This window comes from Scomber japonicus, chromosome 22 (genome assembly GCF_027409825.1).
Source record: "Scomber japonicus isolate fScoJap1 chromosome 22, fScoJap1.pri, whole genome shotgun sequence".
Lineage (NCBI taxonomy): Eukaryota > Metazoa > Chordata > Actinopteri > Scombriformes > Scombridae > Scomber > Scomber japonicus.
In genome coordinates, this window is record NC_070599.1 from 26,657,628 (window position 1) to 26,728,170 (window position 70,543).

The 70,543-nt window shown below is 41.5% G+C and overlaps 6 protein-coding genes and 1 long non-coding RNA gene across 7 annotated transcripts; 3 read left to right on the forward strand and 4 right to left on the reverse strand.

Annotated features, from left to right (window-relative positions):
* Positions 1-7,332: 7,332 nt before the first annotated feature.
* LOC128383635 (tripartite motif-containing protein 16-like) lies at positions 7,333-8,949 on the reverse strand (the record flags this gene model as incomplete). Its single annotated transcript, XM_053343228.1, has 1 exon — positions 7,333-8,949. A coding segment is annotated over exon 1 (1,617 nt), but the record flags the coding sequence as incomplete, so codon positions are not given.
* A 2,472-nt stretch (positions 8,950-11,421) lies between these two features.
* On the reverse strand, positions 11,422-13,038 carry LOC128383636 (tripartite motif-containing protein 16-like; the record flags this gene model as incomplete). Its single annotated transcript, XM_053343229.1, has 1 exon — positions 11,422-13,038. A coding segment is annotated over exon 1 (1,617 nt), but the record flags the coding sequence as incomplete, so codon positions are not given.
* A 13,125-nt stretch (positions 13,039-26,163) lies between these two features.
* On the reverse strand, positions 26,164-27,828 carry LOC128383637 (tripartite motif-containing protein 16-like). The gene has a single exon (XM_053343230.1). The coding sequence runs from the start codon at positions 27,826-27,828 to the stop codon at positions 26,164-26,166; it is 1,665 nt and encodes a 554-aa protein (XP_053199205.1).
* A 9,927-nt stretch (positions 27,829-37,755) lies between these two features.
* On the forward strand, positions 37,756-46,015 carry fga (fibrinogen alpha chain). Its single transcript, XM_053343637.1, has 8 exons — positions 37,756-37,915; positions 39,003-39,107; positions 39,992-40,175; positions 41,527-41,672; positions 42,182-42,280; positions 43,012-43,176; positions 43,671-44,418; positions 44,912-46,015. The coding sequence occupies exons 1-8, from the start codon at positions 37,859-37,861 to the stop codon at positions 45,619-45,621; spliced, it is 2,214 nt and encodes a 737-aa protein (XP_053199612.1). The 5' UTR covers positions 37,756-37,858; the 3' UTR covers positions 45,622-46,015.
* A 1,009-nt stretch (positions 46,016-47,024) lies between these two features.
* LOC128384170 (fibrinogen alpha chain) lies at positions 47,025-49,636 on the forward strand. Its single transcript, XM_053343758.1, has 4 exons — positions 47,025-47,184; positions 47,732-47,915; positions 48,004-48,149; positions 49,193-49,636. The coding sequence occupies exons 2-4, from the start codon at positions 47,780-47,782 to the stop codon at positions 49,523-49,525; spliced, it is 615 nt and encodes a 204-aa protein (XP_053199733.1). The 5' UTR covers positions 47,025-47,184; positions 47,732-47,779; the 3' UTR covers positions 49,526-49,636.
* Positions 49,637-56,249: 6,613 nt separating this feature from the next.
* Positions 56,250-66,274, reverse strand: fgb (fibrinogen beta chain). The gene is made up of 13 exons (XM_053343662.1): positions 66,102-66,274; positions 63,360-63,383; positions 62,533-62,642; positions 61,725-61,824; positions 60,534-60,602; positions 59,800-59,914; positions 58,940-59,046; positions 58,617-58,731; positions 58,202-58,321; positions 57,896-58,018; positions 57,676-57,770; positions 57,186-57,376; positions 56,250-56,850 (listed from the first exon to the last, which is right to left on the reverse strand). The coding sequence occupies exons 1-13, from the start codon at positions 66,180-66,182 to the stop codon at positions 56,613-56,615; spliced, it is 1,488 nt and encodes a 495-aa protein (XP_053199637.1). The 5' UTR covers positions 66,183-66,274; the 3' UTR covers positions 56,250-56,612.
* Positions 62,570-63,717, forward strand: LOC128384187 (uncharacterized). Its single transcript, XR_008324061.1, has 3 exons — positions 62,570-62,671; positions 63,152-63,186; positions 63,327-63,717. It is a non-coding gene; the product is annotated as an uncharacterized LOC128384187 (long non-coding RNA).
* Positions 66,275-70,543: the final 4,269 nt, after the last annotated feature.

Sequence of the window (70,543 nt, forward strand, 5' to 3'; positions counted from 1 at the left end):
TTATTGTCCTGTCTGTAACTGTTGTGCTGTGTGAAGACGTTTATAAACTTCAACAGGACTCACCTAGATTAACCCAAATGTTAAAAACAAGAAATGACTTTGCAGAAATCTTTGAAACTGAATCTAGTTTCATCATCTCGTCACTACGAGCCTGCAGCGGTTGGACGAGGTGACTTCCTGTTCTTTACGTACTTTACTCTTCTGGAGCTCAGAGACGAGGCGACTTCCTGCTGGGACTTTATTTCACTGACTCGAATCCTCCCCTGGGTTTCACCACAACACACACACACACACACACACACACACACACACACACACACCAAAGCCAGACAATTTGTGTGCAAATGCGGACTTACCTGCTGTTTGTATGTGTGTGCACCTGAGGTATTAACTTGTAAAAGGCTTGTGGAGACGGGAGGGGCGGGAGTGCAAACCTCTGTAATCTTGCAGACCACCAGGGGTTTGTGTGTTTGTGTGTGTTTGTGTGTGTGTGTGTGTGTGTGTGTGTGTGTGTGTGTGTGTGTGTGTGTGCTAAATGTTCAGTAGAGAGATGTGTGAAATTGAGGTCAAAGTATCAGACTGCTGCGTGCAAACACTGGCAGACTGAATACTGATGAGTGAATTTAAACATCTGCACGTTGAAGGGATTTCTTGTGTGCTCATCCTGATTAATCTGATCCTGAGTCTGATTCTGAGCCGTGCCGATAGACCAGGTTTCATTATCAGGTAACATTAACCCTCCTGTTGTCCTCGAGTCAAGGAAGGAAGGAAAGGGAGGGAGGGAGGGAAGGATTGAAGGGAGGAAAGGAGGGGGAAGGAAGGGAGGGAGGGAGGAAGGGAGGAAGGAAGAAAGGGAGAGAGGAAAGGAGGTAGGGAAGGATGGAAGGGAGGAAGGACAGGAGGGAGGGAGGAAGGACGGAAGGAAAGGAGGGAGGGAGAGAGGGAGGGAGGAAGAAGGAAGGAAGGAGGAAGGGAGGGAAGGAGGAAGGGAAGGAGGGAGGAAGGGAGGGAGAGAGGGAGGAAGGAAAGGAGGGAGGAAGTAAGGAAAGGAGGGAGGAAGTAAGGAAGGAAAGGAGGAAAGAAGGGAAGGAGGGAGGGAGGAAGAAGGGAAGGAGGGAGGGAGGGAAGGATGAAAGGGAGGAAGGAAAGGAGGGAGGGAGGGAGGGAAGGATGAAAGGGAGGAAGGAAAGGAGGGAGGGAGAGAGGGAGGGAGGAAGAAGGGAAGAAGGGAGGGAGGAAGGAAGGAAAGAAGGAAGGGAGAGAGGGAAGGAAAGAAGGAAGGGAGGGTCAATTTGACCCAGGAGGACGACAGGAGGGTTAAATATCCTCAGATGAAACAAAAGACATGAACCAGTATGAAAGGTGCTACAGTATATGAATAAAGTTTGATTAATTGATTGATCTTCTCTACAAGCATCTTATTTCTGCTGCTTTTGGGAAAAACCTCTTAAGCTTTAGAAGCGTTGTAAGATGGAGTTTATGATCACTTTGTTCTGAAGATGCTTTTGGGAAACGTTGAGTTCTTGGTTTCAATGAATCCAAATATGGTGCCAAACAATAAGAACAACTTTGGTCTCCACAGTCGTCAGATAACAAACACTACTGGACACCTTTGGGAGACATTTCTGTATACCTCAGCATTTACTCTACTACTACTTCCTGTGTGGAGACGATTTCCCAGCAGTGCGAGCGCCAGACTCCTAAATCTTAATTTGGCCAACAGAGCAAATCTCCTGCGTCTCAATTAGTGGAGATGATGTTCAAGTGCTGCAGACTCAGACCAGTTTGTGAGGTGATGTTTGCAGGATTTTGCTTTCACACGAGATTTTTTTACATTTTAACCCTCCTGTTGTGTTCGAGTCAAGGAAGGAAGGGAGGAAAGGAGGGAGGGAGGGAGAAAGGAAGGAGGGAAGGGAGTAAAGGAAACAAGGCAGGGAGGAAGGAAGGGAGGAAGAAGGAAGGGAGGGAGGGAGGGGGGGACGGAGGGAGGAAGGAGGGAAGGAAGGGAGTAAAGTAAAGAAAGAAGGAAGGGAGTAAAGGAAAGAAGGAAGGAAGGAAGGATCCGACAGAAGGAAGAAAAGGGGGATGGAGGAAGGACAGAAGGAAGAAGGAAAGAGAGCAGAAGGAAAGAAAGAGAGGAGAGAGGAAGAACAGATGTAAGGAAGGAAGGAAGGAAAGAAGGAAAGAAGGAACAGTCAAAACAGATGGGTCAATTTGACCCGGGAGCACAACAGGAGGGTTAAACAAACTGATGAGCAAACAGAGGCAAAAAACCCCGTCTTTCTCTCAACCTTGTAATAGTAGTTTCAACCCCCTTGTAAAATACCCAACCTCCCACCTTCTCACCAAGATATCAGACTTTTAAATGTTATTGTAAATTCAGTTCCTTTGCATTTCTACTACGTGAGATACCCATTCAAACCTTGTGTATTTTAAATTATGTTATCTAGACCTCCTAATTTCACACTTCAGGGGGTTGGTGCCGATACCTGCGAAAGACAAAAGAGGGTGGAACCACACCTTAGGTAGGAGGCCGACCCCACAGCAGACAAAGGACTTTAAACACACCCCAGAGGTGGACCTTTCCCTCAGGTATAAATGTTCAAGTTTCCCCATGCTCGGGGTCTTTCTTCATTTTGAAACTGCTCCCTCCTTCCTTCCTTCCTTCCTTCCCTCCTTCTTTTCATCCCTCCTTCCTTCCTTCCTTCTTTTCATCCCTCCTTCCTTCCTTCCTTCCTTCCTTCCTTCCTTCCTTCCTTCCTTCCTTCTTCTCATCTCTCCTTCCTTCCCTCCTTCCTTCCTTCCTTCTTTTCATCCCTCCTTCCTTCCTTCCCTCCTTCCTTCCTTCTTTTCATCCCTCCTTCCTTCTTTTCATCCGTCCTTCCTTCCTTCCCTCCTTCTTTTTATCCCTCCTTCCTTCCTTCCTTCCTTCCTACTTTTCATCCCTCCTTCCTTCCTTCCCTCCTTCTTTTCATCCCTCCTTCCTTCCTTCCTTCTTTTCATCCCTCTTTCCTTCCCTCCTTCCTTCCTTCTTTTCATCCCTCCTTCCTTCCTTCCCTCCTTCTTTTCATCCCTCCTTCCTTCCTTCCTTCCCTCCCTCCTTCTTTTCATCCCTTTCTCTCAGGTATAAATGTTCAAGTTTCCCCATGCTCGGGGTCTTTCTTCATTCAGAACCGCTCGCATGTTTTGTTGATTGACCTTTTCTTTGCAAAGAAAATAAAACCTTGTCGGCTGGCAGAAGTCTCTATTTCATTCTTCACCAAGAGCACAGAATTTCCACGACAACCTCTACCCAGGTGCCACCCTCGGCTAAACCAAATAGTGTTTACAGTAGATAAATACGGGTCCACATGTGCCTCAGGGCAATTCTGGAAAATGTCTGGACCTATTTCTTCCCGATATTGTGCAGAGCTCATATTGGATAATTGCTGAACTAACCACCTTGGCCTCATGTTAAAGTAATACACATCAAACTCTTCACTTGTGAAAGTAGACCAATACCAATGGCTGTATTTCATTTACTTAAGCAAAAGTACGTAAGCATTGGTTGTAAAATTGACTGAAAAGGATCAAAAGTAAAAGTAGAGTACAGTAGCTATAACTGTAAAATAAGAGAATAGTGGAGTAGTCGTAGTATAAAGTGTCATAAAATGGAAATGTGCCTCGGACCTTCTAGACTGCCGGGGGACTCCCATGATGCACTGGGCTCCTCTCTCCTCCCTCCCTCTCTCTCTCTATCCATCCATCTATATCCATTAACATTCATGTTCTATTAATGCATTCAATAAGCTAAACTTCTTCCCCGGAGTTGTCTGTGCTTTCTGGTCTCACAGGTAATCTGGGCCTGGAGACGTCCGGATGACAGATTCCAGTCCTGGACCTTCAATGTGCTTCTCTCTCTCTCCTCCCTCTCTCTCTCCTCTCCTTCCTCTCTCTCCTCTCCTCCCTCTCTCTCCTCTCCTTCCTCTCTCTCCTCTTATTCCTCTCTCTCTCTCCTCTCCTTGCTCTCTCTCCTCTCCTCTTCCTCTCCTTCCTCTCTCCTATCCTTCCTCTCTCTCCTCTCTACCCCAACCGGTCCAGGCAGATGTTCTCCCACTCTGAGTCTGGTTCTGAGGGTTCTTCCTGTTAAAAGGGAGTTTTTTTTCTTGCGACTTTGACCAAGTGCTGCTCATGTGGGAATGTTGAGTCTCTTTAAAGTTAAAACCTGAAGAGTTCAATTTAGACCTGCTCTATGTGGAAAGAGCCTTGAGATAACTCTGTTGTGATTTAGCGCTTTATAAATAAAGATTGATTGATTGAACTTTTAAAATGATCGTCTGTAGGTAAAATGCTTGCAGTACTGTGAGTGGCCACTAGGGGGAAATTGGCAGTAAAGCTGAGTATTTGTTGTGTTCAAAGATAAAACTTTTTAACTTTTCGCCGCTGTGCCATTTTTTATTGACTTATCTGCTCTTCCCGTCTTTTATAAACAAGCTGGTTATCTCTGTTTTTTTGGGAAGGAGGTGGAAGAAGAGGTGATTGTGGTCGGAAGTCTCACAGACGATCAACAAGAAACCGTTTCATGTGTCTGTGTGAAAACTACAGCTCTCCAGAGTCGGCTGTTTTTCTCTCAAACAACATCTGAAGTCCCTTAAAGTGACTCAGACAGCTGCTCAGACGCTGACATTCAAAAAGCATCGACTTCTCTCCACAAACACTGAGTCATGCTGGTCTCCATCTCTGGATTCAGACTCTGTAAAACGTGTTCTGGTGGTCATTTATTTAAATTATTGCTCCGTTAATTTGATCTGAGGACTTATAATAGCTTTGGATTCTGCCGTGTGGGAGCTGATGATTGACAGTTGGCTCACACTGAGTCAGACTATTGTCGCCATATTTCGGTAAATTTAACCGTTGTGTCGTCCTCCCGGGTCAAACTGACCCCGTCTGTTCCTTCCTTCCTTCCTTCTTTCTTCCTCCTTTCCTTCCTTCCTCCCTTCCTTCCTCCCTTCCTCCCTTCAAGGACAACAGGAGGGTTAAACACCTCAATATGCAAATAAACTCAGCAGACTTCAGTTCGAACTAACTGTTGCCACAAACGGATGTAATTCATTTCTAAATCACTGTTTAGGTCGGAAGACTTCTTAAGTGACTTGATGTCTATCTCCAAATGATATTAGATGATGTCATGTAATCACAGGTTTGACATCAGGACAGTTAAGGGCATAATGTCACTTCATCAGTAAGTATTGTCTCTAATCAGTGGTCAGAAATAAAACAATGGTAATGATCAATAAGCCAAATTATAACACAAACTCCAAAACTGGTCAGAAAGAGACCCAGTATCACAAGAAATTGGGATCTTAGTTAAATACCCAGCTCTAGAGTACACTTATAAGATTAATTCAGTTGTTCTCAAGCTTATTTTTATACTTCTAACCATTTGTTATGAAGCAATATCTCCAGTTCAATTGAGCAATTTTCTCTTCTCGGATTGTTTCAGGTGGTTTTTACTCGTTACCCACCTGGCCAATCATCTCTCGAGTTATAAACACAGCTCTAATTAAACATAACCAGCGAGTCTGAGCTTTCTCTGCACCAAAAAAAAAACTAATTTTTACGTCTACATGCTTTTCTCCAGCTCAGAGGATTAAACACATATTCATGTAGCTCTTCACATTTCAGCATATTCCAGCATATTCTACAATATGTATTAATCAATTATGTTCACCCAAAGACGAGCCTTTGAGTTTGAAATAATTGAGTCCATTAATTGAGGCTTGCAAACTTAACAACATCAGTACGAGTGGCTTCAAGGCGACTTTAATAAGGTCCTTCTTCAAAAGAGGAAATTATCAAAGGACTCTGTGGATTTATGTGTGTTTGTGGGCGTATGACTGTTTTGTCACTTTGTGTTGTTTCTGTAGAACGATTGTTCAAGTCTTTATCAGCCTGTGAACCCGCAGGCATGACAGCTTTCTGAGGCTCTGAATCTATGTCAGGCCTTTTCTTTTAATCTCACTGCAACACTACAATGACTTTTAAACTTCTCATGAGACTAAACTTTTAAATGATAAGCCTTCCTTCAGATCAAACACTCTGTAAAGAGGAAGTACAGTACAGACAAAACAATGATCATGTGGCTCCATCTAGTGGTGATGTGGAGTAACTGCTGCATTATAAATGCTCCAACTCAAAGACCTTTACAGTACAAGCAGAGGCTGATGTTCATAAGTACAGTAGTATTATGAGTGATGTAGTATGCAGTATTACAGTAAAAGTACTGCAGTATTATAGTGATGTAGTATGCAGTATTACAGTAAAAGTATTGCAGTATTATAGTGATTTAGTATGCAGTATTACAGTAAAAGTACTGCAGTATTATAGTGATGTAGTATGCAGTATTACAGTAAAAGTACTGCAGTATTATAGTGATGTAGTATGCAGTATTACAGTAAAAGTATTGCAGTATTATAGTGATGTAGTATGCAGTATTACAGTAAAAGTATTGCAGTATTATAGTGATGTAGTATGCAGTATTACAGTAAAAGTACTGCAGTATTATAGTGATGTAGTATGCAGTATTACAGTAAAAGTACTGCAGTATTATGAGTGATGTAGTATGCAGTATTACAGTAAAAGTACTGCAGTATTACAGTAAAAGTACTGCAGTATTACAGTAAAAGTACACAAGCTTTGAATGAGAAGAAAACACTTTGATCACTGTTGATAAAATCGTGTTTATTGATCATTGAAGCTTCAGATTGTTGACACATCCAATCAGTAAAGTGTGATCAATGATTTCATGTTCAGATTGACTTCATCCACACAGTCAGTTAGTGTAACCCAGAATGTCAGCTATGTACAAGAACATCATTAATGATTATTATCATGATCATTACAGTTTGATTGAACATTTCTTTATGAATTTACAAAGTGATGAGAACAAAATATCTGTGATGAAGGAAGTTCTGCTGTTTTCTCTGTTTAAGAAACAACAGACACAAATACATCAATACAAACATGAAACTAACATTTAGAACAAAGAGAAGTTCACATTTTCATCTGAAGAAATGTCAGTGAAGGTTAAAAACATGGTGATGAGCAGTGAGAGCCTCCATGGATAAAAACACACAGGAAAAAGTCACATTTAAAGAAACTGAACATATCAATGACACATAAAGTAAACCAAGTGTTGAATATCCCTATTAGCATGTCAGCTGATCTCTGAGCAGCTCAGAAACATGGAGACAAAAACATGAAGAATTACAACATCTGACACATGAAGTCTGAAATGACTTCTGTCTATTTCACTTTACACAACTCAGCTGTGGATACAGAATAAACATAAAGTCCAGTGTAGAGAGGCTGAGTGAATGTGGTCTGGACTCTGTGGAGGAGAGTCATGGTTTCAGAGACGCTGTAGAAGGACAGAATACCTGCTCTGTGATCCAGGTACACTCCGACTCTGGAGGAACCAGGACCTGAGACGGGAGTTTTAATGTTGTTGAACCAAAATTCATAATTGTTAGGGTAACACCATAAAGACCAAGATTTGTCATTATGTCCAAATAGAGATTCACTTCCTCTTCTGCTGATATTCTTGTATGCGACTGCTACATCAACATTTCCTCTCCACTCCACCTCCCAGTAACAACGTCCAGTCAGACTCTCTCTACTCAGGACCTGCCACCTATCACTGAATCTGTCTGTGTGACTAGAATAAGACTGTTGTTGTCTCGTATATTCTACTTTTCTGTTCCCATCAGATAATAACAGATATGTGTTTACTGTGTTTGGATCCAGAGTGATTTCACGTGAATATTTTAAGAACTCAGCTCTGGTCTTGGGTTCTGGTTCTGGTTCTGACAGTGAAACTTTCTCTTCAGTCACTGTCAGTGAGATGTTTGTCTGTTTGTCCCTCAGGATGTCCTGTAGTTTATCTCTGAGATCTGACACAGCTGCTGTCACATCCTCAAAGTATCTGAGAGGACGGATATTGATGCTGGATGAGTCTGTAGGTTCACTGAGTTGTGACACTGAGGGGTAGTTGTGTAGAAACTGGTTGTGATCCTCTGTGTGTGAGAGCTGCTTCAGTTCAGCGTCTTTCCTCTTCAGCTCAGTGATCTCCTGCTGCAGCTTCTCCTGAAGCTCTTTGACTCCACTCACTTCAGTTTCCTGCTGGGATCTGATCTGCTGCTTCACATCAGAGCTTCTTTTCTGGAGGAGACGGATCAGCTGAGTGAAGGTCTTCTCACTGTCCTCCACTGCTTTATCAGCAGAGCGAGTGACGGCCTCCACCTCCTGTTGAAGCAGCTTCACATCTTTCTCTCTGTCCTGGATTCTCTGCTGGATGTTTAGTCGACTCACCTCAAGCTCTCTCTGCCTCTCAGTCCTTTCTGCTGCAGCTGAGACTGTGTCGTGGCCTTTATGATCCTCCATAGTGCACAGATAACAGATACTCTTCTTATCTGTACGGCAGAATATCTCCATTACCTTATCATGACAAGAGCAGATGTTCTCCTGGAGCTTCTTGGAGGGCTCCACCAGCTTGTGTTTCTTTAATGGAGCTGCATCATAATGAGGCTGGAGGTGATTCTCACAGTAAGAGGCCAGACACACCAGACAGGACTTGAAGGCTTTCAGCTTCCTCCCAGTGCAGATATCACAGGCCACATCTTCAGGTCCAGCATAGCAGTGATCAGCAGGAGCAGCTTGGAGTCCAGTCTTCTTCAGCTGCTCCACTAAAGCTGCTAACATGGTGTTTTTCTTCAGGACAGGCCTCGGTGTGAAGGCCTCTCTGCACTGAGGGCAGCTGTAGATCTTCCTCTGATCCTCTCCATCCCAGAATCCTTTAATACAGCTCATACAGTAGCTGTGTCCACAGGGAAGACCCACCGGATCCTTCAGTAGATCCAGACAGATCGAACAGGAGAAGGATTCTCGGTTCAGCTGATCTCTCTGCGCCATTTCAGCTCTCAGAGGCAAAGACTGACTGAGCTTCACTTCCTGATAAATGAAACAAGTTTGAACTGATCTGAACACATCATTCTGCTGAATGCAGCCTGACAGCTGTGTGCTGAGTCACATGTTGGTTACACCCATGTATAAACTGCAGATCATTTACAGCCTCAGTTAAAGGCAAGGCAAGGCAAGGCAGTTTTATTCATATAGCGCATTTCATACACAATGGCAATTCAATGTGCTTTACATAAAACAGAAAAACATGTAATTTGAGAAACTTAAAACATACAATTAACCCCCACCCCACCCCCCCCATAATAAAAACAAAGTACAGAAAAATAGAAAGACATAAATAAAATGATTGCAGCATAAAATAATAAATTAGCTTTAAAATCATTAAAAGGACAAAGAGTGCAAATGAAAGATTAAAATGTAAACTGCTTTCGAAGAGCTCAATCATAAGCTCAGGAGAAGAGAAGTGTTTTTAACCTGGATTTAAAAATGTTCACAGTTCTGCTGGTAGTTTGTTCCAATTGTGTGCAGCATAACAGCTAAAAGCTGCTTCACCATGTTTAGTTTGAACTCTGGGCTCAACTATCTGACCTGAGTCAGTAGATCTCAGAGCTCTACTGGGTTTATATTCTACTAACATGTCATTCATGTATTCTGGACCTAAACCATTCAGTGATTTGTAGACCAGTAGCAGAACTTTAAAATCTATTCTATAGCTGACTGGGAGCCAGTGTAAAGACTTTAGAGCTGACTGGGAGCCAGTGTAAAGACTTTAGAGCTGACTGGGAGCCAGTGTAAAGACTTTAGAGCTGACTGGGAGCCAGTGTAAAGACTTTAGAACTGACTGGGAGCCAGTGTAAAGACTTTAGAGCTGACTGGGAGCCAGTGTAAAGACTTTAGAACTGACTGGGAGCCAGTGTAGAGACTTTAGAGCTGACTGGGAGCCAGTGTAAAGACTTTAGAACTGACTGGGAGCCAGTGTAAAGACTTTAGAGCTGACTGGGAGCCAGTGTAAAGACTTTAGAGCTGACTGGGAGCCAGTGTAAAGACTTGAGAACTGACTGGGAGCCAGTGTAAAGACTTAAGAGCTGGAGTAATGTGCTCTGATCTCTTTGTTCTGGTTCAAACTGGAGCTGCAGCATTCTGATGAGCTGCAGCTGTTTAATGTTTTTTTGTGGGAGTCCAGTCAGAAGACCGTTGCAGTAGTCGAGTCTACTTGAGATGAAAGCATGAATCAACTTCTCCTGGTCTGTTTGAGACATAAAACCCTTCACTCTGGATATGTTCTTAAGCTGATAGAAGGCTGTTTTGGTGACTGATTTGATGTGACTGCTGAAAGTTGCTGCAGATGTTTACTGACAGCAATCCTCTTCTCTTTATTGCCAAAAACAATGACCTCAGTTTTGTCCTGATTTAATTGAAGGAAATTTTGGTTCATCCAATTAGTTACTTGTTCTAAACAGTGACACAATGACTGTATTGGACTGTAGTCATCTGGGGACAGTGCTAGGTATATCTGTGTGTCATCTGCATAACTGTGATAGTCTACATTAGAGTTCTGCAGAATTTGACCCAAGGGCAGCATATATAGACTGAACAGAAGGGGTCCAAGAACTGACCCCTGAGGAACTCCACATGTCATAGCCACTCGATCGGATTCATAACTTCCGTTAAAGTAATGTAGTATGCAGTATTACAGTAAAAGTACTGCAGTATTATAGTGATGTAGTATGCAGTATTACAGTAAAAGTACTGCAGTATTATGAGTGATATAGTATGTAGTATTACAGTAAAAGTACACAAGCTTTGAATGAGAGGTAAACACTTTGATCACTGTTGATAAAATCCTCTTTATTGATTATTGAAGCTTCAGATTGTTGACACATCCAATCAGTAAAGGGTGATCAATGATTTCATGTTCAGATTGACTTCATCCACACAGTCAGTTAGTGTAACCCAGAATGTCAGCTATGTACAAGAACATCATTAATGATTATTATCATGATCATTACAGTTTGATTGAACATTTCTTTATGAATTTACAAAGTGATGAGAACAAAATATCTGTGATGAAGGAAGTTCTGCTGTTTTCTCTGTTTAAGAAACAACAGACACAAATACATCAATACAAACATGAAACTAACATTTAGAACAAAGAGAAGTTCACATTTTCATCTGAAGAAATGTCAGTGAAGGTTAAAAACATGGTGATGAGCAGTGAGAGCCTCCATGGATAAAAACACACAGGAAAAAGTCACATTTAAAGAAACTGAACATATCAATGAAACATAAAGTAAACAAAGTGTTGAATATCCCTATTAGCATGTCAGCTGATCTCTGAGCAGCTCAGAAACATGGAGACAAAAACATGAAGAATTACAACATCTGACACATGAAGTCTGAAATGACTTCTGTCTATTTCACTTTACACAACTCAACTGTGGCTTCAAGATAATAAACACAAAGTCCAGCACAGAGAGGCTGAGTGAATGTGGTCTGGACTCTGTGGAGGAGAGTCATGGTTTCAGAGACTCTGTAGAAGGACAGAATACCTGCTCTGTGATCCAGGTACACTCCGACTCTGGAGGAATCAGGACCTGAGAGGTGAGTTTTAATGCCTTTGAACAAAAAATTATAACTGTCAGGGTAACACCATAAAGACCAAGATTTGTCATTATATCCAAATACAGATTCATCTCCTGCTCTGCTGATATTCTTGTATGCGACTGCTACAAAAACTGTTCCTCTCCACTCCACCTCCCAGTAACAACGTCCAGTCAGACTCTCTCTACTCAGGACCTGATAATAATCAGTGAATCTGTCTGTGTGTCTAGGATAAGACTGTTGTTCTAACGTCCGTTCTACTTTTCTGTTCCCCTCAGATAATAACAGATCTGTGTGTGCTGTATTTGGATCCAGAGTGATTTCACGTGAATATTTTAAGAACTCGGCTCTGGTCTTGGGCTCTGGTTCTGGTTCTGACAGTAAAACGTCCACTTCAGTCTCTGTCAGTGAGATGTTTGTCCATTTGTCCCTCAGGATGTCCTGTAGTTTATCTCTGAGTTCTGACACAGCTGCTGTCACATCCTCAAAGTGTCTGAGAGGACGGATATTGATGCTGGATGAGTCTGTAGGTTCACTGAGTTGTGACACTGAGGGGTAGTTGTGTAGAAACTGGTTGTGATCCTCTGTGTGTGAGAGCTGCTTCAGTTCAGCGTCTTTCCTCTTCAGCTCAGTGATCTCCTGCTGCAGCTTCTCCTGAAGCTCTTTGACTCCACTCACTTCAGTTTCCTGCTGGGATCTGATCTGCTGCTTCACATCAGAGCTTCTTTTCTGGAGGAGACGGATCAGCTGAGTGAAGATCTTCTCACTGTCCTCCACTGCTTTATCAGCAGAGCGACTGACGGCCTCCACCTCCTGTTGAAGCAGCTTCACATCTTTCTCTCTGTCCTGGATTCTCTGCTGGATGTTTAGTCGACTCACCTCGAGCTCTCTCTGCCTCTCAGTCCTTTCTGCTGCAGCTGGGACTGTGTCGTGGCCTTTATGATCCTCCATAGTGCACAGATAACAGATACATTTCTTATCTGTACGGCAGAATATCTTCATCACCTCATCATGACAAGAACAAATGTTCTCCTGGAGCTTCTTGGAGGGCTCCACCAGCTTGTGTTTCTTTAATGGAGCTGCATCATAATGAGGCTGGAGGTGATTCTCACAGTAAGAGGCCAGACACACCAGACAGGACTTGAAGGCTTTCAGCTTCCTCCCAGTGCAGACATCACAGGCCACATCTTCAGTTCCAGCATAGCAGTGATCAGCAGGAGCAGCTTGGAGTCCAGTCTTCTTCAGCTGCTCCACTAAAGCTGCTAACATGGTGTTTTTCTTCAGGACAGGCCTCGGTGTGAAGGCCTCTCTACACTGAGGGCAGCTGTAGATCTTCCTCTGATCCTCTCCATCCCAGAATCCTTTAATACAGCTCATACAGTAGCTGTGTCCACAGGGAAGACCCACCGGATCCTTCAGTAGATCCAAACAGATCGAACAGGTGATTGAGTCTCGGTCCAGCTGATCTCTCTGCGCCATTTCAGCTCTCAGAGGCAACGACTGTCTGAGCTTCACTTCCTGATAAACGAAACAAGTTTGAACTGATCTGATCACGTGATCCTGCTGAATGCAGCCTGACAGCTCTGTGCTGAGTCACATGTTGGTTACACCCATCTACAATCTGTAGATCTGAAGGAAGGAAACAACTGTGTTTCCTAATTTACAGCCTCAGTTAAAGTACTGCAGTATTATGAGTGATGTAGTATGCAGTATTACAGTAAAAGTACTGCAGTACTATAGTGATGTAGTATGCAGTATTACAGTAAAAGTACTGCAGTATTATGAGTGATGTAGTATGCAGTATTACAGTAAAAGTATTGCAGTATTATGAGTGATGTAGTATGCAGTATTACAGTAAAAGTACTGCAGTATTATAGTGATGTAGTATGCAGTATTACAGTAAAAGTACTGCAGTATTATAGTGATGTAGTATGCAGTATTACAGTAAAAGTACTGCAGTATTATAGTGATGTAGTATGCAGTATTACAGTAACAGTACACAAGCTTTGAATGAGAAGAAAACACTTTGATCACTGTTGATAAAATCGTGTTCATTGATTATTGAAGCTTCAGATTGTTGACACATCCAATCAGTAAAGTGTGATCAATGATTTCATGTTCAGATTGACTTCATCCACACAGTCAGTTAGTGTAACCCAGAATGTCAGCTATGTACAAGAACATCATTAATGATTATTATCATGATCATTACAGTTTGATTGAACATTTCTTTATGAATTTACAAAGTGATGAGAACAAAATATCTGTGATGAAGGAAGTTCTGCTGTTTTCTCTGTTTAAGAAACAACAGACACAAATACATCAATACAAACATGAAACTAACATTTAGAACAAAGAGAAGTTCACATTTACATCTGAAGAAATGTCAGTGAAGGTTAAAAACATGGTGATGAGCAGTGAGAGCCTCCATGGATAAAAACACACAGGAAAAAGTCACATGTAAAGAAACTGAAAATATAAACGACACATAAACTAAACAAAGTTTTGAATATCCCTATTAGCATGTCAGCTGATCTCTGAGCAGCTCAGAAACATGGAGACAAAAACATGAAGAATTACAACATCTGACACATGAAGTCTGAAATGACTTCTGTCTATTTCACTTTACACAACTCAGCTGTGGATCTAAGACAAATACAAAGTCCAGCATAGAGAGGCTGAGTGAATGTGGTGTGGACTCTGTGGAGGAGAGTCATGGTTTCAGAGACGTTGTAGAAGGACAGAATACCTGCTCTGTGATCCAGGTACACTCCGACTCTGGAGGAACCATGACCTGAGACGGGAGTTTGAATGTTGTTGAACCAAAATTCATAACCGTTAGGGTAACACTGTAAAGCCCAAGATTTGTCATTACGTCCAAATAGAGATTCACCTCCTGCTCTGCTGATATTCTTGTATGCGACTGCTACAAAAACTGCTATTCCTCTCCTCTCTACCTCCCAGTAATAACGTCCAGTCAGACTCTTTCTACTCAGGACCTGAAAATGATCAGTGAATCTGTCTGTGTGACTAGAATAAGACTGTGGACTCATACATTCTACTTTTCTGTTCCCCTCAGATAATAACAGCCATGTGTTTGCTGTGTTTGGATCCAGAGTGATTTTACATGAAAACTTTAAGAACTCAGCTCTGGTCTTGGGTTCTGGTTCTGGCAGTAAAACGTCCACTTCAGTCCCTGCCAGTGAGATGTTTGTCTGTTTGTCTCTCAGGATGTCCTGTAGTTTATCTCTGAGCTGTGACACAGCTGCTGTTACTTCTTCAAAGTAGCTCAGAGGACGGATATTGATGCTGGATGAGTCTGTAGGTTCACTGAGTTGTGACACTGAGGGGTAGTTGTGTAGAAACTGGTTGTGATCCTCTGTGTGTGAGAGCTTCTTCAGTTCAGCGTCTTTCCTCTTCAGCTCAGTGATCTCCTGCTGCAGCTTCTCCTGAAGCTCTTTGACTCCACTCACTTCAGTTTCCTGGTGGGATCTGATCTGCTGCTTCACATCAGAGCTTCTTTTCTGGAGGAGACGGATCAGCTGAGTGAAGATCTTCTCACTGTCCTCCACTGCTTTATCAGCAGAGCGACTGACCGCCTCCACCTCCTGTTGAAGCAGCTTCACATCTTTCTCTCTGTCCTGGATTCTCTGCTGGATGTTTAGTCGACTCACCTCGAGCTCTCTCTGCCTCTCAGTCCTTTCTGCTGCAGCTGAGACTGTGTCGTGGCCTTTATGATCCTCCATAGTGCACATATAACAGATACACTTCTTATCTGTACGGCAGAATATCTTCATCACCTCATCATGACGAGAGCAGATGTTCTCCTGGAGCTTCTTGGAGGGCTCCACCAGCTTGTGTTTCTTTAATGGAGCTGCATCATAATGAGGCTGGAGGTGATTCTCACAGTAAGAGGCCAGACACACCAGACAGGACTTGAAGGCTTTCAGCTTCCTCCCAGTGCAGACATCACAGGCCACATGTTCAGGTCCAGCATAGCAGTGATCAGTAGGAGCAGCTTGGAGTCCAGTCTTCTTCAGCTGCTCCACTAAAGCTGCTAACATGGTGTTTTTCTTCAGGACAGGCCTCGGTGTGAAGGCCTCTCTGCACTGAGGGCAGCTGTAGATTCTCCTCTGATCCTCTCCATCCCAGAATCCTTTAATACAGCTCATACAGTAGTTGTGTCCACAGGTAGTAGTCACCGGATCCTTCAGTAGATCCAGACAGATCGAACAGGAGAAGGATTCTCGGTCCAGCTGATCTCTCTGCGCCATTTCAGCTCTCAGAGGCAACGACTGACTGAGCTTCACTTCCTGATAAACGAAACAAGTTTGAACTGATCTGATCACGTGATCCTGCTGAATGCAGCCTGACAGCTCTGTGCTGAGTCACATGTTGGTTACACCCATCTACAACCTGTAGATCTGAAGGAAGGAAACACCTGTATTTCCTCATTTACAGCCTCAGTTAAAGTGATGTAGTATGCAGTATTACAGTAAAAGTACTGCAGTATTATAGTGATGTAGTATGCAGTATTACAGTAAAAGTACTGCAGTATTATAGTGATGTAGTATGCAGTATTACAGTAAAAGTACTGCAGTATTATGAGTGATGTAGTATGCAGTATTACAGTAAAAGTACTGCAGTATTATAGTGATGTAGTATGCAGTATTACAGTAAAAGTACTGTAGTATTATGAGTGATGTAGTATGCATTATTACAACAAAAGTACTGCAGTATTATAGTGATGTAGTATGCAGTATTACAGTAAAAGTACTGCAGTATTATGAGTGATGTAGTATGCAGTATTACAGTAAAAGTACTGAAGTATTATAGTGATGTAGTATGTAGTATTACAGTAAAAGTACTGCAGTATTATGAGTGATGTAGTATGCAGTATTACAGTAAAAGTACTGCAGTATTATGAGTGATGTAGTATGCAGTATTACAGTAAATGTACTGCAGTATTATAGTGATGTAGTATGCAGTATTACAGTAAAAGTACTGCAGTATTATGAGTGATGTAGTATGCAGTATTACATTAAAAGTACACAAGCGTTGAATGAGAAGAAAACACTTTGATCACTGTTGATAAAATCATGTTTATTGATTATTGAAGCTTCAGATTGTTGACACATCCAATCAGTAAAGTGTGATCAATGATTTCATGTTCAGATTGACTTCATCCACACAGTCAGTTAGTTTAACCCAGAATGTCAGCTATGTACAAGAACATCATTAATGATTATTATCATGATCATTACAGTTTGATTGAACATTTCTTTATGAATTTACAAAGTGATGAGAACAAAATATCTGTGATGAAGGAAGTTCTGCTGTTTTCTCTGTTTAAGAAACAACAGACACAAATATATCAATACAAACATGAAACTAACATTTAGAACAAAGAGAAGTTCACATTTTCATCTGAAGAAATGTCAGTGAAGGTTAAAAACATGGTGATGAGCAGTGAGAGCCTCCATGGATAAAAACACACAGGAAAAAGTCACATTTAAAGAAACTAAACATATCAATAAAACATAAAGTAAAGAAAGTGTTGAATATCCCTATTAGCATGTCAGCTGATCTCTGAGCAGCTCAGAAACATGGAGACAAAAACAGGAAGAAGTACAACATCTGACACATGAAGTCTGAAATGACTTCTGTCTATTTCACTTCACACAACTCAGCTGTGGATCCAACACAAACACAAAGTCCAGCATAGAGAGGCTGAGTGAATGTGGTCTGGACTCTGTGGAGGAGAGTCATGGTTTCAGAGACGCTGTAGAAGGACAGAATACCTGCTCTGTGATCCAGGTACACTCCGACTCTGGAGGAATCAGGACCTGAGACAGGAATTTTAATGCTGTTGAAGCAAAATTCATACCTGTCAGGGAAACACCATAAAGACCAAGATTTTTCATTATTTCCAAATATAGATTTATCTCCTGCTCTGCTGATATTCTTGTATGCGACTGCTACATAAACTCCTCCTCCCCACTTCACCTCCCAGTAACAACGTCCAGTCAGACTCTCTCTACTCAGGACCTGCTGCCATTCAGTGAATCTGTCTGTGTGACTAGAAAAAGACTGATGTTGTCCCGTCCGTTCTACTTTTCTGTTCCCCTCAGATAATAACAGCTGTGTGTTTGCTGTGTTTGGATCCAGAGTGATTTCACGTGAATATTTGAAGAACTCAGCTCTGGTCTTGGGTTCTGGTTCTGACAGTAAAACCACTTCAGTCCCTGTCAGTGAGATGTTTGTCCATTTGTCCCTCAAGATGTCCTGTAGTTTATCTCTGAGCTCTGACACAGCTGCTGTCACATCCTCAAAGTATCTGAGAGGACGGATATTGATGCTGGATGAGTCTGTAGGTTCACTGAGTTGTGACACTGAGGGGTAGTTGTGTAGAAACTGGTTGTGATCCTCTGTGTGTGAGAGCTGCTTCAGTTCAGCGTCTTTCCTCTTCAGCTCAGTGATCTCCTGCTGCAGCTTCTCCTGAAGCTCTTTGACTCCACTCACTTCAGTTTCCTGCTGGGATCTGATCTGCTGCTTCACAACAGAGCTTCTTTTCTGGAGGAGACGGATCAGCTCAGTGAAGATCTTCTCACTGTCCTCCACTGCTTTATCAGCAGAGCGACTGACGGCCTCCACCTCCTGTTGAAGCAGCTTCACATCTTTCTCTCTGTGCTGGATTCTCTGCTGGATGTTTAGTCGACTCACCTCGAGCTCTCTCTGCCTCTCAGTCCTTTCTGCTGCAGCTGGGACTGTGTCGTGGCCTTTATGATCCTCCATAGTGCACAGATAACAGATACACTTCTTATCTGTACGGCAGAATATCTTCATCACCTCATCATGACGAGAGCAGATGTTCTCCTGGAGCTTCTCCGAGGGCTCCACCAGCTTGTGTTTTTTAAATGTAGGTGATTCATAATGAGGTTGGAGGTGATTCTCACAGTAAGAGGCTGGACAGGTCAGACAGGACTTGAGGGCTTTCAGCTTCCTCCCAGTGCAGACATCACAGGCCACATCTTCAGGTCCAGCATAGCAGTGATCAGCAGGAGCAGATAGGAGTCCAGTCTTCTTCAGCTGCTCCACTAAAGCTGCTAACATGGTGTTTTTCTTCAGGACAGGCCTCCGTCTGAAGGCCTCTCTGCACTGAGGGCAGCTGTAGATCTTCCTCTGATCCTCTCCATCCCAGTGTGATTTAATACAGCTCATACAGTAGCTGTGTCCACAGGTAGTAGTCACCGGATCCTTCAGTAGATCCAGACAGATGGAACAGCTGATTGAGTCTCGGTCCAGCTGATCTCTCTGCGCCATTTCAGCTCTCAGAGGCAACGACTGTCTGAGCTTCACTTCCTGATAAGTTTAATAAGTTTGAGTTCTGATCTGATAAGGAAACAGGTTTGAACTTTGATCTGATCATGTGATTCAGTCATAAATGCAGCCTGACAGCTCTGTGCTGAGTCACATGTTGGTTACACCCATCTACAAACTGTAGATCTGAGGGAAGGAAACAACTGTATTTCCTCATTTACAGCCTCAGTTAAAGTACTGCAGTATTATGAGTGATGTGGTATGCAGTATTACAGTAAAAGTATTGCAGTATTATAGTGATGTAGTATGCAGTATTACAGTAAAAGTATTGCAGTATTATAGTGATGTAGTATGCAGTATTACAGTAAAAGTACTGCAGTATTATAGTGATGTAGTATGCAGTATTACAGTAAAAGTACACAAGCGTTGAATGAGAAGAAAACACTTTGATCACTGTTGATAAAATCGTGTTTATTGATTATTGAAGCTTCAGATTATTGACACATCCAATCAGTAAAGTGTGATCAATGATTTCATGTTCAGATTGACTTCATCCACACAGTCAGTTAGTGTAACCCAGAATGTCAGCTATGTACAAGAACATCATTAATGATTATTATCATGATCATTACAGTTTGATTGAACATTTCTTTATGAATTTACAAAGTGATGAGAACAAAATATCTGTGATGAAGGAAGTTCTGCTGTTTTCTCTGTTTCAGAAACAACAGACACAAATACATCAATACAAACATGAAACTAACATTTAGAACAAAGAGAAGTTCACATTTTCATCTGAAGAAATGTCAGTGAAGGTTAAAAACATGGTGATGAGCAGTGAGAGCCTCCATGGATAAAAACACACAGGAAAAAGTCACATTTAAAGAAACTGATAATATAAACGACACATACATAAAGTAAAGAAAGTGTTGAATATCCCTATTAGCGTGTCAGCTGATCTCTGAGCAGCTCAGAAACATGGAGACAAAAACAGGAAGAATTACAACATCTGACACATGAAGTCTGAAATGACTTCTGTCTATTTCACTTTACACAACTCAGCTGCGGAATCAGGACCAAACCAAAGTCCAGCACAGAGAGGCTGAGTGAATGTGGTCTGGACTCTGTGGAGGAGAGTCATGGTTTCAGAGATGCTGTAGAAGCTCAGAATACCTGCTCTGTGATCCAGGTACACTCCGACTCTGGAGGAAACAGGACCTGAGACTGGAATTGTAATGCCGTTGAACCAAAAATCATACCTGTCAGGGTAACACCATAAAGACCAAGATTTGTCATTACATCCAAATACAGATTCATCTCCTGCTCTGCTGATATTCTTGTATGCGACTGCTACAAAAACTCCTCTTCTCCTCTCCACCTCCCAGTAACAACGTCCAGTCAGACTCTCTCTACTCAGGACCTGTGGCCATGTAGTGAATCTGTCTGTGTGACTAGAATAAGACTGTTGTGGACTCGTTCGTTCTGCTTTTCTGTTCCCCTCAGATAATAACAGATCTGTGTGTGCTGTGTTTGGATCCAGAGTGATTTCACGTGAATATGTTAAGAAGTCAGCTCTGGTCTTGGGTTCTGGTTCTGGTTCTGACAGTAAAACATCCACTTCAGTCACTGCCAGTGAGATGTTTGTCTCTTTGTCCCTCAGGATGTCCTGTAGTTCATCTCTGAGCTCTGACACAGCTGCTGTCACATCCTCAAAGTTTCTCAGAGGACGGATATTGATGCTGGATGAGTCTGTAGGTTCACTGAGTTGTGACACTGAGGGGTAGTTGTGTAGAAACTGGTTGTGATCCTCTGTGTGTGAGAGCTGCTTCAGTTCAGCGTCTTTCCTCTTCAGCTCAGTGATCTCCTGCTGCAGCTTCTCCTGAAGCTCTTTGACTCCACTCACTTCAGTTTCCTGCTGGGATCTGATCTGCTGCTTCACATCAGAGCTTCTTTTCTGGAGGAGACGGATCAGCTCAGTGAAGATCTTCTCACTGTCCTCCACTGCTTTATCAGCAGAGCGACTGACGGCCTCCACCTCCTGTTGAAGCAGCTTCACATCTTTCTCTCTGTCCTGGATTCTCTGCTGGATGTTTAGTCGACTCACCTCGAGCTCTCTCTGCCTCTCAGTCCTTTCTGCTGCAGCTGGGACTGTGTCGTGGCCTTTATGATCCTCCATAGTGCACAGATAACAGATACACTTCTTATCTGTACGGCAGAATATCTTCATCACCTCATCATGACGAGAGCAGATCTTCTCCTGGAGCTTCTCCGAGGGCTCCACCAGCTTGTGTTTCTTTAATGGAGCTGCATCATAATGAGGCTGGAGGTGATTCTCACAGTAAGAGGCCAGACACACCAGACAGGACTTGAAGGCTTTCAGCTTCCTCCCAGTGCAGACATCACAGGCCACATCTTCAGGTCCAGCATAGCAGTGATCAGCAGGAGCAGCTTGTAGTCCAGTCTTCTTCAGCTGCTCCACTAAAGCTGCTAACATGGTGTTTTTCTTCAGGACAGGCCTCCGTCTGAAGGCCTCTCTACACTGAGGGCAGCTGTAGATCTTCCTCTGATCCTCTCCATCCCAGTGTGATTTAATACAGCTCATACAGTAGCTGTGTCCACAGGGAAGACCCACCGGATCCTTCAGTAGATCCAGACAGATCACACAAGAGAAGGATTCTCGGTCCAGCTGATCGTTCTGCGCCATTTCAGCTCTCAGAGGCAACAACTGTCTGAGCTTCACTTCCTGATAAGTTTAATAAGTTTGAGTTCTGATCTGATAAGGGAAACAGCTTTGAACTTTGATCTGATCATGTGATTCAGTCATAAATGCAGCCTGACAGCTCTGTGCTGCGTCACATGTTGGTTACACCCATCTACAACCTGTAGATGTGAAGGAAGGAAACACCTGTATGTTCTCATTTACAGCCTCAGTTAAAGTACTGCAGTATTATAGTGATGTAGTATGCAGTATTACAGTAAAAGTACTGCAGTATTATAGTGATGTAGTATGCAGTATTGCAGTTAAAGTACTGCAGTATTATAGTGATGTAGTATGCAGTATTACAGTATAAGTACTGCAGTATTATGAGTGATGTAGTATGCAGTATTACCGTAAAAGTACTGCAGTATTATGAGTGATGTAGTATGCAGTATTACAGTAAAAGTACTGCAATATTATAGTGATGTAGTATGCAGTATTACAGTAAAAGTACTGCAGTATTATAGTGATGTAGTATGCAGTATTACAGTAAAAGTACTGCAGTATTATGAGTGATGTAGTATGCAGCATTACAGTAAAAGTACTGCAGTATTATAGTGATGTAGTATGCAGTATTACAGTAAAAGTACTGCAGTATTATGAGTGATGTAGTCTGCAGTATTACAGTAAAAGTACTGCAGTATTATAGTGATGTAGTATGCAGTATTACAGTAAAAGTACTGCAGTATTATAGTGATGTAGTATGCAGTATTACAGTAAAAGTACTGCAGTATTATGAGTGATGTAGTATGCAGTATTACAGTAAAAGTACTGCAGTATTATGTGTGATGTAGTATGCAGTATTACAATAAAAGTATTGCAGTATTATAGTGATGTAGTATGCAGTATTACAGTAAAAGTACTGCAGTATTATAGTGATGTAGTATGCAGTATTACAGTAAAAGTACTGCAGTATTATGAGTGATGTAGTATGCAGTATTACAGTAAAAGTACACAAGCTTTGAATGAGAAGAAAACACTTTGATGACTGTTGATAAAATCATCTTTATTCATTATTGAAGCTTCAGATTGTTGACACATCCAATCAGTAAAGTGTGATCAAAGATTTCATGTTCAGATTGACTTCATCCACACAGTCAGTTAGTGTAACCCAGAATGTCAGCTATGTACAAGAACATCATTAATGATTATTATCATGATCATTACAGTTTGATTGAACATTTCTTTATGAATTTACAAAGTGATGAGAACAAAATATCTGTGATGAAGGAAGTTCTGCTGTTTTCTCTGTTTAAGAAACAACAGACACAAATACATCAATACAAACATGAAACTAACATTTAGAACAAAGAGAAGTTCACATTTTCATCTGACGAAATGTCAGTGAAGGTTAAAAACATGGTGATGAGCAGTGAGAGCCTCCATGGATAAAAACACACAGGAAAAAGTCACATTTAAAGAAACTGAACATATAAACGACACATACATAAAGTAAACCAAGTGTTGAATATCCCTATTAGCGTGTCAGCTGATCTCTGAGCAGCTCAGAAACATGGAGACAAAAACAGGAAGAATTACAACATCTGACACATGAAGTCTGAAATGACTTCTGTCTATTTCACTTTACACAACTCAGCTGTGGCTCCAATCTGAACCCAAAGTCCAGCATAGAGAGGCTGAGTGAATGTGGTCTGGACCCTGTGGAGGAGAGTCATGGTTTCAGAGACGCTGTAGTAGGACAGAATACCTGCTCTGTGATCCAGGTACACTCTGACTCTGGAGGAACCAGGACCTGAGACAGGAGTTGAGATGTTGTTGAAGTATAATGTATAACCTTTAGGGTAACAATATAAAGACCAAGATTTGTCATTACATCCAAATAGAGATTGATCTCCTGCTCTGCTGATATTCTTGTATGCGACTGCTACATAAACTATACCTTTCCACTCCACCTCCCAGTAATAACGTCCAGTAAGACTCTCTCTACTCAGGACCTGAGACCTATGAGTGAATCTGTCTGTGTGACTAGAATAAGACTGTTGTTGACTCATTCTCTCTACTTTTCTGTTCCCCTCAGATAATAACAGCCATGTGTTTGCTGTGTTTGGATCAAGAGTGATTTCACGTGAATACTTTAAGAACTCAGCTCTGGTCTTGGGTTCTGGTTCTGACGGTAAAACGTCCACTTCAGTCTCTGTCAGTGAGATGTTTGTCCATTCCTCCGTCAGGATGTCCTGTAGTTTATCTCTGAGCTCTGACACAGCTGCTGTCACATCCTCAAAGTGTCTGAGAGGACGGATATTGATGCTGGATGAGTCTGTAGGTTCACTGAGTTGTGACACTGAGGGGTAGTTGTGTAGAAACTGGTTGTGATCCTCTGTGTGTGAGAGCTGCTTCAGTTCAGCGTCTTTCTTCTTCAGTTCAGTGATCTCCTGCTGCAGCTTCTCCTGAAGCTCTTTGACTCCACTCACTTCAGTTTCCTGCTGGGATCTGATCTGCTGCTTCACATCAGAGCTTTTTTTCTGGAGGAGACGGATCAGCTGAGTGAAGATCTTCTCACTGTCCTCCACTGCTTTATCAGCAGAGAGACTGACGGCCTCCACCTCCTGTTGAAGCAGCTTCACATCTTTCTCTCTGTCCTGGATTCTCTGCTGGATGTTTAGTCGACTCACCTCGAGCTCTCTCTGCCTCTCAGTCCTTTCTGCTGCAGCTGGGACTGTGTCGTGGCCTTTATGATCCTCCATAGTGCACAGATAACAGATACACTTCTTATCTGTACGGCAGAATATCTTCATCACCTCATCATGACGAGAGCAGATGTTCTCCTGGAGCTTCTCCGAGGGCTCCACCAGCTTGTGTTTCTTTAATGGAGCTGCATCATAATGAGGCTGGAGGTGATTCTCACAGTAAGAGGCAGGACAGGTCAGACAGGACTTGAAGGCTTTCAGCTTCCTCCCAGTGCAGACATCACAGGCCACATCTTCAGGTCCAGCATAGCAGTGATCAGGAGGAGCAGCTTGGAGTCCAGTCTTCTTCAGCTGCTCCACTAAAGCTGCTAACATGGTGTTTTTCTTCAGGACAGGCCTCGGTGTGAAGGCCTCTCTGCACTGAGGGCAGCTGTAGATCTTCCTCTGATCCTCTCCATCCCAGAATCTTTTAATACAGCTCATACAGTAGCTGTGTCCACAGAGAAGACCCACCGGATCCTTCAGTAGATCCAGACAGATCACACAAGAGAAGGATTCTCGGTCCAACTGATCGTTCTGCGCCATTTCAGCTCTCAGAGGCAACGACTGACTGAGCTTCACTTCCTGATAAGTTTAATAAGTTTGAGTTTTGATCTGATAAGGGAAACAGGATTGAACTTTGATCTGATCATGTAATTCAGTCATAAATGCAGCCTGACAGCTCTGTGCTGAGTCACATGTTGGTTACACCCATCTACAACCTGTAGATCTGAAGGAAGGAAACACCTGTATTTCCTCATTTACAGCCTCAGTTAAAGTCATGTAGTATGCAGTATTACAGTAAAGGTACTGCAGTATTATGAGTGATGTAGTATGTAGTATTACAGTAAAAGTACTGCAGTATTATAGTGATGTAGTATGCAGTATTACTGTAAAAATACTGCAGTATTATAGTGATGTAGTATGCAGTATTACAGTAAAAGTACTGCAGTATTATAGTGATGTAGTATGCAGTATTACAGTAAAAGTACTGCAGTATTATAGTGATGTAGTATGCAGTATTACAGTAAAAGTACTGCAGTATTATACTGATGTAGTATGCAGTATTACAGTAAAAGTACTGCAGTATTATGAGTGATGTAGTATGCAGTATTACAGTAAAAGTACTGCAGTATTATAGTGATGTAGTATGCAGTATTACAATAAAAGTATTGCAGTATTATAGTGATGTAGTATGCAGTATTACTTTACAAGTACCCAAGCGTTGAATGAGAAGAAAACACTTTGATCACTGTTGATAAAATCATGTTTATTGATTATTGAAGCTTCAGATTGTTGACACATCCAATCAGTAAAGTGTGATCAATGATTTCATGTTCAGATTGACTTCATCCACACAGTCAGTTAGTGTAACCCAGAATGTCAGCTATGTACAAGAACATCATTAATGATTATTATCATGATCATTACAGTTTGATTGAACAGTTATTTATGAATTTACAAAGTGATGAGAACTAAATATCTGTGATGAAGGAAGTTGTGCTGTTTTCTCTGTTTAAGAAACAACAGACACAAATACATCAATACAAACATGAAACTAACATTTAGAACAAAGAGAAGTTCACATTTTCATCTGAAGAAATGTCAGTGAAGGTTAAAAACATGGTGATGAGCAGTGAGAGCCTCCATGGATAAAAACACACAGGAAAAAGTCACATTTAAAGAAACTGATAATATAAACGACACATACATAAAGTGAAATAAAGTGTTGAATATCCCTATTAGCGTGTCAGCTGCTCTCTGAGCAGCTCAGAAACATGGAGACAAAAACATGAAGAATTACAACATCTGACACATGAAGTCTGAAATGACTTCTGTCTATTTCACTTTACACAACTCAGCGGTGGATCCAACATAAAAAACATAAAGTCCAGCATAGAGAGGCTGAGTGAATGTGGTCTGGACTCTGTGGAGGAGAGTCATGGTTTCAGAGACGCTGTAGAAGGACAGAATACCTGCTCTGTGATCCAGGTACACTCCGACTCTGGAGGAAACAGGACCTGAGACGAGAGTTTTAATGCTGTTGAACCAAAATTGATCATTGTCAGGGTAACACCATAAAGACCAAGATTTGTCATTATGTCCAAATAGAGATTCATTTCCTGCTCTGCTGATATTCTTGTATGCGACTGCTACAAAAACTACACCTCCGCTCCACTCCACCTCCCAGTAACAACGTCCAGTCAGACTCTCTCTACTCAGCACCTGACTCTTATCAGTGAATCTGTCTGTGTGACTAGAATAAGACTGTTGTTGTCTTGTCCATTCTACTTTTCTGTTCCCCTCAGATAATAACAGCTGTGTGTTTACTGTGTTTGGATCCAGAGTGATTTCACGTGAATATTTTAAGAACTCAGCTCTGGTCTTGGGTTCTGGTTCTGACAGTAAAACGTCCATTTCAGTCTTTGTCAGTGAGATGTTTGTCCATTTGTCCCTCAAGAAGTCCTGTAGTAGATCTCTCAGCTCTGACACAGCTGCTGTCACATCCTCAAAGTATCTGAGAGGACGGATATTGATGCTGGATGAGTCTGTAGGTTCACTGAGTTGTGACACTGAGGGGTAGTTGTGTAGAAACTGGTTGTGATCCTCTGTGTGTGAGAGCTGCTTCAGTTCAGCGTCTTTCCTCTTCAGCTCAGTGATCTCCTGCTGCAGCTTCTCCTGAAGCTCTTTGACTCCACTCACTTCAGTTTCCTGGTGGGATCTGATCTGCTGCTTCACATCAGAGCTTCTTTTCTGGAGGAGACGGATCAGCTCAGTGAAGATCTTCTCACTGTCCTCCACGGCTTTATCAGCAGAGCGACTGACGGCCTCCACCTCCTGTTGAAGCAGCTTCACATCTTTCTCTCTGTCCTGGATTCTCTGCTGGATGTTTAGTCGACTCACCTCGAGCTCTCTCTGCCTCTCAGTCCTTTCTGCTATAGCTGGGACTGTGTCGTGGCCTTTATGATCCTCCATTGTGCACAGATAACAGATAGACTTCTTATCTGTACGGCAGAATATCTTCATCACCTCATCATGACGAGAGCAGATGTTCTCCTGGAGCTTCTTGGAGGGCTCCACCAGCTTGTGTTTCTTTAATGGAGCTGCATCATAGTGAGGCTGGAGGTGATTCTCACAGTAAGAGGCCAGACACACCAGACAGGACTTGAAGGCTTTCAGCTTCCTCCCAGTGCAGACATCACAGGCCACATCTTCAGGTCCAGCATAGCAGTGATCAGCAGGAGCAGCTTGGAGTCCAGTCTTCTTCAGCTGTTCCACTAAAGCTGCTAACATGGTGTTTTTCTTCAGGACAGGCCTCGGTGAGAAGGCCTCTCTGCACTGAGGGCAGCTGTAGATCTTCCTCTCATCCTCTCCATCCCAGAATCCTTTAATACAGCTCATACAGTAGCTGTGTCCACAGGGAAGACCCACCGGATCCTTCAGTAGATCCAGACAGATGGAACAGCTGATTGAGTCTCGGTCCAGCTGATCTCTCTGCGCCATTTCAGCTCTCAGAGGCAACGACTGACTGAGCTTCACTTCCTGATGACTTTAATAAGTTTGAGTTCTGATCTGATAAGGGAAACAGATTTGCACAGATATGATCACGTGATCCTGCTGAATGCAGCCTGACAGCTCTGTGCTGAGTCACATGTTGGTTACACCCATCTACAACCTGTAGATCTGAAGGAAGGAAACACCTGTATTTCCTCATTTACAGCCTCAGTTAAAGTACTGCAGTATTATAGTAAAAGTACTGCAGTATTATAGTCATGCAGTATGCAGTATTATAGTAAAAGTACTGCAGTATTATGAGTGATGTAGTATGCAGTATTACAGTAAAAGTACTGCAGTATTATGAGTGATGTAGTATGCAGTATTACAGTAAAAGTACTGCAGTATTATGAGTGATGTAGTATGCAGTATTACAGTAAAGTACTGCAGTATTATAGTGATGTAGTATGCAGTATTACAGTAAAAGTACTGCAGTATTATGAGTGATGTAGTATGCAGTATTACAGTAAAAGTACTGCAGTATTATGAGTGATGTAGTATGCAGTATTATAGTAAAAGTACTGCAGTATTATAGTGATGTAGTATGCAGTATTACAGTAAAAGTACTGCAGTATTATAGTGATGTAGTATGTAGTATTACAGTAAAAGTACTGCAGTATTATGAGTGATGTAGTATGCAGTATTACAGTAAAAGTACTGCAGTATTATGAGTGATGTAGTATGCAGTATTATAGTAAAAGTACTGCAGTATTATAGTGATGTAGTATGCAGTATTACAGTAAAAATACTGCAGTATTATAGTGATGTAGTATGCAGTATTACAGTAAAAGTACTGCAGTATTATAGTGATGTAGTATGCAGTATTACAGTAAAAGTACTGCAGTATTATAGTGATGTAGTATGCAGTATTACAGTAAAAGTACTGCAGTATTATAGTGATGTAGTATGCAGTATTACAGTAAAAGTACTGCAGTATTATAGTGATGTAGTATGTAGTATTACAGTAAAAGTACTGCAGTATTATGAGTGATGTAGTATGCAGTATTACAGTAAAAGTACTGCAGTATTATGAGTGATGTAGTATGCAGTATTACAGTAAAAGTACTGCAGTATTATAGTGATGTAGTATGCAGTATTACAGTAAAAGTACTGCAGTATTATAGTGATGTAGTATGCAGTATTACAGTAAAAGTACTGCAGTATTATAGTGATGTAGTATACAGTATTACAGTAAAAGTACTGCAGTATTATGAGTGATTTAGTATGCAGTATTACAGTAAAAGTACTGCAGTATTATAGTGATGTAGTATGCAGTATTACAGTAAAAGTACTGCAGTATTATGAGTGATGTAGTATACAGTATTACAGTAAAAGTACTGCAGTATTATGAGTGATTTAGTATGCAGTATTACAGTAAAAGTACTGCAGTATTATAGTGATGTAGTATGCAGTATTACAGTAAAAGTACTGCAGTATTATAGTGATGTAGTATGCAGTATTACCGTAAAAGTACTGCAGTATTATGAGTGATGTAGTATGCAGTATTACAGTAAAAGTACTGCAGTATTATGAGTGATGTAGTATGCAGTATTACAGTAAAAGTACTGCAGTATTATAGTGATGTAGTATGCAGTATTACAGTAAAAGTACTGTAGTATTATAGTGATGTAGTATGCAGTATTACAGTAAAAGTACTGTAGTATTATAGTGATGTAGTATGCAGTATTACAGTAAAAGTACTGCAGTATTATAGTGATGTAGTATGCAGTATTACAGTAAAAGTACTGTAGTATTATAGTGATGTAGTATGCAGTATTACAGTAAAAGTAGTGGTTTGCAGCTGGTATGAAACCTTTGGCTGTTTAAATAAGCGTATGTTTCCTTTTTGTCCTAATCGCGATGCCGTCGCTTCATTGGCTCTAAGCCCGCCTCCTTTCTCCGGGTCTGGCAGCTGATTGGCTGATGGAGCCGTCACTCAGCGAAGAGCAGCTGTTGTCTTGGTTTCATGTTTGCTTTATCAGGGTTTTATTGTCGTTTTAACGCGTTATAATGTTTGTTTAATGAGAGGAACGGCTGAACATAAACACTTCCGGTTTCAACTCTGACGATATGAGACACAGTTTGGTTTGTAGCAGCAGGAAAACACGTTTGGTAAGAGCTGATATGATTCCTGTTTCTGTTCATTCTGAATATGAAAAGAAGGTTTATTATAATTAATATAAATGTGCTTTCAGTTTTCAGTGATGGACTCTGACTCATCTTTCTCATCCTCCTTTTTCTTTCTTTCTTTCTTTCTTTTTTTTAGACTCTTTTTACAGCTGCTAAAGCAACCCTAAAAGTAAATAAATGATTTTCCTAAAAATTACTTGATACAGCTTTAATTATTTAGCGAGCCTGAGAGAGAGAGAGAGAGAGAGAGAGAGAGAGAGAGAGAGAGAGAGAGAGAGAGAGAGAGAGAGAGAGAGAGAGAGAGAGAGAGAGAGAGAGAGAGAGAGAGAGAGAGAGAGAGAGAGATGAGACAAACTCTTCTACTACAGGTTCACATGCTTTTATTTTGACAGGTTTAATGTTCTTTAGATAGTTCTGTCATTCATATATAATCTTTCCCTCATCTTCATTCAAGGGCCACATACAGCCCAATTTGATCTAATGAGGGCCGGTCCATTAAAAAGAAGGAAGGAAGGAAGGTAGGAAGCAAGGGAGGAAGGACAGATAGAAGGAAGAGAAGACAGGATGAAAAGATGGAAGGAAGAAAGGGAAGATCGAAGGAAGGGAGGATTTAATTTTATTCAGAGAAACATTTTCATATTAAATCTCTCCATGTGTGACTCTCAGAAGATGGAGTCAACCTGCAGTCCGTCTCTGCTGGATCTGAAGCAACTGTCGGTCAACCTGGTGGACTGTATGAAGACAGACTTGAGACCAGCTGACCTGAGACCAGCCGACCTGAGACCAGCTGACCTGAGACCAGCTGACCTGAGACCAGCCGACCTGAGACCAGCTGACCTGAGACCAGCTGACCTGAGACCAGCTGACCTGAGACCAGCCGACCTGAGACCAGCCGACCTGAGACCAGCTGACCTGAGACCAGCTGACCTGAGACCAGCTGACCTGAGACCAGCTGACCTGACACCAGCTGACCTGAGACCAGCTGTGACGCAGGAACCAGAAGGTGAGCATTTTCTAGTAATTAAAGGATGAAACGAAGCTCTTTTTGGGGCAGAAACACCTTTTTTTTTGTAGTAGCAGTTTCAGTGAGTATCTTAATGTTCACACCCTGACGCTGAACTGAGCATTAACAGCTGTATCCTGTTGTTCTCATCCAGCTGCTTATAAATGAACTGGTCTTGCTTTCAGGCTCTTCAGTCCTCAGTCTGAGGCAGCTGTCCGTCTTCTTGGTGGACTGCATGAAACCTCCAGGACTCAACGGTCAGATCGTCCGTCTGCATCGAGTCAAGATCGACTCCGAAGAAGACGATGATGACGACGACGACGGTTTGGAGACAAATGCTGTGAACCCTGATTGGTGCGACACCGACACGGGAGCAGAGATGAGTTTGTGTAAAGAAGAAGAAACGGCGGTGAGGTGTGACGACAGAGAGTCCGACTGGGAGGAAACTAAAACTGAAGAAACAGACGAACACGAAACAGGAAGTGAAGAAACTGGAGATGAAGGTAAATGTTTCATTAAAAGACCTCACTCACTCACTGACTGCTTCCTGGGGTTGGCTATCGTTTAAAAACGGATGATACCAGCACCAATCATCAAGAACCCTTCAAACGATACCAATACCAACTGAGTACTTCATTAGATTCCCATCATTCTGTTATCGTGTGTAACAGGCGTGTAGTGGAGACACACTTTAGGGCGTTTAGGAGGCATCTTGGCTGCTGAACTGCTAAACGAGCTTCGACGAGCTTCAGCTGCTTGATAACGAGTTCATAATTAGAATCAGATGTGTTAGAGTGGGGCAGCAGCTCTCCAGGAGTAGGTTCAATCAATCAATCAATCAATAAATTAATCTTTATTTGTATAGCACCAAATCACAACAAAGTCATCTCAAGCCACTTTCCACATAGAGCAGGTCTAAACTGAACTCTTCAGGTTTTAACTTTAAAGAGACCCAACATTCCCACATGAGCAACGCTTGGTGACAGTAGAGAGAAAAAACTCCCTTTTAACAGGAAGAACCCTCAGAACCAGACTCAGAGTGGGAGAACATCTGCCTGGACCGGTTGGAGTAGAGAGGAGAGAGAGGAAGGAGAGGAGAGAGAGAGAGAGGAAGGAGAGGAGAGAGGAGAGAGAGGAAGGAGAGGAGAGAGAGAGAGAGGAAGGAGAGGAGAGAGGAGAAAGAGGCAGGAGAGGAGAGAGAGAGAGGAAGGAGAGGAGAGAGAGGAAGAGGAGGAGAGAGAGGAGAGAGGAAGGAGAGGAGAAGAGAGAGAGGAAGGAGAGGAGAGAGAGAGGAAGAGGAGTAGAGAGGAGGGAGAGAGGAAGGAGAGGAGAGAGAGAGGAAGGAGAGGAGAGAAAGGAAGGAGAGGAGAGAGAGAGAGGAAGGAGAGAGGAGAGAGAGGAAGGAGAGGAAGGAGAGGAAGGAGAGGAGAGAGAGAGAGAGAAGGAGAGAGAGGAATGCTTGACTACATGCTTGGAAAGGGAATGGAGGCTTTTTAGTTGGTTGTAATCTGCAACTTCACCACTAGATGGCACTAAATCCTACACACTGCTACTTACTATGCTGTTAATATTAAAGTTAATCAAAGTTTTGCTGTCTCTTTATATCACTCTTCTCTTAGAAAGAAAGACATGAATCTAAAGTGTTTTGTTAAAGGATCCTGATCAAACATTTTTCCTTATTTCTTCTCTTTCTCAGGAGGGAGAGGAAGAGGAGAGAGGAAGGAGAGAGAGAGAGAGAGAGAGAGAGGAAGGAGAGGAGAGGACAGAGAGGAATGCTTGACTACATGCTTAGAAAGGGAATGGAGGCTTTTTAGTTGGTTGTAATCTGCAACTTCACCACTAGATGGCACTAAATCCTACACATTGCTACTTTAGATATTATTAATATTAAAGTTAATCAAAGTTTTGCTGTTGATGATGACGTGTCTCTTTCTAAAATACAACTCTGTTTGTCTAAGAGTGTTTTCTATCTCGTTGACTCTTTATATCTTCTCTTAGAAAGAAAGAAAGACATGAATCTAAAGTGTATTGTTAAAGAATCCTGATCAAACATTTTTCCTTATTTCTTCTCTTTCTCAGCAGAGAGAGACCAACAGGGAGCTGTCAGCAGACCCTTCACAAAGAGAAGTAACGTCATCAGACACCAGCGGCTTCACTGCGTTGTGACAGGAAGTCTACAGCCGGAGTCGAATTCGCACATTCACGAGGAGGACAGTGAAGACCAGGAGCAGACGTCAGAGGAAGATCCTCCAGAGACATGCAGCTCACCGCTGCTCACCCACACAGCACAGAAATCCTACAACTGTAAGGTGTGCAGTAAGCAGTTTGGGAGAGGGAGCACTCTGAAGGAGCATCAGCTGATCCACACCGGCGAGAGACCCTTCAAATGCGATCAGTGCGGGAAGAACTGCGCCCGGAAAGGAGATCTTAAAGTTCACATGCTCCGACACTCTGAGGAGAGACCGTTCAGCTGCAGCCACTGTCCCAAAACCTTCAAACAGGTCACGAAACTGAAGCTGCACGAACGCATCCACACGGGGGAGAAACCGTACCGCTGTCCAAGCTGTCCGAAGCGGTTCAGGCTGCAGGCGTCGCTGGTGTCGCACCAGTTGAGCCACACTGGAGAGAAACCCTTCCAGTGCCCTCTGTGCCCCAAAGCCTTCAGCTTCAGGAACAATTTAAAAAAGCACCAGATGATTCACTCCGGGGAGAAACCGCACCGCTGCTCACACTGCGGGAAGAGTTGCCGCCTGCTGCAGCACCTCGTCATCCACCAGCGCAGCCACACGGGGGAGAAACCCTTCACATGTGAGCAGTGTGGGAAAAGTTACACTCATCCTTCAACCCTTAAAAAACACCAGATGACCCACGAGGAGAAACCACCACGCTGCTCTCTGTGCGGGAAGGATTTCAGTGAACTAGCCGAGCTGATGAATCACGAGTGCGGCAGGTCTGCAGAGAAGCCACACCGCTGCCTGCAGTGTGGGAAGTGTTTCTCTCAGGCGGTGACGCTGAAGAAACACCAGCTGGTTCACTCTGAGGAGAAACCCTTCCACTGTCCAGAGTGCGGGAAGAGATTCAACCACAGAGGGAACCTGACCAAACACACCCGCATTCACACCGGAGAGAAACCCTTCCAGTGTGAAGACTGTAAGAAGTGCTTCAGGCTGCTGCACCACCTCACACAACACCGACTAACACACGAGAAAGACTCATAACCTGAAGAGAGACAGAAGACCAGACCACCTGATTTCATTTAAAGCAGTAAAAATCCTCTAATGTGAGCCAGAATCTACAATAATCATTTCAATAATTTCAACTTCTTAAAAGCATTTATGTGCAGCTGATAAACATTTTTGCAGTGTTTGACCTAGAGCTGGGCGATATGGCTAAAAACTGTATCACGTGGCGGTGTTTAGCTTAGTGGGTAGAGCACCCGCCCCATGTGTTGAGGCTACAGTCCTCACTGCAGGCGACCCTAGTTCGAATCCTGTATCAAGCGGTCCTATCCTGCGTGTCATTCCCCCCTCTCTGCCTCCAGTTTCCTGTCTCTCTCTACTAAAAAAATCCTGTACATTAAAGGCATTTAAAATGAGGACCAGGGAAATATATTCAATTTAAACACGTTTATTGTAAACTTCCTCTGATTTGAATCACCTCAGTTATCAATCAATGCAGACAGGGAAAAGAAATGTCAACACAACCATGAAAAACACTCATGCACATAAATGTATGTGGAGTTTGAGTTAGCACCTCCACGCTAAACACCCAGGTGCAGCCAAGCGAGCCTCAGCTCCACCAAAGGACCATTTTGGAGTGTGGGAGTCGCAGCAGAGCCGTGATTGATTCCCAGTTAAGACACTCTGGTAAGAAATGCTTTACATTATGGGCTTAAAACTGCCTTCAAATGGAAAATAACAGGATTTTAAACATGCTATTCAAAACGCCATTAATCGTGATTAACTATGGAAACTCTGCGATTAATCTCGATTTTAAAAAATTAATCGTTTGACAGCCCTAATATTAACAATATAAACTTTATATATAGTCTCAGGCCTGGTGCAGGATGAAGTGACTGAAGAGGCTGATAAACAAATACTTGGAGCCAAAACTTTACATATAATAAAATAAAGTGATTTAAGCTTAGCAGTAGCCTCAGAAAGACTAAAGAACAGCATGAGTCTACAGCAGGGGTGTCAAACATGTGACCCGTGGGCCAGAACCGGCCCGCCAAGGGGTGCAATCCGGCCCACTTTCCTTCCTGTGTTGTTTTCCTTCCTTCCATCTGTCCTTCCTACCTTCCTTTTATCCTTTCTTTGTTCCTTCCTTCCTTTCTTCCTTCCATCTGTCCTTCCTCCCATCTGTCCTTCCTCCCTTTCTTCCTTCTGTCCTTCCTTCCATCTGTCCTTCCAACTTCCTTTTATCCTTTCTTTGTTCCTTCCTTCCTTCCATCTGTCCTTCCTCCCTTTCTTCCTTCTGTCCTTCCTTCCACCTGTCCTTCCAACTTCCTTTTATCCTTTCTTTGTTCCTTCCTTCCTTCCATCTGTCCTTCCTCCCTTTCTTCCATCTGTCCTTCTTCCCTTTCTTCCTTCTGTCCTTCCTCCAATCTCTCCTTCCTACCTTTCTTCCCTCCTTCATTTTGCCTCTCTTTCCTTCCTTCCCTTCTTATTTCCTTCCTTTCTTCCTTCATTCCCTCCATCTTTTTAATGATCCGGCCCACATGAGATCAAATTGGTCTGTATGTGGCCCTTGAATGAAGATGAGTTTGACACCTCTGGTCTACAGTCTCCAAATCAAAGAAGAAACAGAGTCGTGTTATTATTCATCTACAAATAACAATGAAGGTAGCAGGGTTGAAACCAATGGGTCACTCATCACAACCTTGGTCCTTATCATAGCTGTGACTCAGCCTCAGTGTCTCTGGAGCTGAGCCAATGATGAAATACTCCCACTGCTAACATGTTGGGAGAGTTGTTGCCATGCTGTGAATGATTTAGAGTCACATTAGTCACAGTAGGGAAACAAACCCAACAAGTTCTCATAATCCTGATGTGACCTGGAAGAGACATTATGATCTATTAATGTCATAGTACAGTCAATATTTGAGAAATAAGTCAGAGTGGCAGTCTGGTTTTGATTAAAGTCTAAATTAAAGTATTTTACTGAAATGCTTTTATAGTATTCTGGAAGAGAAGACTGTCTTTATATTTATTTATTATATTTTAAGAGTTTGTCAGTCATGATTTCGGCCTAAACCAACCAAAAAAAAGGCCAAACTTTACCTTTTTAAAGTGTTTCTATCCTGTATAGTAATCCAGATTATTCCAAACTCAATCAGTATTAAAAGGCAAAGTTTAGCATTCACTTTAAGAGGAGAAACTGAAATTGGAAATATGCTCATTCACTTTCTTATAGAGTTATAGAAGATAAATATAAATCTATCTTTCTCATCTGTAAATATGAAGTTGGAGTCAAGTACATAAACAATAAATGTGACGCAAAGTGTTCATTTGTGAATTTTAGATGAGCTGGAAGTCTGATGGTTTATCTTTGGACAGAAAGCTAAGCTAACCCCAACCCTTTTTCTTGAAGCTTTAAGCTAAGCTAAGCTAACCATCTCCTGACTCAAGCTTGATATTGGGCCAAAAAAACAGAATAAGCATATTTCCCAAAATAGTTTAAATATTCCTTAATTTAACCTTCCTGATGTCTTCCCATCAACCGTGCAACTTTTGTCCTCTTGGGTCATTTGTGACTGTTAATAAAGCATTAAGAGTAAATCATCCCCTAATTCTGTGTTGGACCTCTTTAGCCAACTTCAATCAAACAAACAGTAGAAATGAATGAATTATTTTAAGTAAATTAAAGATCAGAGGAAAACAAAAAACAAAAGGTTTAGTCAGGATACAGTATTTAAACCATTTTAAAGATATTTGAATGGCAGTAAATAATCACAGCTGCAAACTCCTGACTCAAGCTTGATATTGGGCCAAAAAAAACCCAAATAAGCATATTCCCCAAATAGTTGTTTTTTTTCACAAAGTACTTAATTTAACCTTTAAAATAAATCCATATTTCTAAACTGAAACATTTTTAAACAGGTCAAATAATATAGAGAACAACTGTCTCCTGACTTTTACCATACAGACTTCAAGAGGTAAAACTGATTAATAAATAAGATGATAGTGATTAACAAAATAAAAGAAATGTATAAATTAAGGTCAAGTTTTTGCTGTGATGTGGGTGTCGGTATGGGAGGGGTCGTACGTATATAACCAGTGTATTACCAGTACAAATAATAATAAATAAAATAATTAATTAAATAATAATAATTAATAAAATAAATAAATAATAATAATAATAAATTAAAAATAAATAAATAAATCCTCAGATCAACTCTTCAGATCATTTTTCTCAAGGAAATTACAGAAGACCTTCCATATGTGTTGTTGTTTTGTTGTTTGCTTTCTTTTACTCTCTCACATTGATTGATTCGATGACTAATTCGGCCTCATTCTTCTTACTGTCAGCGCTCTTCATCACTATTTGCTTTGAGACAACACACAACTGACTACCAGTAAATGTTGTGAGTATCTGAACTCACAGTACGACAAACACGCCTCCAACATTGATCTGAGCGGAGCAGCCGAGAGGTTTCCCAACAACTCCTGTCCTGACCTGGCAGACTTTTTCCAACCCCTCCCGTCTCCCCCCGCTGATGAGTCAGGGGTTCGTCAGACTGAACCAGCAGCCTTTAAATGATGTGACAGCAGCTGCAGAGAGACATTCACCAACCAGACTCAAGACTTTACACACAGAGGAAGAAACAAGGAAGAAGAAACAGAGATGGGACGACTCGGTTTACTCGTCTGTGTCGGTGTGATTTTTGTGGCTTCGGCTGTGGTGAGTCTCACGTCAGATTACTACGATGTATTTAAAGTGGTGAAACACAGAAATCAGATATATGTTCAATTATAGGACCTTTATTAACTAAACTATGCTACAAGGTTTTTCAGGACTTGAATCTTTATCATGTTGCTTTGTTTCCCTCCTAGCTGCTTTTACAATAATCATCATTTTTAGAGGTTTTATTTTTTATTTTTTTAAAGATTTTGTTGGCATAGACGCCTTCATTTATCAGTAGACAGACAGGAAACATAGGAGAGAGGGGGGGGGGGGGGGGTATGACATGCAGCAAAGGACGCACGCCTTAATCATCATTTTTAATTATGTCGTAGTTTCCAAACAAAGCTGAAAGTAATTTGAAAAACCTTTTTAAATATAATAAGTATATAATAATTTAAAAAGTAATTAGATTTTTTTGTGTGTGGCAAACTGTAATCTGCTCTAGAAAGGCTTCATTTTAATACATTTCTTATTATTATCAGTCACTAGCGTTCGTACAACTCAAAAAAATGTGGTATTTTTTGTTCAGGTATTTTTCAAAAAGGCTTTTATTCTTTTAATTTTGAGTTCTGGATCATGCAGACTTTGTATTTTCAGCCTCAAATGTAGAGATTCAGAAACCAGACAAGCATTACTCTAACCCTGCAGTTAATTTCCCAAAATAACCTCAAATATTAACTGACTAGATTAGCGACTGTAGCTAACAGCGTAGCAACTGTAGCTAACAGCGTAGTGACTGACTGACTTCATCTTTTTGTATGTATCATTATAAAGTATACTGATTTGCAATTATATGTATATATTTTATAGCTTTATATTATAAATTATGGAGATGTGTGCTTATATTCATGTAATTGATTGATATAGTTATTTACACCCATAGTTTCAATCCAGCTGGGCACTGATTTAGTTTTATGGGTTTTATGTTGCTGATTTTCCGTTTGATCTTTTTTATGATTGGTGGTTTTATGATCTCAGTTCTTCAGCTCATACCACCTTAAACTAAACTGAACTGAATAAGTACTGTTAGCTGTGATAGTTACAGGTTACAACCACATGTTGCTGATTATTTCTCTCCCTCCAGAGCGTAGTGATCGACCCGAGGGGAGCTCGGCCGGTGGAGCAGGGCACCAGAGGCGATAAATGCGCAACTCAGAAGGAATGGCCTTTCTGCACATCTGATGAATGGGTACGTACTTCACTTCCCTTCACTTCACCGTTCCTCTGATTTCTTTTGCTCCACAAACCGACAAAAATAATGATGAAGAGCTCAAAGTTTTTAAGCCTTAAGATTTGAAGAGTTACACTATGAGAGAAGAAAAAGCTATATGGTTTTTAACCCTCCTGTTGTCTTTGAGTCAAGGGAGGGAGGGAGGAAGGAAAGGAGGGAGGGAGGAAGGGAGGAAAGGAGGGAAGGACGAAGGAAGGAAAGGAGGGAAGGAGGAAGGAAGAAAGAAGGAAGGAAGGAAAGGAGGGAGGGAGGAAGGAAGGGAGGGAGGGAGGGAGGAAAGAAGGATGGGAGGGAGGGAGGAAAGAAGGAAAGGAGGGAAGGAGGAAGGAAGAAAGAAGGAAGGAAGGAAAGGAGGGAGGGAGGAAGGAAGGGAGGGAGGGAGGAAGGAAGAAAGAAGGAAAGGAGGGAGGGAGGGAGGAAGGAAGGAAGGGAGGGAGGGAGGAAGAAGGAAGGAAAGGAGGAAAGGAAGAAGGGAGGAAGGAGGGAAGGAAGGAAGGAATGAAGGGAGGAAGGAAAGGAAGGAAGGCAGTAGGGAGGAAAAGGAGGAAGGAAGGAATGAAGGGAGGAAGGAGGGAAGGAAGGAAAGGAGGAAGAGAGGAAGAAGGAAGGAAGGAGGGAGGGATGACAGAAGGACAAAAGTGAGGGAGGATGGGAGGGAGGAAAGAAGGACAGAAGGAAGGGAGGATGGAAAGGAAGGACAGAAGGAACTCACAGTTAGCAGACAAGGACAATTAGCACCAGTGGTTTGAAAATGCTATATCTGACATTATTTTTCATATTTCCTTCTCCACTTCCTTCTCCACTTCCCTCTCCCTCTATCCATTCCTTCTGTGCTCCATCAGGGCTCTAAATGTCCTTCGGGATGCAGGATTCAGGGTCTGTTGGATAAATACGACCACAGCCAGCTGAGGAGGATCGAGAAGATCCGCAACCTCCTGGATCAGAACAAAGCCAAGCACCGCTCTGCAGACCAGGTGTCCAAGCAGACCTACGAGTACCTGAAGGAGAAACTCATCGTGGACTCTGGTTCGTCTTTTCTTTGTCTTTTTATCTTGTTCCTGTTCTTGGCAGTATTTCATTAAATTTGACAGTAAATTCATATTAACACAGGAACGTCTTCAACTGAACTGAATCAGTAACTTAAGGCAAGGCAGTTTTATTTATATAGCGCATTTCATACACATGGCAACTCAATGTGCTTTACATAAAACAGAAAAACATGTAATTTGAGAAACATTAAAACGTACAATTAACCACGCACACTAATAAAAGAGAGAAATAAAATGCTAGAATAGAGCATTAAATATAAGATTGCAGCATAAAATAATAAATTAGCTTTAAAATCATTCAAAGGACATAGAGTGCAAATGAAAGATTAAAATGTAAAGTGCTTTAAAAGAGCTCAATCATAAGCTCAGGAGAAGAGAAGTGTTTTTAACCTGGATTGCAAAATGATCTGAGTTCTGCTGGTAGTTTGTTCCAGTTGTGTAAAAGCTGCTTCATCATGTTTAGTTTGAACTCTGGGCTCAACTATCTGACCTGAGTCAGTAGATCTCAGAGCTCTGGGCTCAACTATCTGACCTGAGTCAGTAGATCTCAGAGCTCTGGGCTCGACTATCTGACCTGAGTCAGTAGATCTCAGAGCTCTGGCCTCAACTATCTGACCTGAGTCAGTAGATCTCAGAGCTCTGGGCTCAACTATCTGACCTGAGTCAGTAGATCTCAGAGCTCTACTGGGTTTATATTCTACTAACATGTCATTCATGTATTCTGGACCTAAACCATTCAGTGATTTGTAGACCAGTAGCAGAACTTTAAAATCTATTCTATAGCTGACTGGGAGCCAGCCAAATAAAGTTTTAAAATATTTGGAATTAATTAATTAGGACATCCAGTTTGTTTTTGATGCTTATTCGTGCATCGTTTACATGATTTCATATATTTAAAATCTATTCTATAGCTGACTGGGAGCCAGTGTAAAGACTTTAGAACTGGAGTGATGTGCTCTGATCTCTTTTAGCTCTTTTAACTGAACTCAATCTTTTATAGATAATTTGTAGTTCAGACAGTTTCAGATTTCTACTGAAATATTATTTTACAGGCCTGATTCTCCATTTTTGGAACTCCAAACCTTTAAAAAGAAATGTGTTTTGTATGTTTTTAAGCTCTAGACTCTTGTTACACATAAAAATATGCAAAATATGTTGAGATGTGTGTTAAAATGAGAAATTGATTTGTACTTAGGTCAGGAACTAGTGGAATAAAATTAAGAATACTGCAGGATTTGATATGAAATACCCCTAGAAGTCTACATGTTTGCTGATTATCTGAGTATTACTCCTCCCATCTAAGTATCTGTGTTCCCTTCCTCGACCAGGTAATGACAACAGCTACTTCGACTTGGCCCAGAATCTGCGTCAGAGAATCATCGACATGAAGATCAAGATCGACAGACAGCTGAGGGTCCTGGGCGCTCTGAAGGAACGTGTCAGAGACCAAGTGGTCGAGATGCAGAGGCTGGAGGTATGGAGACACATCAGGGACAAAAGTACATGTTAAATATAAATGAGGTTTACCGAAAACCTTCCAGCAGCACACCTGAGATACACCTAAGTAATTATCAGTCTAATTCAGGGGTGTCAAACATGCGGCCCGTGGGCCAGAACCAGCCCACCGAGGGGTGCAATCCAGCCCACTTTCCTTCCTGTGTTCTTTTCCTTCCTTCCTTTCTTCCTTCTGTCCTTCCTTCCTTCCTTCCATCTGTCCTTACTCCCTTTCTTCTAGTTGTCCTTCTTCCCTACATTCCTTTTTTCCTTTCTTCGTTCCTTCCATCTGTCCTTCTGTCTTTTCCTCCTTACTTCCTTCCTTCCTTCCTTCCGTCTTTTTAATGATCCGGCCCACATGAGATCAAATTGGTCTGTATTTGGCCCTTGAATGAAAATGAGTTTGACACCTCTGCTCTAATTTGATGAGGGTTCAGGAACTTACTACATAAAAGACTGGATGCACTCATACCCTGTCTCCTCTGTCAGGTGGACATCGACATTAAGCTCCGCTCCTGCAAAGGATCCTGCAAGAGCTACGCCGAGTACGAGGTGGACCGGGAGAGCTATGTGGAGCTGAACAAACAGGTGAGGACCTAATTCTTCCTGCACCCAAGAACCATTTCGGAAACATTACCTGCCTAATACCTAACACTAACCCAGAGTTTAGTTCTTGGAACCATTTGGTCTGAAATCATATTTCTTTGATTTAAACTAAACCACAAAGCAATTTAAGGTCTTCAGGTAAAATGTCTATGGAGTAAGAACAGTGTAAAAAACATAACTATATTCCTAAAAGAAAGAAAGTGATTAAGTTTTATGAGTTTTAATGACTTACTTTATGTTAATTGAAGATATCTGCTAAATGTTTTACAAATTCAAGGAACAAAGGCAATAATTTACTCATTTTAGGGGTGATTAAGGCACTTTGAAACTTTTTAAAGGCCCTCTCTGGTCTGACTACTGCATTTTCTTTTCACCTTAAAGACAATTTGTATCACTAATGGATAGAATAAGCTTTAACTCTGATTTATACTTATTGTTGAAGCTCTGCAGCCATTCTGCTAACACCTTGCAGTGTTTTGGTCCAGTTCCATAAAGAGCACAGATGTCTTTATTTTTTGTGACATGAGATTTTACTCAAGCTTTTCATACTTGTATGTAATGTAATTATGTCCTTGTGTATTAAAAAAACGTTGTAATTTCGAGGATTAACGCACCAAACTAATCTACACTGGTTTCTATGGACCATGTTTCTTACATTCATAGACCGAATCATTTGAATTGGTAAAACAACCCTTTCCATGTTCATTTCCCAGGTTGACCAGCTGGCTGCTCATGATGCTCAGAGCGTCGAGACTGTGAGCTCACTTTATGTGATGAAGAGCAGGCCGCTGCAGGGTGTGCTTGTGGACCCCAAATACAAGTCCGGGATCAGCGGTGTCAGCGTGGCAGGACAACAGAAAGAAGACTTGTTCCCTGAGGTAAGGAAGCATTATGGTGTAAAAACAATATCAGCTTTACAGTGAAGTCAATGGCAATATTTTACTTAATGTGAAATCACCAGTAGTTTTGTCCAGAGTCCCCATGAACCAACATATTATTTCACACATAACTAACAATCAAATTATGTTGGTTTTAACACTTCATATAATGTAAAAGAACCAAAAATCCTACTTTTGAAATCAGACTGAATTTTACCTAAAGTCTTATCCCATGAAAAGAGGCTTTGATACAACTCACCTAGCAGATAGTCAGTTAACAAGACAAAAAGAAACAACAGTTGCCCTTGTATGTAGTAGTGCCAACACTAAAAGTAATACGTTGCCCTCATCTACTTCTTGTTCCTGTGTAGTTTGAATCACTTTGTGTTAGAATCAATGTAAATCTAATACTTTGGGTTTCCCTATCACACCCTAACACATTACATCGAATTTCACACACAATCACACTAAAGTTTTTCCTTTTTATTCCTCAGGTGAAAACCGTCCAGTTGGTCCTAGAACAGGAAGGCTCCAGCTCATCCCCAGCTACCATTTCCAAGCATCAAGGTACTTCCTCCAGTCAGTCTAGACACTCCTCATCCTCCACGTCATCCATCACTGACATTGGGGGAGGTGGTGGCGGCCCTTTCTTTGGCCCAGGCCCAGTACAACCACAGCCCGGTACAGGCCACTCGATCACCAGAATTGAGGGAGGCGGTGGCGACCATTTCTTTGGCCCAGGCCCAGTACAACCACAGCCTGGTACAGGCCACACAACCACCAGAGTTGAGGCAGGGAGTAGCGGCCATTACTTTGGCCCAGGCCCAGTACAAGTACAGCCCAGTACAAGCCACACGACCACCAGAACCACCTGCACCAAGACCGTCAGGAGGACCGTCGTCCACACAAAGGATGGGCCAGTGGAAAGGACAGAGGAAGTGATGGGCGGAGGCCCTGAGTGCCAGGGGTTAGACCTCACTAAAGGAGGAATGGGCTCCTTCTTCCCCAGCCTCAGCCACGTGTCCACCTCCTCTTCCTCTTCCTCTTCCTCTTCCTCTTTGAGCCACACCGGTGGTACCAAGGGAAGCCTCTTTGGAGATCACAAATCTGGGTTTGGGGATCCATTTGCCTCAGACTTCGCCGCATTCAGGACGGCCAACACAGAAGATGATATTCCCGATTTCCACGCCCGGAGTGTGAAGAGCTCACGTTTTGAGCGGCACGCCGATTATGTAGGAAAAGGTACCACAACATCAGTCCACCCTGAGGACTAAATCTGCAGTCTGCCCATAGAACGGTGTTCAGGTAGACAGCATGCTTTAGCATCAGCTAGCTTGCTAGCTAGCCCTATGTACCAAAAATGAGAAGTGAACAGAGTAATTGTTATTGTTAGTTGCTGGGGATTAAAGATTTTTGATTCTTTTTAATGGCATGTTATGATATACAATTCAAGCCTACAAGAATATTTTAAGGCTATTTATACTTTGTAGTTTTGAGGAAAACAGAAGAAATATTGACAGAAATAAAACTAGACCGGAATTCTCTTGTGCCACAAAATCCTCTTGATGTGCCAAATGTAAAAACGTGTTGTAGAAGGGGGTTGATTGGGGCAAGTGTTAGCGACTCTGCAGAGAAAGTGACTGTTAATGTTCTTATCCACTTCAGAAAGTTTCAGCTAGCCGAACCAAAGAACAAGCTAACTTGCGGTCTGCGGTGTGCCCCTCTCTGTTTGCAGATTGCGTTGAAGCCTACCAGAACCACCTGAATGGGGAAACGAACGGCCTGTTTAAGATCAAACCCGGCGGCACGGACTCCACAGAGGTAGTGGAGGTTTACTGCCGGCAGGAAGGGTTAATGGGTGGGTGGTTGTTAGTACAGCAAAGAGAGAGTGGTGTGCTCAGCTTCAATCGCACCTGGGCTGAATATCGCAAAGGGTTTGGCTCAGTCGATGCGCAGGGCAAGGGGGAGTTCTGGCTGGGTAACCAGAACCTCCATCTACTGACTAATCAGGGTGAGACTATGTTGAAGGTGGAATTAGAGGATTGGGAAGGGGGCGTAGCCAGTGCTGAATACATTGTCAGGGTTGGTTCAGAGGAGGAAGGGTACCCGCTGCATGTTTCCGGTTACACTGGGGATGCCGGCGATGCTCTGATAATGTCTAAGTCTGATATGGCTTCTTACCTGTCTCATAACGGCATGAAATTCAGCACCTTTGACAGTGACAATGATAAGTGGGAGGAGAATTGCGCGGAAATGTATGGGGGCGGGTGGTGGTACAACAACTGCCAGTCAGCTAACTTGAATGGGATGTATTACAAAGGCTCATACGACCCAGAGAAAAATACGCCATATGAGATTGAAAACGGAGTTGTCTGGGTCACATACAAACCGGCCACTTATAGCCTGAAAACTGTGAGAATGTTTATCCGATCGGCTGCTTTTTAATAGGAAGCAGAGAAGGGGAAAATCAAGGAAAAACCTTTTTGCCAGACACAATAAAGAAGAGAATATATTAAGAGCCCATTACAACATGCTGAACCTAAGGATGAATAAATATTTGAGGACAAAGGTCTGAAGTGGTTTACGGCCTTTCAGACCTTGCAGACTGTTGATCTGTTCGTAAATCATTATGGGATTTCAAAACCATGTCAAACAGAGCCAGTGTGCTAACATGTATTTTTGTTAAGTCTAATTTTTTTTCCACACTTTGTGTAAACGTCATTGACCTGCTTGCTATCGTTATCTAACCAGTCTTCCTCCGTGTTGTCCCTGTTGCTCAACTCTGTACAAAGCAATGACTGAACTCTGCTCAATCAATAAAGATTAAATGTTCACTTCACATATTTTGTTTTGTGGTGATTTCAGTGTGCAGCAAACTAAAAACTGTACTTATTTTTAACTATATATTTACTTTTTACTTGCTAAAAGACAATTACGAACTTTCCAAAAAAATACATTTTGTTATAAGGTAATAAAAATAAAATATAACCATTAAATTTGGAAATTATCTTAATCTTTATTATCTGTAATGTATATATAACAGTTTGTATCAGCAGCCACCAGATCATCAACATTTAATGTGTACAGCATTTTAAGTTTGTCACATTCATGTAACATTTACATCATTTACATAAAGACTTAACCGGTGTGTCCTATATGCTTCCCCAGATAAGTCGTTTTTAATGTACCGCTGCTATACAGATGATATTCAGTTATACATCCAAAACCCCAAAGACATAATTAAATTGCATGAACTACACTCACCAAGTACTTTATTAGGAATACATGTGCAGTCTAATACAATCCAATACAACAGCTTAGACATAAATTCTCCTTTCACAAAGTGTGTACATTTGTAGTTTTCATTGATATTATCACAAAGGTGGTGATTCACTGGAGTACATTATATTGAAAGGTTATCCGAATATTGCCCCCCCCCCCCCCCCCCCCTCCTTGTATGTTAATGGAGTGGACCAGAACAGAGAATGAAAATAACCTTAATAATCAACAAATCACCATGTTTTAAACCTACTTCATAATTTGTTCAACGGAGCTTATCACCTTTCTGACAATGTCAATGAAAACTAAGAATGTAAAATTGTACATTATGTGGACGTTATGGGTGTTGGTGGTGATGTAGTGGAGTGCATTACATTGCAAGGTTTTCCTAATTGAGTGAACCAGAACAGAGATTTAAAATAACCTTTAAAAAATGAACATATCACAATGTTTTAAAGAGTCCTCTCTCCTGTCTAAACAAATACACCATCACCCCCACACAACTGCCAATCACATCTCATGTTTGCAATGTCATGTTTGAATTAGAGCTCAGTTGAAGGTGAACTTACCACAGTCTTTTTTTTTGTCTTTGTTTGTTTATCTACAGTATGCGTTAGACTGGGGCAACAGAGTCGAGATGGCCGACAGTCCCTCAGGCCCACCCACGGTTATAGGAGGCAACAGTGTCAAGCAAGATCAGGCCTCCCTCTGTGTACAGATGATGACTGGGTAGGAAAACACACACGCACACACACACACACACATATAGTAGTGTTTCCATCATATCAGAGGACATTACATTGACTAACATTAATTTCTTGAAGACTGACCATAATCTAACTTTAACCTTAAACCAAGTCTTCACCTGAAAGTGTAAAATTGATATGTGGACTTGCTTTTCCCACAAGTTCCCACAAGGCGTAAAAAGATTTAGGTCTCCAAATGGTACACACACAGTGACAGTCACCATATATGTGTTTTTCCATGTCTCTTTTCTGAGAGAGCAGCATAAACATCTTAACAATAGATACAAACAACATGAACAGACAAATACAATCGTCACACTACTGTCAAAACCATTGTGTGGAAGGGCATAGTCATATTGAAATAGGTTAAGACAGGCACAAACTGCTGATACAAAGTCTACAAATACTGTCAACTTATATATTCCCACATGTTGCAGCATTACTGGAACGAAGGGGCCTAGACCGAACCATGGAAAATACATAGTTTTGGTCTCAGATTGACCTGTAAACCCTCATGTTCTTCTCCAAAGGTTTCTAAATGCCCCTCTGGCTGCAGACTCCAGGGTTTGATCTCGCAGATGGAAAGCGAGTTGGAGAAGAAAATGAGAAAAGTGTGCAAGGACTCAAAGACGTATGAAGATGCATCTGAGAAGTCCATGACGACGATGACACACATCTACAACTCCAACCGGAAAGTCCTCGTCAATGAATACAGTAAGACTCACTGGTGATGTTTGGTCGAGGAGTTCAGGACGAAATGAAAAAGCAATGCTGACTAATTAATGCTGTGCTTCTTCTCCAGTGTCGGAGCTGAAGTTCGTCGATTACGCCGAAGGATTGGCCAGGAATCTCACGGTACTACGGAAACGATCAGCCAAACTGTCGCAGCAACTCAAGGAGCTAAGCGGCAACGCTCAGGAGCAGATTGAGGAATTGTACAGAACAGAGGTGAGTCATGATGAAATGTCGGAAAACTGTGTCAAGTCTCATTTAAAACAAGTATTGTCAGTAACTTAAGAGCTTTAATGGCGTCGATCAGCCTTTCACAAATGACTCGCCTTGAGAGATGGCCTTTATGTAGCTCTTTCTTACCCCTTTTCCACCGAGCTGGAGCCGGTGGTGGTTTGGAACTAGTGCCTAGAGCCAGTGCTCAGTTGGTGCTAACCCGAGCACCTCTTACAAACCTGTTGCTTTTCCATCGGCAAGGAGCCACGCGACTTTGAAGCGCTTCCATGAAATGAAGAAGATGAAGAAGACAGCTCTTTATAAAAAATAGTACTTTTAATCAACAAATCTTTAACCCTCTGTAAATGCCACGCTAGTCAGCTAATGGACATTAACCCCGCTAGTCTGCTAATAAACGTTAACCTCGCTAGCCGGCTAATAAACGTTAACCTCGCTAGCCGGCTAATAAACGTTAGCCCCGCCCCCTGTCCGCTGACGTAATCGGTTCTTGCTTTAGACCAGCAAAGAGTTGATGCCCGTTCTGAGGCTCCAGGCTGGAGCTTTGGTGGTGGAAAAGCAAAGAACCAGTGCTTAGTCAGGCTCTGGCTCTGAACCAGCACCAGCTCCAGCTCGGTGGAAAAGGGGTATGTGTGTGTTAAAGGGGAACACTTATGCGTAAAAAGTTGTATAAAGCCATTTGTGTCTCCAAAGGACGCTGTGTGTGAAATCTGATAAATCAAGTCAACATCATTTAGGGCTAAAGAATATAAAATTGCTGAAGATCTCTATAGGCCACTCCTCATCTTTACCAGAGGCTAGCAGCTCCAGACTACATTAGCTGCTACAAGCATGCCCATATCTCTGACCAAACTGTTGGCGGTTGAGTTGCATTGTGGGTAATGTAGACATCAGGTTCTGCTGCATTGATTTTGATTTGTGTCCCTTTCGTGTACTTTTTCAATTGCCCCCCATTGTTGTATCCCACAATGGACAGTTTTAGGCCGTCACTTCTACTGATCACCTCACTGTCTTATTCACGTTATCAGGTGGACATTGACATGAAGTTACGAGCCTGCCATGGTTCCTGCCGGTCAGCTGTACCATTCAGTGTCGATCATTCCAGCTATCAAACGCTCCAAACTCACATGGATCAGGTGGACAAGACTATGAACCAGAGAAGGAAGTCTGCTAAACCTCCTGTAGAGATCCCACATGTCAAGCTGCAGCCTGTAGATATTGACGTAGCACCATCTGCCAAATACAAGAGCATCCCAATGGTTCGGAAAGAACTGCTGACACAGTTTGAGGACATCGGACAGAACCACGTCGTTCTGGAAAACCTACTTCAAGAGGCTCTTGATCTTTCAGAGTTGGAATGATAGATGGTGATAGTTAGCAAAGGAAAGAAGCAAGTAACACTTTCTGGAGGGTTTTTCATCTCAACAGCACTTTGTAACTTGATTATTTAAAAGAACTTTTCAAATATATATTTTTTTTCATTTCTACAGTTTGTTTATGGGTACATTTTTAAGTGTAACAGAATGTCTCTGATGGAAATGTTGAATGTTTGTGCATTTTTGTGCCTAATGAACAATTTTCAGAAATCTGTCAAATCCGTTTTCAAACAATCAGATCAAAATAAAATGTATACAAAGCAAAATACTGTGTGAAGCAATTTATGGAGCCATTTCTTTATGCAAACCCTAACCCTCACTTTCTATTACAACCACTATGTTAATTTAACTGCCTTTTGTCTTCATTCCTCTTTTGACCACTTGTAATGTCGTGTTTAAAAAGGTAAAACTTACTTAGATTTAACTATGAATCTTCTGTTTTGTTCAGTAACACATTTGAATATTAGCCCTGAATACACTGAGAACACACTCCTCTTTCTTGCTCTGTTATATTACTTAATCACCTGTCTACATAAAAAAAAGGTATTTCTATATGTAACCTACCTAGTAATTCATTTTAGTGGACAGCCAAAACACATTGCTGTTCACACCTGCATCTATCGTACATCTCCAAACTATCTGATCACTTGTATTCAGATTTTGTTACCACCTACATCACCATGCCCTATTTTCCTGCACGTCCTTGTCAGGGATGCATCAGGAAACATTAGCATTTACAACATAGACACAACATATGTGGTCAAATGTGGCTCAGACCTCCTCAGCAAGTGGTTTGAGTGAATGGACCGTAATGTGTCTTGGTGGTCGTTGACACTTGATTTAGTTCTGTCCACTTGTGATCTGATCATTTATGATGCCTTTTAAAACCAAATGTAAAGAGTCCAGGGGTGGAAAGTAACGAATTACATTTACTCACGTTACTGTAATTGAGTACTTTTTATGAGTAATTTGTAATTTTCTGAGTAGTTTTTGAAATATGTAATTTTACTTTTACTCGAGTCAATTTTGACCCAAGTAGTTTTACTTCGTTACATTTCAATCCCTCACGTTACTGAGTAAAAAAAATAAAAATATTGATGGCGAAAAATTAAATGCGGGCGGAAATGTAAACTCCTGTGTCCCGGTCCCGGAACTGCAAGTCGTTGCCTTGCCTTGAAAAGCGTAGTCTTGCCTTACGCGCGCCCTTTTCCCATCATCTCAAGATCTGCCTGGTGCCTGAAGATGGCTGTTGCCAACCAAGACGTCGAGACTTTGGAGAAGGAAAGGTCCGAAGAGGATGCACGTTCTGGAGACGAAAGCCAGAAAAACCCTTGGCCCAATTTGGAGGAATTATTTGTTTTCAAATGCACAAAAGGAAACAACGTGATAATGCAGTGCAAAATGTGCCTGCCCAGCAAAACTGAGCTTTCGGCTTTCAAAACGTCGACATCCAACTTACGAAAGCATGTTGCGGTAAGTTAGCGCATGTGTTTTTGTCTCTTACATCCCAAATGGTTTTTATTTGATTTGATTTTTTTCTGTGCTTCTCATGGTAGCACAATGTGCTATAATAATGCAAGCGTCTACAGGTTCACCAAAAGATAAGTCTGCTAATGTGACGAAATTAAGTGGGGTGTTATGATGGTTTTGAATATTTGGAGTGAGGTGAAATAATAGACTGCACCACATCAAGTAATTTTATTTGTAGAGTTTTTTTTGTTCGCTGTGCTGGCAGCCGAGCGATCACCACAGGATAGAGCTAGCACTACATTCCCATATGTTAGTGAACTACTGGTTTGGCTTCTCGCTGTCACGTATTACCTCAGAAAAACTACCGCAAGCAAGGTCTAGTGGCCGGCCGGTTTGAACATGGCGGGCGGAGTAGAACATGTTCCGCAAAGTTCTTTATTTGAATACTAAAAACGCTTCGTTCCACTTTTTTGTAGTGTGTTTCTGATCATGTGTGGAAATTATTGTTATAATAACTAACAACGGTTTTTTTTCTTGCTTATCTTTCTAGTGTAATAATAATAAGGCTCAAATTTCGACATTATTACCGTGTTTAACAGCTTAAAACGGCCAAATTGTGTTATATTTATCTTTTTAATTTTTGAGAAGTTCTGCGGGAAACCCAACAGTGTTTATCATCACCTAGCAACAACACTCTACAGCACGGAGGCATGAACGTAGCATTGCTCTACTCGTTTCCATCAGCCCACAGAACGTTCGCTCCCTCTAGAGGAATTAAATGGTAGCCCTGGCACACTCGGTTTGAAGGAGTTTTTTTTTTTTTTTTACCTGAGACTGCATTTATGTGCAGCAATACCCTTCTGAAACAATGCAGCTTTGCTGTATTTTTTTAAGTAACATTGCTGTATTTCAACTAATAATTTAATAATGAACCTAATGCCTAGCTAACTGCTGCAATCCTACAGTAAGCCTATCCCAATCTGCATTTTTGTTTAATAGAACAGTGACCGTACAGCACTTTTTTTCCCAAAAGGATGAGATTGTTCTACCTTTTAAAAATGTATTTCAAAAGTAGTATTTTCTAAATATTAGTGTGCCTATGAATACATAACTATTCTGTACCCTCTTATTGTGTGTGTTCACAGAGAAAGCATCCATCAAAGCTTAAGGTTTTTAGTGCATGTTCACGGAATCAAGGAGGCAAAAAACAACAACTCAAGTTCCCAGACAACCAGACCAAACTTGCAGTGGGGGGTGCCATCCGTGTGTCTCAACAAGGGACAGTTGATCGCCTGCTCATCAAGCTCATCTGTGAAGGCCACCATCCGTTCACTTTGGTGGAGCAGCCAGCATTTCAAGAGTTTGCTGCTGCACTGAATCCTCAGTACAACATGCTCTCCAGGCCCACCTTGAAAAGAAGAATCAGTGAAGCTGCTGCTGACATGAAGATGAAAATAACATCACATCTTAGTAATGTCAAGTACGTCGCTACCACCACAGACTGTTGGTCTGCTCACCAAAAGGGGTACATAGGCGTCACATGCCACTGGATTGACGATCTGACACTTGAAAGAAGATCAGTTGTGTTAGCATGTAAGAGATTGAAAGGATCACACACCTTTGAGGTGCTAGCCGGTGTCCTTGATGACATCCACTGCCAATACCGAATCAGAGGAAAAGTGGTTCGAACCACCACTGATAGCGGGTCAAATTTTGTAAAGGCCTTCTCTGTTTTTGGCGAGCAGAGCCAGTCAGAGGATGAGGATGGCGGGCCAGACTCAGACCAAGAAGGTTCAGATGATGATGATGTTGAGTTCCAAGACACATTCAGCCTCCTAGAGCAAGACAACGGCCTGGAGTACCAGCTCCCCAAACACCAGAGATGTGCATGCCACCTACTTAACTTAGTTGCCACGAAAGATGCTGACCTTGCTGAAAAGAAAGAGACCTACAAGAGGCTTTCACGTGCTGCCTTTGGCAAATGCCAAGGTCTCTGGAACAAGTCAGGACGCTCGCACACTGCAGCAGAAGCTGTGGAAGACAAATGTGGTCTTCAGCTGATTCGACCCAACAAGACACGGTGGAATTCAACCTACATGGCTGTGGAGAGAATCCTACGCATCATTAAAGAACAAGGGGAGGATGCCATCAGGCGTGTCTGCGAAGAACTGAAACTGAAAATGTGAGTTTTTGTTTTTACATTTAAAAATATTAATTAGCATACAGTTTATACATACATCTAATACATTACAAATAAATTAAATAAAGACTAAATTATGTAAATACTTTAAAATATTTAATTGCCATATATAACTTAACATTGTCACAATTTATGATGAATAAGCAGTGCTGATTCAAGAGTATAAAATGCACAACATATAATATATAATACAATACCATATGATATAAGTGTTATTTGGTGGTTTATGATTGCAACCAAATAACATAATTAAGTCCAAACCCCTCTGTTACTGAACAAAACTTAATTATTGTTTTTTCATTTATTTATCTTGTGCAGGTTCAGTCAGGCAGAAATTGCCTTTCTGGATGAGTTCTGCTGTGTGATGCGACCAGTGGCAAGGGCCTTGAATGTTCTTCAGTCAGAGACGAACACACACCTTGGATGGCTGCTCCCAGTGATTTCTGAACTACAGTCTAAACTGAGAAGGCATGAAGCGTCGGTCAAGATGTGCCACCCGCTCATCTCTGCACTGCAGCAAGGGGTCCAAAGGCGCTTCCAGGTGATGATGGAGGACCGAGAGCTTATCTCAGCAGCAATCCTCCTACCCAAATTTAAGACGAGCTGGACTGAGGAAGCTGAAGTCATTGAAGCAGGTATGAGAGTTAATTTAGTCTTGTTCATTTGTTTTCTGTTGGCATATACAGTGCTGTGCAGATGTTGTTCATGCAGGTTTTATGGCATTATTCTCTTAACAAATGAAATAATCACTGAAAAACTGCATTTTATGTTTGCTTGGGTCATCCTTGTTTAATGTTTACATTTGTTTTGGTTAAGTGTGCCAAATGTGCAAAAAATTTTTAAAAATCAGTAGGGCCCTGTAAATATTTTATTTGCCACATTCTTAGAAATACTAAAAAGCATGTCATTTGGTGAAATTGGTTCACCATCTCCACTGTGCAGGCATGTTTGTTAGTGGGAGGTGGGGTATTAAAGTATAATAATTGTAGTGCCAAAGTGCTCCAATATGTTATCTGATTTAGCTATCCCTAGTACTCTTTAAGAACAAATATCCCAGTACTTAATTTCCCTACGCCGTCTGTCATTTAACAGGACTACTGTATCTGAGGCATCACCTTGACCAGATGGCTGAGACTGAGGTGGAGCAGGGTGCGCTGAGGCAGAATTCGTCAGACGAAGAGGACTTTTTCTCCACGATGAAGTCCCGCAGGTCAGAGGGTTCTGGGGAATTGGAGGGGTACCTTGCCTGCGTGTCGGAGAGCATGGACCTGCTGGACTCCTTCCCAAACATTAAGAAGCTGTCTCTGAAGCTTAACACAGGCCTTCCAGCCTCAGCTGCTTGTGAGAGGCTTTTTAGTTCAGCCGGGTTGCTCTTCACAGCAAAGAGAGCAAGACTTACAGCAAAAAACTTCGAAAATCAGCTGCTGCTGAAATTGAACAAGAGCTTTTCCGGTCTAAAGTTGTAGATTGTGGGCAAATTTGTGGGATCCTGTGGGCATTTTATTGTTAAAAGTGGGATCCTGTCAGCAATGTATTTTGAATAGTTGGATCCTGTGAGCACTTAGTTTTAAATTGTGGGATCCTGTCCTGTGAGCATTTTGTTTTATTTTGAGAAGTGGGATCCTTTGGGCATTTTATAGTGTTTTATTTTGAGTTGTGGGATCCTGTGGCATTTTATTGTGAATAGTGGGATCCTGTTACATTTTAGTTTGATTTGTGGTATCTTGTTGGCACTTAATTTTCTGTGTGTTTTGTTTTTGAATACTTTGGACAAAAGGTCCAATACCGTTGGAAAAAAGGACTCAAAATTGTTTGCACTTTATGGTACAGATTGTGACTGCCTTGTGCCGTGAGGAAGTATGTCCCTGAGCCCAGCTGTTATTTTGCAAGTGTTGATGTGCACTTAAAATACTTCTCAAAATGGATTAAAACAACTTGTGCTGAATTTGATTCATGACTCGTCCTTTTTTTGCATTTAAATAACTGAAAGTAACTAAGTAACTTTTACTCAAATTACATTTTAAATGAAGTAATTTTGTACTTTTACTCGAGTAAATTTTGAGATGGGTAATTTTACTTTTACTCTGAGTACAATTTAGGGAAAGTAAAGATACTTTTACTCAATTACAATTTTTCAGTACTCTTTCCACCTCTGAAAGAGTCATAGATCACTGAATACCACTGTTACCACTCCTAATCCTAATCCCATGTATCTAATTGTTCCTCATTACAAAGTTTATGAGTGGACATTTTGAGTGACAAAAGAAATTGACCATTTTACCTGTATTGACCATCTAAACTATTGTCTTAAAACCAAATTAAATATATGCATCTGTCATTTTCACAAGTTGGAGCAGGGAGGCCGCTCGCCTCTTAACTGGAGTACTTAAGAGGGAGCACATAACTCCCATCCTGGCCTCCCTCCACTGGCTACCTGAGCACTTTAGAGTCCATTTTAAGATTCTTTCATTTGTTTTTAAATCTTTAAATGGACTGGCCCTGCTCTACCTCTCTGAGCTCCTTCACCCCCCATGCTCCTGCTCGGTGCCTCAGGTCAGCTGATCTGCTGCTCCTGGAGGTACCGAGGTCAAAGCGAAAGCTCAGAGGGGATAGAGCCTTTTCTGTAGCTGCTCCTAAATTATGGAACGAGCTTCCTTTAAATATTAGACAAGCCTCCTCACTGTCTGTTTTTAAAACTCGTCTTAAAACCCATTTTTATTCCTTGGCTTTCAACCCAGCATGAGACTCTGCTCCTGTTTTAGTGTTTTATGGTTTGTTTGTTTGTTTGTTTTTTTAAATTATTGTTTTATTGTTTTTAATTTGTTTTAAAAACAATAAAACAATTATTTTAGTATTTATTTCCTGTTAATTGTTTTATGTTCCTGTGTTGTTTTATCTATTTATGTACAGCACTCTGTTTCAGCTGGGGTTGTTTTAATGTGTTAAAAGTTGAAGTTGAAGTTGAAGTTAAAGGAATGGACATAATTATTTAAATGTTCTACAGTCAGCAGTAAAATAAAAACCAGACCAGACAGAAAGTATATTCCTCAATGTGTTTATTGAGTAGCGGAGGACAGTTAGCATCAACTTGTCCTGGTAGTGCACACGAAGATGACACATATAACGAGAAGACACAGCACATTTACTCACAACCAATCAGGTTTCTCTCTTTTTCTTTAGACACAAGTACATTTGACATTAAGTTTAATAACCTTAATGCTGCATATAACTTTTCTTTTATAGTTTTCTTTCTATATCTTTAATGTTTTTTTTATTTCTCACTTCTTGTTCGCTGTTACCACCAAAATCACAGAAACATTTAATTGTTGTTTAAAACTGACAGATTGCTTTGAACATGTTCCTGTCTGTGTGTGTTATATGTGTCGGCACCCTCCAACATGTTTATTTGGAGGCCGGATTAAAGTAAGGCCGGATCTTCATGCTGATGGCCTTGAGGGAATACCAACTTCCCTTCCAGTTCATCCAGACCACACCGTCGTCTGTGCCGTGCTTGGCCATCTGTTTCGTGTACGCTCCACCTATGTAGTATCGACCGTTGGGATTGGCCGAGTGGCAGCGGTTGTACCACCATCCGCCTCCATCTTCCTTAGCACACTGTTTGGAGGGATCGCCGGGGGTCCTGGTCAAAACAAACAGGGACGGAAATATCTGATAAATCTGACAATGACTTATAAAATGACCAGTATATGACACATCATTATATTATTACCATTAATAGATATTTTAGACACACATAAAGGACTCATTTGAAGTTTAACATGGAGTTTTTGCAACTAAACCTTATCAAACCTTTACTGTAGAGGTAGCACTTTAGAAAAACTGTCATATACATTTTTGACCAATAAAAGCAAATTATGTATTTTGTTAGTTTGTTTGGAGGACTTTATATAACAGACTTAAAGTAATCTAACTCTACAGTTACCGTAAAAACATGCTGACACCGAGCACACCTACCAGTTGTCATTGTCTCTGTCGTAGGTGCTGAACATCATGCCGTTGTGTATGGTCATGGTGCGGTTTTCACCAAAGAGTTCCATGGATCCCAACAGGAAACCGTTGCCAGCGTTACCACTATAACCATCGACAGCCATGACGTAGTTGGATGCCTCTGTTTGGATGGTAAACTGCTGATACTGGGCATAGACCTAAAGAATAGCAGACACCATTGGAAGATGAGTTTCATTTCAAACTGAGGTGAGGGGTGAGGGGGGGGGGGTTTGCTGGCAAATACAATCAACTTCTGTTTATGACTTGTTTTTAAAAGTATGAGTGTGTTAAATAATTTGATAGGGATAGCACTTAATGGAGGATTCATGCAATAGTCTTAAAATATGGAGTTCTTATTTTCATGCTGGTATGTAAGAAGTGAACCATGAGGAATCCAGAGTTTACCATGAACCAAGATCAATTTTTTTAAGCTAAACTAGAAGCCTTCAGGACTCACCTGGGCTCCACTCCAATCCGTCATCTCAATAAGAACCTCTGTGGGGCCCATCTTGGTCAGCTGACTGATACGATCGTTACCCAGCCAGTATTCACCTGTCACATGATGGAGAGAGGTAAGTTAGTCAAACACAGATAATGGAAATATGGTTTCCATCCCATTGTGTGTACATCACTCAACACAACTCTCTATTTTTGTGTTCGGTGTGTGTATCTCTCACCAGGAGTTTCGCAGTGACCCTTGCCAACATCAAAGGCGACGTTTCCAAAACCACGTCGATATTCGTCCCAGCGTCTGCCAAAGTCAACGCTGCCATCAAGCCTGCTCTGGATGAGAAGCCAACCTGGGAGAGTACGAAAGGTCCTCTTAATGTACATTCAAATGTATGTTTTTATGCAGATGTTTTATACGCTATTAGCAATTGAAATCTAAAGTCTGCTTTTAATCAGTCAATGTTCAAATTTTTGGATTTTTGGATAGAAATGAATTGAAGCACTGGTGTATGTGGCCTGATTTATAGTCTCACCTCCATTCTTGGACGTCTGATCACAGTAGGCTTTGTATGCAGGGTAGAAGGCGTCGGGCTTGACCAAGTACATCTGGGAGTCTTTTCCTCCACGACGGAAGATGTCCTCGCAGTCCTTGCCTGAATCACACAGGAGGAAAGTTAAACACAGAAAAAAACTTCACTTCGAGATTGTTGTATGAATCACTGAAAAAAAAGCATTGAAACAGATGCTAAATATCAATCAATCAAATTACTAAATACTAATGATTTAAATGTCCAATTTGTTCCACCCATGTTTCTAACTACTTATCTGAATCAACAGTACATTCTTTTGTTCTTTTCCACTAAAACTTTTATATTGGGGTGTGGAATTGATGTTCTGGCCTATTGGGGTTAGGGTTGGGTTAAGGTTAGGGTTAGGCCCCACACTTACCAGACACAACAGGTACGGGACATTTGGTCGTGCATGGCTCCTTGCACAGCTCCCTTTGGGATTGGATGGCCTTCTCCAGCTTCAGGATCTTCTGCTTGATCTTGTCCAGGACCCCCTGCAAACCATGACACATAATGCACATTAGGGATGTTTCTGGTCTTATGGTTGGAAACAATAGTTCCTGGAATCTGTCGTCCCTTACAAGTGATGTCAAATGACTTGTAAGGGAGTTTTCCTAAGTTTTTGTACAGCTGTGATTACCTATGAGAGCCCTAAATAGCACGTTTTGAATCCTTTGTATGAGCTGTATCATCTTTACTTACAGTGAGTATTCTGATGTTGGAGGGGAAGACGGTGTCGACTGTCTCCTTGATGTAGGCGTGTTGTTCCTCCACTTGATCGGTGTACTGACTCACCACCCTGCTGTTGTCTGAGAGAAGGAAAAGATGGTGGGAATGGAGGGAAATATGGAAAACAAATTTGAGGATATGAGAAAAGTTGACCTCTTTATACATGATTACATTGTACAAACACCATCAACTGCTTTTGGAATAACAAAAGTCTTCATGCAGGGATGTCAAACATGCGGCCTGTGGGCCAGATCCGGCCCGCCGAGGGGTCCAATCCAGCCCACTATCCTTATTCCTCCCTTCCTTACATTTTCCCCTTCCTTCCTTCCTTCCTTCCTGTCTTCTTTTTCTTCCTTCCTTTCTGTCTTCTTTTTCTTCCTTCTTTCCTTCCTTCCTTCCTTCCTTCCTTCCTTTATTCCTTCCGTCTTTCATTCCTGTCTACTCTTCCTTCTCCTCCTTCTTTTCCTCCCTTTCTTCCTTCCATCTTTCCTTCCTTCCTTCCTGCCTTCCTTCCTTCCTTCCTTTATTCCTTCCATCTTTCATTCCTGTCTACTCTTCCTTCTCCTCCTTCTTTTCCTCCCTTTCTTCCTTCTATCTGTCCTTCCTCCCTTTCTTCCTTCCATCTTTCCTTCCATCCTCCCTTTCTTCCTTCCATCTTTCCTTCCTTCCTTCCTTCCTTTCATCCGGCCCATGTGAGATTAAATTGGGAAGTATGGGGCCCTTAAATGAAAATAAATTTGACACCCCTGCTTTAATGATATAACCCTAACTTGTAAAGTCAAGTTTCATTTGATCATCTTTAGGCCATCTCTCTTTTTTTTTTCATCACTTACCGCCAATGATTCTCTGTCTCTCCCTCACAGAGACGGACATTCTGGTGACGTAGTCGTGGATGTCGTTGGTAGATCGGGTCAATTCAGCCACCTGAGGCTTGAGGGTACTGATGCTCTGTGAGACAAACAGCAGATCAGTCAATCCCAGTGTTCTCAATGCCAATATGACAAAACAGACCCTTCGAATTTGGATCAATTTCAAAGCAGCGATGATCGGGCCCAAGCTCCCCTGCCGCGCCACTACTGAGCGAGACTTGCTCTGACGCATACAGAGTCAATATAAAGTTGGTTGGATTAGGAGGAATTTATTAAAGTATGTGGTGTGAAAATTCTATCAAACCGTGCCAAAATTGCAAATTCACTTCAAAATGGCCGACTTCCTGTTGGAGTGAGGGTATGGGTCTAAGAGACTTTTTTGTGCCTCTTTATGTGATACATATATATACCAAGTTTTGTTCATCTATGTCAATCTGGAGGGAGGGGCTCAATTTCCTTAATCTTCTACGGGGTGCAGTACCCCCATTTGGCCAGCTGTTCCTGTTTAATGGCGAAACATCAAAATTCCTCACATCGCCACGAAGAAACTAAATCCCTAATCAGAAAGTTTTTGATAACTTTTCATCTCCAATGTCTCAAGATGTTTCTGAAAAAAAAAAATCTCTTGTGACAAGCCAAGAAACGGTCGTATTAAATGAGGAGAGAAATAGAAAAAAAGCAGGTGAGGTTTCATTTACCGACTTGACACTCCTCTCCTGTTTCAGCAGCGCGGTCTTCAGCTCGCAACCAGTGGGACACAAAACACCCTGAAGGACAGAAAAAAGAACGTAGCTAAAACATACATCTGTACATCTGTGACATTTCTTCTTCTTCTATCTTTATTCTCCTTTTATATCTTCAATCATTATCCCGAACAAGAAATGAGTTATGGTTGTTCTATCTGTACTTGTAGCAGCACATTGGACACATTGGATTAGATTTCTGAATTTTGTTGTTTCCTCAAGTTAAAGTGTTGCTCCTTTCTTTCCTTCCTCATTTCCTTCCTTCCTTCCTTCCTTCCTCCTTTCCTTCCTCACTTTCTTCTCTCCTAAATTCCTCTCTCTTTTAATCCTTTCTCCTTTCCTTCCTTTCCTTCCTGCCTTCCTTCCTCCTTTCCTTCCTTCCTTCCTTCCTCCCTTCTTTTTCTCCTTGCTTCCTTCCTCTTTTCATCCTTCCTTCTTTCCTTCCTCACTTCCTTCTCTCCTAAATTCCTCCCTCTTTTAATCCTTACTCCTTTCCTTCCTTCCTTCCTTCCTTCCTTCCTGCCTTCCTTCCTCACTTCCTTCTCTCCTAAATTCCTCCCTCTTTTAATCCTTACTCCTTTCCTTCCTTCCTTCCTTCCTTCCTTCCTTCCTTCCTTCCTCCTTTCCTTCCTCACTTCCTTCTCTCCTAAATTCCTCCCTCTTATAATCCTTACTCCTTTCCTTCCTTCCTCCCTTCTTTCTCTCCTTGCTTCCTTCCTCTTTTCATCCTTCCTTCCTTCCTTCCTCCCCTCTTTCTCTCCTTGCTTCCTTCCTCTTTTCATCCTCACTTCTTTCTCTCCTTGCTTCCTTCCTCTTTTCATCCTTCCTTCCTTTCTCCCCTCTTTCTCTCCTTGCTTCCTTCCTCTTTTCATCCTTCCTTCTTTCCTTCCTTCTTTCCTTCCTCCCTTCTTTCTCTCCTTGCTTCCTTCCTCTTTTCCTCCTTACTCCTTTCCTTCCTTCCTTCCTTCCTTCCTTCCTCACTTCCTTCTCTCCTAAATTCCTCCCTCTTTTCCTCCTTACTCCTTTCCTTCCTTCCTTCCTCCTGTCCTTCCTTGACCTGATGACAACAGGAGGGTTAAAAACGGTCACATCTACGCTCTGTGTCGTCACTGAGCTAAAAACCAATCCATGGCTGTGTCCTCCTACCATTTCCTCAGAGGCGTGTGTACATCCTCCTGCTTCTGGCTGTTCCACCTTCTCCTGAACCTGTTGTCCAGTTGGGGCAGCAGTGGGGCGTCCACGGTACCTGATCAGAAAGCGAGAGACGTTTCACCAAAATATCAAAAACACACTGAGAGACACTGATATGTAATTATTCTATGAAGCCAGACGTTCTTATAGAAAGGAGTAAGGAAGGAAGGGAGTAAGGAGGAAGGAAGGAAGGAGTAAGGAAGGGAGGAAGGAGTAAGGAAGGAGGGTGTTCACACTGCAGATAACGGCATTGGAATGTATTATAATCGTTCTTATGTCTTTCTTTCTTTTATTTAACCCTCCTGTTGTCCTCAGGTCAAGGAAGGAAGGAAGGAAAGGAGTAAGGAGGGAGGAAGGAAGGAAAGAAGGAAGGAAGGAGTGAAGAAGGAAGGGAGGAAGGAAGGAAGGAAGGAAGGAAAGAAGGAAAGAAAGAAAGGAGTAAGGAGGGAGGGAGGAAAGGAAGGAAGGAAAGAAAGAAAGGAGTAAGGAGGGAGGGAGAAAGGAAAGAAGAAGAGCAAAGAAAGAGGGAAGGACGGGAAGAACGAAGGAAAAATTAAAGATAGAGGGAGGAAGGAAGGAAAGAAGTATGGGGTCAATTTGACCCGGGAGGACAACAGGGAAGGAAGGAAACAAGGAAGGCAGGCAGGAAGGAAGGACGGAAGGAAGGAAGGAAGGAAGGAAGGAAAGAAGTATGGGGTCAATTTGACCTGGGAGGACAAACAGGAGGGTTAATGTATTCTTTTCTGAGTCTGTGTGAACGAACCTGTTGCCTCCGCTGATAGGGGGGGCCACATTATGGCGGTTATAGCTGTATTGGTCTCTGCCTCTCGATGTAGGACGGTGACCACGAGCGTCTACCGTCGCTGGTTTGGCCTGAGGGTGACACAAGGAGACACGAGGAAGTGATGAGGAATAAATAAAGTAGTAATGAGATGATGTCATAATGAGATGATGTCATAATGAGATGATGAGGAATAAATAAAGTCGTAATGAGATGATGTCATAATGAGATGATGTCATAATGAGATGATGAGGAATAAATAAAGTCGTAATGAGATGATGTCATAATGAGATGATGTCATAATGAGATGATGAGGAATAAATAAAGTCGTAATGAGATGATGTCATAATGAGATGATGTCATAATGAGATGATGAGGAATAAATAAAGTAGTAATGAGATGATGTCATAATGAGATGATGTCATAATGAGATGATGTCATAATGAGATGATGTCATAATGAGATGATGAGGAATAAATAAAGTAGTAATGAGATGATGTCATAATGAGATGATGTCATAATGAGATGATGTCATAATGAGATGATGAGGAATAAATAGTCATAATGAGATGATGTCATAATGAGATGATGTCATAATGAGATGATGAGGAATAAATAAAGTCATAATGAGATGATGTCATAATGAGATGATGAGGAATAAATCAAGTAGTAATGAGATGATGTCATAATGAGATGATGTCATAATGAGATGATGTCATAATGAGATGATGTCATAATGAGATGATGAGGAATAAATAAAGTAGTAATGAGATGAGTTTAGTTAATAAAAGTATAACTGTGGTACGTACTGTTCCACTCTTCGCTGGGGTGTCCTGTGAAGAAGAAGAAGAAGAGAAAACTGCTGTCAGTACACGGCAGGATAAAAAATGACTTATGAGTACTTTTGGTGCTGTAGTAGTAATAATTGGATTAGACCAGGGATGTCAACGTAGCTTAAAGTTACATTTCAATAAGATATTTGGACCTGGGTTAAACCCTTTGCTATGTTTCCACCAAATGGAAATATTCTAGACATTTAGTGAGTTATAATATGTTCACATTTCCTCAATATTCATACACATTTGGTATCTTATCAGTACACGGAAGGATAAAAAATTACTTATTTAAAAGCTACATTATCCAATGAGGTCACTTTATAATATGTGTCTGAGTACTTTTGGTGCTGTAGTCGTAATAATTGGATTAGACTGTCTTTTAAAATACATAATTGGACATTTAAAATACAAAATGGATTCTTTCAAATAACAATTTTATTAAAGAATATGATAAATTATGATCATATTGTCACATTAAGATTCCTACTTTAACGCTGATTGGTATCATCATCATTTAAGACTGCAAACTTGGAATCTGTTTTTCCGATTTTTGGGTAAAACTAAAATTACATGAAGTTAAAAAAGTCCTTAAAGTTACATTTCAATAAGATTTTTAGACCTGTTTAAACCCTTTGCTATGTTTCCATCAAACGGGATTATTCTAGACATTTTGTGGGTTATAATATGTTCACATTTCCTCAATATTCAAATTTAAAATACATAATTGGACATTTAAAATACAAAATTAGTTTGTGTGTGTGATTTTTTAATAGATTTCTTTTCTGGATTCTTTCAAATAACAATTTAAATGATAAATTATGATCATATTGTCACATTAAAATTCTACTTCCTACTTTAACGCCGATTTTCAGACACTATTGCCTGTAGTGGAGATTGGTATCATCATCATTTAAGACTGCTGACTGTCCTTAAAGTTACATTTCAATAAGATATTTGGACCTGGTTAAACCCTTGACTGTCCTTCCATCAAATGGAAATATTCTAGACATTTAGTGGGTTACAATATGTTCACATTTCCTATCTTATCAATACACGGAAGGATAAAAAATGACTAAAAAGCTACATTATCTAATGAGTCTGAGTACTTTTGGTGCTGTAGTCGTAATAATTGGATTAGACTGTCTTTTAAAATACATAATTGGACATTTAAAATACAAAATAGATTCTTTCAAATAACAATTTCGTTGAACAATATGATAAATTATGATCATATTGTCACATTAAGATTCCTACAACGCCGATTTTCAGACACTATTGCCTGTAGTGGTGATTAAAACCAGTTACAAGTTACATTACAATAAGATTTTTAGACCTGTTTAAACCCTTTGCTATGTTTCCATCAAACAGGATTATTCTAGACATTTAGTGGGTTATAACATGTTCACATTTCCTCAATATTCAAATTTAAAATACATAATTGGACATTTAAATTAAAAACAACCCTGAAACCTCTCTCTCAACAACCACACTCACATATTCAGTATATTCAATGTAGTTTTTAACATTTAAGAGCCAAGACATTTTATTTTGAAAATCCAAATTAAGAGTTACAGGGCCCGTCCCACCGGTAGGAGACCCCGAGGAAGACCCAGGACACGCTGGAGAGACTATGTCTCTCGGCTGGGCTGGGAACGCCTCGGGATCCCCCGGGAAGAGCTGGACGACGTGGCTGGGGAGAGGGAAGTCTGGGCTTCCTGCTTAGACTGCTGACTGTCCTTAAAGTTACATTTCAATAAGATATTTAGACCTGTTTAAACCCTTTGCTATCTTTCCATCAAACAGGATTATTCTAGACATTTTGTGGGTTATAATATGTTCACATTTCCTCAATATTCAAATTTAAAATACATAATTAGTTTGTGTGTGTGATTTTTTAATAGATTGTTTTCTGGATTCTTTCAAATAACAATTTAAATGATAAATTATGATCATATTTCACATTAAAATTTCTACTTTAACGCCGATTTTCAGACACTATTGCCTGTAGTGGTGATTGGTATCATCATCATTTAAGACTGCTGACTGCTCTAACATTAAAACTTGGAAGTCCTTAAAGTTACATTACAATAAGATATTTGGACCTGTTTAAACCCTTGACTGTCCTTCCATCAAATGGAAATATTCTAGACATTTAGTGAGTTATAATATGTTCACATTTCCTATCTTATCAGTACACGGAAGGATAAAAAATGACTTATTTAAAAGCTACATTATCTAATGAGGTCACTTTATAATATGTGTCTGAGTGCTTTTGGTGCTGTAGTCGTAATAATTGGATTAGACTGTCTTTTAAAATACATAATTGGACATTTAAAATACAAAATGGATTCTTTCAAATAACAATTTTGTTGAACAATATGATAAATTATGATCATATTGTCACATTAAGATTCCAACTTTAAGGCCGATTGGTATCATCATCATTTAAGACTGCTCTAACATTACAATGAGTACAAACTTGGAATCTGTTTTTCCGATTTTTGGGTATACAAAAACTAAAATTACAAGCTAAAAAAGTCCTTAAAGTTACATTTCAATAAGATATTTAGACCTGTATAAACCCTTTGCTATGTTTCCACCAAATGGAAATATTCTAGACACTTTGTGGGTTATAATATGTTCACATTTCCTCAATAATCATACCCATTTGGTATCTTTTTGAAATGTTTGGTAGTCATTATTGTATTCACTCACCGTGTCATAGTCGTCATACTCCAGCGCGGACTGAGCGAAGGCCGCGTACACACAGAGACTCAACAACAGCAGCGTCTTCATCGTCGACTCTTTAGAAAGTTACTCTTCTGAAACTCTTCAATCTCAATCCCTCCTTCGATGTCTTCGGTGTGCCTTCACCTCTGTTTCTGTCTCTCAAATGGGATATGACCGAGTATTTATCCTCTATCTGCCTCCCTCCCTCCCTCCCTCCCTGCCTGCCTGCCTCCTTGTCTGCCTGTCTGTGGGAGTATGTGGACCCCCCCCCCTCCACCCCCCTCACTTTTATTGATCTGTGGAAGTTGGTCAATACCTGCTGGGACAGTTTACCCAGCCTGAGTCACTGCTTTATACGGTCAAGCTCGAAGTTTGTGAAGGAACAAAAGGGCAAAAAACAACCAAAGAGTATCTCTGATGAGTCCAAATTTACTGAACGTGTGTGTTTAAGCAGTTTCCTGTTTGTTGTCACATCTGCAAAATGTCAAGAAACTGAGAAAAGCAGTAGGCAATGATCATGAAGACTTAATCCATATTTTAAAATTGGACTAGTTTCTTCCTTACAGGGCCTTAGTTGTATGTTCTTTAAGAATATTTCTAGCAACCTAATGTCAAGAAACTTCCTCCCTCCCTTCTCTCCTTAATTCCTTCCTCCTCCCCTCCCTCCTTACTACTTTCCTTCCTTCCTTAATTCCTTCCTCCTTCCCTCCCTCCTTTCTACTTTCCTTCCTTCCTCCCTTCCTTTCCTCCCTCCCTCCTTACTCCCTTCTTTCCTTCCTTCTTCCTTTCCTCCCTCCCTCCTTACTCCCTTCTTCCTTTCCTCTCTCCCTCCTTACTCCTTTCCTGCCTTCCTTTCTTCCTTCCTTCCTTCCTTCTGTCCTTCCTGTCTTCTTTTGCTTCCTTCCTTCCTTCCTTCTCGTCTCCTTCCTTCATCTTGGCTCCCTAGCAGCTGTGATGTTATTTAGGTTTGAATATAAATGATCTCACTTAATGAAGTTTTATATATTCAGGTGTCAGAAGTAAGTTTTGGGGGATCAGGAAGTGACTTTAACTCCACAGAGAGTCAGAAGTCTGTCGGCCTATATGAGAAAGCCAGAATGAAAAAGGTATTTTTTGTGAGTTTTGCTTGTTTATTGTACTTATTAAGACATAAATGTTCTCTGTAGAGATAAAATGCTTCGTTCAGGCTTCTCAGGATTGCGTAGGCGTTGCACTTCATCACTTACGGGAAGAAAAAAAAGAAATGGAGCAACTGATGTTTGCTTTGAGTCCAAAAGGGTAAATGGTGTATGTGGTGTATGTGGTGTTTCTGTGTTACGAAATCAAAGGCATCAACAGACACAAATACAAACATCAGCTTGTGCTACTATACAAGAGTGACCATTGTATTAACTTACTGTAAAACATTCATGATTTATCACAGACTCAACCATAACTAGTCATTTTGATGTCTCCTTTCCTTCCTTCCTTCCTTCCTTCCTTCTTCCTTTCCTTCCTCCCTCCTTCCTTCAATCACAGCCTCGACCATAACTAGTCATTTTGATGTCTCCTTTCCTCCCTTCCTTCCTTCCTTCCTCCTTCCTTCAATCACAGCCTCAACCATAACTAGTCATTTTGATGTCTCCTTTCCTACCTTCCTTCCTTCCTTCCTTCCTTCCTTCAATCACAGCCTCAACCATAACTAGTCATTTTGATGTCCTACCCTGATATTTATGTATGTTTAACCCTCCTGTCTTCCCTCTTTCTTTGCTCTCCCTCCTCCTTCCATACTTCCTTCCTTCCTTCTTTCCTCCTTCCTTACTCCTTTCCTTCCTCCCTCCCTCCCTCCTTACTCCTTTCCCATCCTTCCTTCCTTGCTTCCTTCTCTCCTTACTCCTTTCCTCCCTCCGATCCTTCCTTCCTTCCTTCCTTCTTCCCTCCTTCCTCCCTTCTCTCCTTACTTCCATCCTCCCTCCCTCCCTCCTTACCCCTTTCCTTCCTTACTTCCTTCCTCCCTCCTTCTTTACTCCTTTCCCTCCTTCCTTCTTTCCTTCCTTCCTCCCTCCCTCCTTCTCTCCTTTCCTTCCTTCCTTGACCTGAGGACAACAGGAGGGTTAAGGTGTTTTTGGGAATTGACTAATTAGACGAATGTCCTCATATTGTCAGTGTGTGAAAAGAACATCTGACTCATCACTTTCAAAACCTCGCAGTCTGTCAGTCAGCTGTGAGTCAAACTTATTGACTCTCCGGTGTGTCACACATGTATTTCTAAATATATGAACCCTTTTTTATTATCTCTTGTTTTCCTTATTTGCTGCTGAGTAACAAACATGCTTTGTTGTTCTATGCTTTTCAGATATTCTTTATCTGATGACATGAATACATAAATTAGTACTAACAGGGAGATTTTTTAATAATTTGGGGGCACAAATTTCTTCAGCACAGCCACCAGACTCTGTATTTATTTATTTGTTTAGTTTAAGGTAGGAGACCCCGAGGAAGACCCAGGACACGCTGGAGAGACTATGTCTCTCGGCTGGCCTGGGAACGCCTCGGGATCCCCCGGGAAGAGCTGGACGAAGTGGCTGGGGAGAGGGAAGTCTGGGCTTCCTGCTTAGGCTGCTGCCCCCGCGACCCGACCCCGGATAAGCGGAAGAGGACGAGTCGGGAGTTTAAAACCCATTGTGTTGTCCGTGTATATAGAAAAGCACAATATCTTTATTATGTGACACAAATGCTTTCGTGGTTCAGAGTTGTGATTTTTTATTGATATGTTTAAAAAAATTTAATTTCTTTAGTACTTAAAAGGTTCTAAGCTGGTCCAGATATAACACAGGTTAGACTGAATCAGAATCAGAGGCCTGCAGCTTCAGATGGACCAAACATGTGCTGGTGGGTTAGCTAGACTAGCTGCTACAAGCTCTATGTGGGTATTATTAATTATTTTCTTTAATGGAGGAAGGTAAGGAGAGGAAACATCCCTCCAGCTGTTGGGTTCAGCACAGCGAGGGAAGTTAAGGAGAGGAAACGTCCCTCCAGCTGTTGGGTTCAGCACAGCGAGGCACATGTGGATCAGATCATCTTGGAGCAAACGAAAGGGAGAGTGTCGTTGCAGGGAGCGGAGTTCCAGCTTCTCTCTACTGCAAAATGGAGAACAGAAAGATTTTTAGATTAGATTAGAAAAACAAAAAACATCTTCCTCCCTCCTTACTCTTTTCCTTCCTTCCTTCCCTCCTTCCGTCATTCCTTCCTTCTTCATTCCTTCCTTACTTCCTCTTTTCCTCCCTCCTTACTCCTTTCCTTCCTTCGTTCCTTCCTTCCTTCCTTCCTTCCTTCCTCATTCCTTCCTTCCTCCTTTCCTCCCTCCCTTCCTTCCTTCCTTATTCCCTTCCTCTTCGACTTCCTTCCTTCCTCTTTTCCTCCCTCCTTCTTTCCTCCCTCCCTTCCTTCCTTCCTTCTTCCCTTCCTCTTCGACTTCCTTCCTTATTCCCTTCCTCTTCGACTTCCTTCCTTCCTCTTTTCCTCCCTCCCCCCTTCCTTCCTTCCTTCCTTCTTTCCTCATTCCTTCCTTAGTTCCTCTTTTCCTCCCTCCTTACTCCTTTCTTTCCTTATTCCCTTCCTCTTCGACTTCCTTCCTTACTCCTTTCCTTCCTTCCTTCCTTATTCCTTCCTTTCCTTCCTTCCTTCCTTCCTCATTCCTTCCTTCCTTCCTTCCTTCCTTCCTTCCTTCCTTCCTTCCTTCCTTCCTTGACCTGAGGACAACAGGAGGGTTAAAAGTGTGTGTGTGTGCAGCTCATTTACATCCACAGTTCATCTTCAGACAGTGCCCCGTTCTTTCGTCGTAGTCCGTGGACCAGTTCTGGTAGTAGAACTTGGAGCCGTCACTCCACATCCAATAACCGGGCTATGGACGGACAAACAAAAAGACAGAAACATTTCTACATTAGTTGCATAATTTACATCTTATATAAGCAGTTTTTTCTATTTCTATACTCTATGTGTCACACCGGTAGTGTCAAGTTGAGTTTTTGTCCTGTCTCAACCACAGACTGTATAAAAGAAATGGACGTAACATCCGTGACGTCACCCATTGGTTTGTGGACTGCTGCTCGGAAGCCAATAGTTTCTAATCTAAGCAGCGCCATCTTGAACATTTCAGGTGCATGCTGGGAAAAATAAAAACACGGATTCTACTTATATGGGCATGAGGCGGGGCGGGGAGGTTGCTATGGTTACGAGGGCTGGATCTGGAGGACATTGGTCAATCAACCTGTCAATCAGGACGTAGCCACGCCCTAATGCATACCCTGCTTTATCGTCACATATAAAATCAGGGAGGCCAAAATGTCCCAAATGAACATCATACTGCATTGAAGAAGGCTTTAAACTAGCGATTGAGACCATAAACACATTTTGAAAACGTTTACTGAGGTTAGAAATCAAGTGAG

Coding starts and splice junctions, on each gene's coding strand:
- LOC128383637 (XM_053343230.1), bottom strand. CDS start 27,828: ATGGCGCAGAGAGATCAGCTGGACCGAGACTCAATCAGCTGTTCCATC.
- fga (XM_053343637.1), top strand. CDS start 37,859: ATGGGACGACTCGGTTTACTCGTCTGTGTCGGTGTGATTTTTGTGGCT. Junction 42,281..43,011: donor ATGTGGAGCTGAACAAACAG/GTGAGGACCTAA, acceptor TTCATTTCCCAG/GTTGACCAGCTGGCTGCTCA. Junction 43,177..43,670: donor AAGAAGACTTGTTCCCTGAG/GTAAGGAAGCAT, acceptor TTTATTCCTCAG/GTGAAAACCGTCCAGTTGGT.
- fgb (XM_053343662.1), bottom strand. CDS start 66,182: ATGAAGACGCTGCTGTTGTTGAGTCTCTGTGTGTACGCGGCCTTCGCT. Junction 57,771..57,895: donor GGGTCACTGCGAAACTCCTG/GTGAGAGATACA, acceptor ATCATGTGACAG/GTGAATACTGGCTGGGTAAC. Junction 56,851..57,185: donor GACAGAGACAATGACAACTG/GTAGGTGTGCTC, acceptor TGTTTTGACCAG/GACCCCCGGCGATCCCTCCA.
- LOC128384170 (XM_053343758.1), top strand. CDS start 47,780: ATGGAAAGCGAGTTGGAGAAGAAAATGAGAAAAGTGTGCAAGGACTCA. Junction 47,916..48,003: donor AGTCCTCGTCAATGAATACA/GTAAGACTCACT, acceptor CTTCTTCTCCAG/TGTCGGAGCTGAAGTTCGTC. Junction 48,150..49,192: donor AGGAATTGTACAGAACAGAG/GTGAGTCATGAT, acceptor TCACGTTATCAG/GTGGACATTGACATGAAGTT.